The sequence below is a fragment of the Chenopodium quinoa genome, unplaced genomic scaffold, assembly GCF_001683475.1.
Source record: "Chenopodium quinoa cultivar QQ74 unplaced genomic scaffold, ASM168347v1, whole genome shotgun sequence".
Classification (NCBI taxonomy): Eukaryota; Viridiplantae; Streptophyta; class Magnoliopsida; order Caryophyllales; family Amaranthaceae; genus Chenopodium; species Chenopodium quinoa.
The window spans coordinates 1,791,363-1,863,451 of NW_018742372.1; the positions used below are offsets into that span (position 1 = coordinate 1,791,363).

At 40.0% G+C, this 72,089-nt stretch overlaps 4 protein-coding genes across 5 annotated transcripts; 1 reads left to right on the forward strand and 3 right to left on the reverse strand.

The window, feature by feature from the left end:
- Window positions 1–6,379: 6,379 nt before the first annotated feature.
- On the reverse strand, window positions 6,380–9,910 carry LOC110697042 (non-lysosomal glucosylceramidase-like). The gene is made up of 7 exons (XM_021874379.1): window positions 9,864–9,910; window positions 8,537–8,768; window positions 8,239–8,420; window positions 8,091–8,158; window positions 7,938–8,010; window positions 7,776–7,837; window positions 6,380–7,689 (listed from the first exon to the last, which is right to left on the reverse strand). The coding sequence occupies exons 1-7, from the start codon at window positions 9,908–9,910 to the stop codon at window positions 6,797–6,799; spliced, it is 1,557 nt and encodes a 518-aa protein (XP_021730071.1). The 3' UTR covers window positions 6,380–6,796.
- Window positions 8,327–12,787, reverse strand: LOC110696820 (putative pentatricopeptide repeat-containing protein At5g59900). 2 transcript variants are annotated; one of them, XM_021874156.1, is made up of 2 exons: window positions 9,864–12,787; window positions 8,327–8,420 (listed from the first exon to the last, which is right to left on the reverse strand). In XM_021874156.1, exon 1 carries the CDS (start codon window positions 12,615–12,617, stop codon window positions 9,921–9,923), a length of 2,697 nt encoding a protein of 898 aa, XP_021729848.1. In that variant the 5' UTR covers window positions 12,618–12,787; the 3' UTR covers window positions 8,327–8,420; window positions 9,864–9,920. The 2 variants fall into 2 exon arrangements, with proteins under 2 accessions (XP_021729848.1, XP_021729855.1); XM_021874163.1 differs by having other exon boundaries at window positions 8,337–8,420; window positions 8,652–12,787.
- Window positions 12,788–38,186: 25,399 nt separating this feature from the next.
- LOC110696851 (NDR1/HIN1-like protein 6) lies at window positions 38,187–39,614 on the forward strand. The gene has a single exon (XM_021874187.1). It carries the CDS (start codon window positions 38,621–38,623, stop codon window positions 39,401–39,403), a length of 783 nt encoding a protein of 260 aa, XP_021729879.1. The 5' UTR covers window positions 38,187–38,620; the 3' UTR covers window positions 39,404–39,614.
- Window positions 39,615–40,574: 960 nt separating this feature from the next.
- Window positions 40,575–46,306, reverse strand: LOC110696842 (UPF0415 protein C7orf25 homolog). Its single transcript, XM_021874180.1, has 4 exons — window positions 46,077–46,306; window positions 44,140–44,983; window positions 42,903–43,069; window positions 40,575–41,290 (listed from the first exon to the last, which is right to left on the reverse strand). Exons 1-4 carry the CDS (start codon window positions 46,241–46,243, stop codon window positions 41,083–41,085), a joined length of 1,386 nt encoding a protein of 461 aa, XP_021729872.1. The 5' UTR covers window positions 46,244–46,306; the 3' UTR covers window positions 40,575–41,082.
- Window positions 46,307–72,089: the final 25,783 nt, after the last annotated feature.

The window sequence follows — 72,089 nt, forward strand, 5'->3', positions numbered from 1 at the left end:
AGGGAAATCAGCGGTGGTAATACCACATGATATTGTGATTTTCATAATAAACAATGCATAAGATGTTGCTAATTTGCTATGCATGTTTGATTCATGTACTTTGTTCCTATGCTAGTGCGCACAACAAGATAACGGAGTTGATTTTGGCCTATACGTGATGAGATTCATATTTGACATAGTGAGTCGTTGTACGGACACACTACAGCTTGATGAGGTATGCCATTGACTAAGTTAATTTGCTCTTGTCATGTGATTTGATAAGAAATGTAGGAAATAGGCATCCTAGTAGTCATATAGGCCTTTTTGGGCCATTTTGGATGAAAATGCGTCCCAAAACCCTTGAATTACTCTTTTCATGCGATTTCAAGCCTTAGCCGCCTATAACTAAGTAATAATGACATTTATGAGAAAGAATGAGTTGATTTGATAAAAAAATGTAGGAAATAGGCATCCTAGTAGTCATATATGCCTTATTTGGGTCATTTTGGATAAAAATGCATCCTAAAACTCTTGAATTGCTCTTTTCATGTGATTTCAAGCCTTTACCACCTATAACTAAGTAATAATGACATGTTATGAGAAATAATGAGTTGATTTGATAAGAAATGCAGGAAATAGGCATCATATTAGTCATATAGGCCTTATTTGGGCCATTTTGGATGAAAATGCGTCCTAAAACCCTTGAATTGCTCTTTTCATGTGATTTCAAGCCTTAGCCGCCTATAACAAAGTAATATTGACATGTTATGAGAACGAATGAGTTCATTTGATAAGAAATGTAAAAAAAAGGCGTTGTAGTCATATAGGCCTTATTTGGGCCACTTTTTTTTTTATCAAAATCCATCCTAAAACCCTTCAGCTGCTCTTTTCATGTTATTTCAAGCCTTAGTCACCTATAATTAAGAAATATTGACATGTTATGAGAAAGAATGAGTTGATTTGATAAGAAATGTAGAAAATATGCATCGTATTAGTCATTTAGGCCTTATTTAGGCCATTTTGGATCAACATGCGTCCTAAAACCCTTGAATTGCTCTTTTCATGTGATTTCAAGTTTTAGCCGACTATAATTAAGTAATATTGACATGTTATGAGAAAGAATGTTTTCATTTGATAACAAATGTAGTAAACAGGCGAAGTAGTAGTCATATAGGCCTAAGTAATAAATTTTTGCCTTAGTGAACTTGTAAATGTATTTTTACTTGCATAACCTAAGTAATTAATTTTTTAACATAATTTTTGTTTATTCCAAGTTTTGCAAGGTACAAAATGGAGGTTCGTTGAAAAGCAAGGAACTTAATGAAGTTCGAGACATGTTGGCGTCATTCATCACCTTTAATTTGTAAATGTCATTTCTATTGGGTTTTGTATTTTGTTAACTTTTTAACTACATTATTAATTAGTATTATTTGTAAATACGACACTTCTTTTTCTTTTTTTTGAGGAATTGTAAATATGACCCTTCATTGTATTGCATTTGGGATTATTAATTAATATCTATGTATTATTGTTATTATTTCAATTTAGAAATTATTATCATTACAGTTATTTTTAATATTGTAATAATAATAATTATTATAACTATTATTGTTATTATAATAATTAGTGTTATTATTATAATAATTAGTGTTATTATAATAATTAATGCAGGATGTACAGGTTTATTATTATTATTATTATTATTATTATTATTATTATTATTATTATTATTATTGTTATTATTAGTATTAATATTATTACTTATTGCCAAAAAAAAAGCGCGCCAGGTACTTTTAGCACCGGTTAACCGGTGCCAAAGAGTTTAATCCGTATTGGTTAACTAGTGCGAAATTTAAGAATTGGCACCGGTTTTGAACCTGTGCGAAATCTTCTGGTTTTTGGCATCCCTCAAATCTGGACCGGTTCAAAACCGGTGCTAAATGGGGGGTTTGAACCGGTGCTCATTACCATTTTTCTCCTAGTGTAAAGAAGGCAATAGGTTTTCCTCCTTGCATCAATACCGCCCCTAAGCCAAACCCGGAAGCATCGGTCGCCGATATGAACTCTTTGCCGAAGTCCGACATTGCTAGCACGAGAGCGGTGGTCATTGCCCTTTGAATCGGTTAAAGGTTTGAGTGGCCAAATCCAACCAGCCGAAACAATCTTTCGTTAACTAGGATGTCAAGGGAGTTGTAATGCTAGCATAATTAGCCACAAATTTGCGGTAGTAGCCGGTTAATACCAAGAAACCCCGTAACTCACGCAAGTTTCTAAGCTCCCTCCACTCCAAAATGGCCCTAACCTTTTCCTCATCCATGGCCACTCCTCTTGCAAAATCACATGGCCTAAATATGCGATCTTTCTCCTTCTGAATTCACAATTTTTAATGTTTGCATACAATTTCTATTCGGCCAGCTTTTCCAAGACTAGTCTCACATGTTCTCGATGCTCATCTTCTCATCTACTATAGATGAGTATGTCGTCAAAAAACACCAACACAAACCGGCTTAAAAATGGCCTAAAAACATCGTTCATTAATTATTGGAAGGTGGATGGAGCGTTGGTTAGGACAAATGGCATAACCAAGAACTCATAATGACCTTCATGTGTACAAAATGCGGTCTTATGAGTGTAGCTCATTTAAGATTTGGTGATAACCCGATTTAAGATCAAGTTTCGAAAAGATTGTAGCTCCACTCAGCTCATCCAAGAGCTCATCTATCACCGGTATTGGATACTTATCTGGCACCGTTTCCTAGTTAAGGGCGCGATAGTCAACGCAAAAGCGCCACGACCCGTCCTTCTTCACAAGCAAAACGGGGCTTGAAAAAGGGCTGCTTGAAGGCTTGATTATCCTAGCCTCCAACATTTGTTTTATCAATCGTTTGATCTCATCTTTTTGGATTTGAGGATATCGATACGGCCTCACACTCACCAGATTACTCCCTTCTTTCAACACAATGTGGTGCTCCCTCCCTCGACTTGGAGGCAAGCCTTCCGGCATCTCAAATACGCTACCGTATTCACGCGCCACATCAGCCAAGAAGGGTGGATGTGGGTGCTCTTCGGCAACCCCTACTGAGCTCTTCTCACCACTCTCCACCGCGTTCACCTTTACTAACACCCCTTGTCTCTCCTTGCTAATTGTCCTAATCATGGCCTTGAGGGAGACCATGGTCGTCTCTAATGTGTGATCCCCCGTGAGAATCACCGGAACCCCCGCCACCGTAAATCTCATGACATGAGTTTTTGAAAGGAATGGTGTCCTTCCAACAAGTGTATTATTCTAATAGAGGGTTTGGAATTATCAGGAAGCTAATTCCTCAGTGAGATCAAGTGATCGGAATGCCTGGGTGGAGGCCGCTTCCGATCTGTAATATTAATGAACAATTAGTATTACAGCTTTCTCTTGACTGAACCTTTTGGATCGAACCCAAACGAACTGCCGATCCGAACCGACGAATCAATCCGAAGGATTTGATGAGTCACTAGAGTATTACAAACACAGACGTCGGATATCGAGCTTAGGGCGTCGAGACCGAGCGTCGCAAAATCAACAAGCAACAAGTTCAAGCATAGCCGTAGCATCACAATGGCCTAGCCATGTGGACGCTAGGCTAGCTTGAGCTAGCACCGCACCATCGCATAGCTAGGAGCTTGCGTGTGTGCGTGCTTCGCTAGCACTAGGCGCACAGCAGACCATCGCATAGCTAGGACCTTGCGTGTGTGTGCATCGCTAGCACTAGGCGCACAGCACACCATTGCACAGCTGGGAGCTTGAGTGTGTGTGTGCATCGCTAGCACTAGGCGCATGGCAGCACCATCGCAACAGCAGCACGCTGTGCTTGCTTGCTTGTGTGCGTGCCTTCGCATGGCAGCACCAAGCAGCAAGCAGCGATCTTGACGCCTAGCCCAGCGCCTAGCACTGCTGTGCGCCCAACAGCATGCGTGGCTCGCTAGCAGCACGCATGTGCTGGGGCGTGCTGACAAGGGCAGGCTGGCTGTGCTAGCTGGGCAGCAAGGTTGGCAGCCAGCTCACCTTGTCCTTGATGCCGGTTTAAGGAGAGTGGGGACCAAGGCTTAGAGTCATGCCTTGGGGAGCAAGGCAATGATCCCCCCATGGTCATGGTCCCCACCTAACCTTTCCTCTCCTCATGCCACTTGTTGATTGTTGATTGCATTGTTTTATAATTTATTTTTGATTTAAATAAGTTAAATGAAAAATGCAACTATCCCACATTGATCATGAATGGGAGTGCAAGTTGCATTTCCCTATAAATACCCCAAGATTGGGCATTTGGAAATAAACTAGAGTGGAACTCAAAAAGGCATCTCTTATTATTGAGAAAACCTTTAAGTTCGTAAAAATCTAGTTTTATACTTGGTTAAGTCTCGACGAACCCTCGAGGCGAAGATCGTTCGGGTCGGGTCGTGGGTACGAGCCGTTGGAGGCCGTCACGCTTGTGAGGCTTTAAACTTCGAAGTAAGAGCTCAGTATGCGAGCGAAGCACGCTTCAATGGTATTACTTCTTTATCCCTTTTCTTAATTATTGTTTAATTATGTTTATGCATGCTTTATTGCTTTAATTATTGGGGCGGGTCTTGGGCAGGTTTCTCTTCCATGTAACGTTGGACGCTACGAAACCCAACAATTTTCCAATTTGTTGTCACCGATCCTAACTTCTCCAACCATTGCACCTAAGATAATATCGGCATTACCCAACTCAAGTGGCAAGAAATCCTCCACTATGATCACCCCACCATCGAGCTTCACTCTCACCCCTTGACACACCCCACTCCCTTGAACCATCTCTCCATAACCCAAAGCTACCCCAAACTATCCTCCCTTCGTGATTAGTAATTGAGTCCTTTCTAACACCGACTTTGAAATGAAATTGTGAGTCCCCCCCCCCCCGAGTCGATCATCACAATCACTCCCCCATTCCTTACTTTTCCCCTCAATTTTATGGTCTTGGGGTTAGACGGCCCCACTACCGAACACAACAACACCTCAACTTGCCTATCTCCCTCTCCCTCATCACTCGGCTCATCCCCTTGGACAACAATCTCTACCCCAACACTTTCATCGGCCACCAATAGAACACTCATCTCCTTCCTCTTACACCGATGCCCGACACCCCACCTCTCATCGCAACGGAAACACAGACCTTTAGCCCGTCGTTCCGCCAACTCAAACTTAGACAACCTTCTTGTTTCTCCTGGGTTCTTGCTTGTTGAAGCACCACTCGATTTGGCCCGGATTAACTGGCCCAACAGATTCTGGGGGCTTTGACCATGTACAAGTAATGTGGGGTGGGCTTGGGGTACCAGCCCACCACTGCCCCCTTTGGAAGAGCTTGGGCCGGCTGCTTACGAATTTGAGCCCACTCCCCTCTAAAGTCAACCAACCCCTCTTCTGAGTTTGCTAACCCGATTTCGTTCTTCAACCCGCCCGGCTAGATCCATGGCCTGCTCCAACGTAGTCGGGCTTAACTCGGACCTTCAATCTGATATCTTCCTTAAACCCATTTATAAATTGACCAAACATTAGATTTTCTGACACATCCTCCAAGAGAGCGGCAAGGTCGATGAACTTGCGGCGATAAGCCACCCACCATGGTGTTCTGGGTGGTGGCTAACCACTGCTCATGCAACGTTCCGGCGTTGGCTGGACGGAACTCATGCAACACCCACCGACGTAAGTCCTACTAACCTACCAACGGCTACCGTTTGTTCTCCCACTGATACAACTTCAACGTCACGCCGTCCATGGCGACCTCGACCGCTTCCAACTTCTCCCTCTCTACCAGCCTATAGAAATCAAAGAACATCTCAGCCCTTAGAATCCAATTATCCGGATCGGAGCCCTCGAACACCGGCATCTCAAGTTTCCGATGTTTCAACCTCCCTCCGTACTCTCTATTCTCGCCCTCTCCATCCTTGTTCCACCTGTTGTTCTGAACATTAGATTGTTCTTCTTCCGCAAACAATGGTGATGGTTGAGGGGATTTTTGACGACCAGCCACCAACTCCCGGAGCTCTTGCTGGAACTTCTCGTGTTCCCTCTTCTCCATGTTCCGCTCTGTTGAGTTCGAAATCGATCGATCCTCCCTTCAATCTTCATTACCGCCTCCTCCAAGTTCTTCTTAAAGACCTCCTGCGATTTCAGCCACTTCGCCAAAGTACCCAGTTGCTGCTCAACCTCTTCCAACCTCCCTTCCACCGCGTCGCAACGTTGGGCAACTGTAAGAACCATTTTTTTTTTACAAAAAAAAAAAATAATAAGGACAAAAACCCTCGGACGATGGCCTCGTCGCCGACGGCCGCAAAACCGACCTGCTTTAATACCACTTGTGAGAGACTCAACCCTCACCTACACTACTACACACGAAAACAGGAATGAACAATAAGAAAAACGAAGCAAGCGAGGCAGCTAGCAATTGTGTTTCATTAATGAAAGAGAAAACAAACGGTAGCTTCAGCCTACCAATCTCCAAGATAGTATCTTTAGGATACAAGTTTCAATTCAAATCAATCTAATCACATGCCAAAACTTCTCACCCCAACCCCCTTAATTTATACACAAGGATTACAAAATAGTACTAGCTGTCCTTAATTCTTGTCTTCATTCACTACCATTGTTTTGCCATGGTTCCACTACCAAAGTTGCTACTGCTCTCTGCTCCTTTTAATTGTTTTGCCACCTCCTCATTTGTTGCTGCTGTTGTGATTGGTTGAAGGCTGGGTTGGACAACCTTACCCCTCCTCTGATATTGCTTGAGAATAGGTGGCTTAACAGGCCCAATTACTCGGTCCATTACATACCACCACTGCTGTCGTAATTGAAATATGAACCATTCCATAACTTCAGATAAACAGCCTTTGCTTTCTGAAATTTAAACCAAAAATAATCCTGTGAACCCTTATCACCAACTTCACGAGCTAGGGCTGAAGCTGCTTCAAGTGCTGCAACCCACAGCCCTCCACAATAAGCACTCACACCGGAGACTGACCATGTGTCATACGTCTGATCAGGAAATCCATCATTTTCAATCATACCATCCCCATCCTTGTCAAATTGATCGATATAGGCCATCGCCACATAAACAGAAGGCCAAACAACTTGTGCGAATTTCTTGTCACCTGTGGCTACGACATTCCTGTATACCTGGAGAACAAATTTTGGGTTTAAATCTTTCCATCGGTCAGTGTTATGGAGGCTGTAAGCATTCACTTCAAACCATGGGTCATTAAGCCCATTATCATGAGGAACAGCACCAAGAACTTTCCCTGATGCCCATTTCCCGTCATGTAGAAGTTTCATTTTACTAGGATCATGCAGTAGAACTGCTGCAGCAAAATCTCTCTGGATGCTAAGTTCAAGCTCTGGAAATAGCATTACCAAAGAAAACGATGCATAAAAATGAACATCATATGTGTTCCGCATGTGATACTCAATGCCTTCATAGTAAAGAAATTGACCAATGTTTTCCTCCCCTTCTAAAATCAAATTGGGACCAAAAGCAGAATTAGAATTAGCTGTTATATGCGTTTGCTGAAGTATCAAAGTCACTTTCTCGAGGATATCGACAGCCGTATCATTTTGTGTAGTGATATTGGTGGTAGTGTTTACAAAATCAGAGTTAGACTTCTCAAGTGAAAATTCTTTTTCCTTTATAGTCACTGTAGTCTGCAGTGGAGGAGAGCCATCTGCAATTAATGTATATAAAAGTTTATGTCAAATTTACAAAACATTACTGACTACTAAGATTGAAGTCCCAAAGCCAATTTCAAACCTGTCCACACAGTTCCCCCAGCATTAAGGTAATAAAGCTCATTAAAAAGAGTAACAGGATACCTGACAAAACAAACAAAAATGAAAAAATTTCACATGCTAAAAGAAATGCAGACTAGTTACAAGACCCAACACAAGTGCAAAATTGCAGTTCCAGACTCACCATTCTGGAAATCGCTTGTCTTCAAGTATAAGTCTCTGCCATGCTTCAATTTGAAACTCCCAACGCTGATTATCTACATAGGATAGGAGCCAAAAGCATTGTCTCAGCTGAGATAACTCAATCGATCATGATGTTCAAAATTACATTACTTACCAACTATAGCATCGTGTGCGATATCTGCCGCTGCGTTACCAGAAGTGCCATAAAACTTCGTATACCGCCTGAACCAGTCATAATAGAGAATAAGACAAAGTCTAAGCATGATCATAGTTAAAGATATCCTATGAGTATTTACACTTACCAATGGTACGTTCTTCCTTTCGAAAATGTCACCTCAGGGCAATCCCATGATAATGAAAATGTGACAGTACGTGTAGATCCTGATGGTACAATAGTTGGAGCTGCAACTGTTGCTCCAATACAAGAAGATGGCTTTGATGGAGCCGATGTCTCTTGATAGTTGAGGTAATCAATGGATCCATGCTAAATCAAGAGATCAAGACTCAGCACACAACAGTAGTAAAGAGCCCATACAATCCAGACTACTCAGTAGACACCCCATTAGTTTTATTCAAGAATGTTAGAAAGGAGAGGCAAACACATGCTACAAACTCTATGGATTCAAAGGCAACAACTATGGAAGAATTCATCACTTTGGTTTTGAACTCAATGAGCTTCAATTTGTTTGCTTCTAAGCAAAAATTTCTTGTGTACCTTGGGCTTGTTAAACAGCTAGACTGATTCCCTGTTTGCTGAAATTTAATTGCATTCTCGTTTAGCTTGTCAATAATTTGTGATGGATCCGGGTGACATGAGACCACTTCGGCCACCCTTATGGGGTCACACAGGAAGGCAGAACAGAAGCAAGGCAAAGGCAACAGGGGGAACAAGCAGCAGCACAGAATCAGCAAGAAGGGAAAGAAGACAAGAGCAGAATCAGCAAAAAGCGGAAGAGGACAGTAGCAATTCATGAAACACTAGAAGGAGTGAAAAACTGAGCTCTGAATACTTGATCGGTAAGGGACAAATAGTCATTAATGTTAAGAGTACTTTTTGTAATATTATTGCAGTATATAAAGGAGGACTAACCTTGACGCGGTATGCGTGAATTGAGTTATTTGGAAATATAGAGCAGCAGCCTCAAGTTGCTAATAGGAGATTTGTAGTCTAAACCTACTATCCTTTTGTAAGTTTTGTAAATTAGTTTAATCAAGAGTCAAGCTTTCGACTTGCATTCACTGTTATAGTGTCCTGTTTCATACAATCAGTCTTTAGTCTATTATATAAGCTCATGGTTTTCATAGCCCACAAGCCTTAGATTTTTAACATAGTGCATGTTGTAGATTGGGCTTAATCCATTCACTTAAGTCCAAGTAGTATGTGCATAAGAAGAATAAACAAAGAAGAAGCCAAGTGCTATGGCATGGACAGGAGGTGTGGAGTTGGTTGTAATAAATTGTTGTACTTTCTTCTGATTACAATCGGGGGAATAATGGAGGATTAACTTGTTTGATTCTCAAATTAGTTTAGGCAGATGAAAATTTTATGATAGTCTCTCCTCTCGAGGAGAGTCACAAGTACCAGTTCACGGTACCAAGTCACAATTTGTGACACTTTTCACATATATTGGCCTTGACAATCTACTCTTACCAGACCTTTTCACCTTTACCCCATGCTTAAAGTTTTTTGTTCACTCCTTCACAAATTTTGCTTATAAGCAACAATATTGTCTCCATCCTTCTATTGACTGCTTTCCTAGTTTTTATGACAGCAAACAAAGGTAAATTGTTAACCAATTCTGAAGTACGATTGAGGCAAGAGGAATTTGATTTAACCAAGCAAGAAATTAAATCTGAGAAGTTCAGCATAGGCCCTTAATCATATTAAAAATCTTAATGGAAGTTGTGATTCGATGTAAGTACTCACCTGGTAGCAGTAGAGCTATCATCTAGTTGAAACAGATTGGCTTCCATGTAGCTACCTTTAAGTACCAACCCAAGAATGATCAGGTTTTGTATCAGCTGTGACACCCTTTTTTACCATGTCATCCCTCAGCATTGCAGCCTTCTCAATATCTCCGGATAAATGGCAACCAGAGATCAAGAAATTATAAGCTATTGAATCAGGAAATATGCTCTCACTCAGCATAGAATCCCATATCCTAAAAGCTTCCTGCATATTACCACCTCTACAGTACTCATACATTATAGTAGAATAGCTCACACAATCAGGTTTGATAGCATTTTCTCTCATCTCTCCAATAAGATCAAATGCCTCCTGAATCCTACCAAGTTTGCAAAAACCATGTATTAGAATATTATATGTAACTGTGTTGGCCAAAAACCCTTTAATCATCAACTTATGAAGCTGTACAGCATTGTCTACATTTCCAGTGCTGGTGTAGTAGCTAAGAAAGCATCCATAAGTAACCTGATTTGGATATGTGTCATGGGTGAGCATTTTGTTGTAGACGAGATATGCTTTGCTTACATTTCCCAGACTACATAAGCCATTGATAAGGGCAGTGTAGGTAACAATATTTGGCTTACATCCTTCACTGATCATAATATCCCAAAGTTGAAATGCCTTCTTAAGATTCCCTGCCTTGGTGTAGGCACTAACCATACTTGTATAAATGACATTATCGGGTTTCAATCCTTTGCAATTCATCTCCTGTAAGATCAGCAATAGCCTCTCCCTATTGTTCTGTTTAAGTGTAGCATCAATAAGTATTGCGTAACAGACAAGGTCCATTTTGATTTGTCTCTCTATCATCTCACCATAAACACACAGTACATCCTGTACTCTCCCCGCCTTGTTATACCCTTGCAAAAGGGCACTGAAACACATTTCATTTAATTCAAAATGTTCCTTGAGAAGATCATCCACAAGCTTTTTTGCGTCAAACAACTTTCCAACAGAGCAGAGCCCAGATATTAAGGACCTGTAGGTGTACGTGTCTGGAACAAGACCCTTTCCTAACATTTCTCTCAGCAAGTGAAAAGCTTTAGATATATCACCTTCCTTACAATAGCCATCAATCAGTACGTTATAGGTCACCTCATTGCAGTAAATACCTCCCTCAACCATTTCCTTAAAATAATTGTTTGCATCATCCAACCTCCTTGCACGGCAAAGACCATGAATTAATGCTGTATATGTGTAAGTATTTGGTGCAATGCCCTTCCCAATCATCTCATGATAGAGCCTAAATGCTTTATTAAGCTTTCCAACACTGCAATACGTACTAATGAAGGATGTATAAGTTACCACAGTTGGTGTCAATCCCTTACTGATCATTTCTTTGAAAAGAACCTCAGCAGTGTTCAACTTTCCAAACTTACAATGCCCATGAATCAAGGAATTGTACGCATAGTCTGTGATTTTTACTTTCGTCTCTGACATTTTCGCAAGTAGTCTAAGTCCATCATCAAGCCTTCCTTGCTTGCAGAACGAGTCAATCATGGCCAAATAAGTAACTTCATTTGCAATTAATCCCCTCTGCTCCATGCTCTTAAACAGGGACTCTGCTTGTTTTAGTTTTCCATCCTTCCAAAGAGAACTGATTAGAGCAGTGTAAACAACCACGTTGGGCACAGCTTTATGCCTCGCCAATTCATCAACCACACTAAATGCATCCATAACCTCCCCTTTCTTCCTAAGCCCTTCAACAAGAGTAGAAACCACACCCTCACTCGGAACCAACCCAAGTTGCAACATTTCTTTCGTCATTTCCAACGCCTTCAAATACTCTTCAGCTTGGCATAACCCAAGCACCAATGTGCAATAAGTGATAACATCAGCACTCAACCCCTTATGACCCAACGAGCTCTTAATATCAACACCTTCCAGAGCCCTCTGATTTTTACACAACCCACGTATCAGCACATTATAAGTTACAACACTCAATTCACAGCCACTCTCTTCCATCATATGGACAACCTCTAGAGCTCTATCTACCTCTCTGCACTCACACAAACAGCGAATCACCGCCGTACATACATAGACATCAGGACGCATATTATGAAAACCGCTGAAAATTTGGTCGTACAATTCAAGAACTAAACTAAATCTCCGAATTCCAATTAAGGCATGAAATAAAGTACTGAGAGTCCTAACCTCAGGTACAATGTCATTCTCAAGCATCAGCTTAAGAACAACAACTCCATCAATTTGCCTCTTGCATTGCACGTAATTCTGGATCAACAAGTCAAAACCCAGCAACGACGAAAACCCGTAATCCTTAAAAACCGCAAGAAATACATGGAAAATATCTGGGGGTTGATGATTATGGTGATGAATTAGGGTTTGCACAAGAGATGAAGCAGGCCAGAAAAGATTGGACTGAACAAGGGCATGAACAAGGATAGAGAAAGACGCCATTGAATGAGAGAAATTGTAATGGAGACCTAAGAAATTAAAGAAACGAAGAGCTAACCTTGGATTATCTAGGGTTTGAAGCAACACCTTATCAACATGGCGAGGTTGAAGCTTGAGATTTTGATTAGAAATGGCGTATTTCCACGAATTCTGAGGCTTATTTCTAAGCATTGAAGTTAGGTCTCTCACCATTGTTGATTCTTCAGGAGCTTCATTTCTGCCATTGTTGAGAGTGGTACAAAGTTTGCCTAGATTTTGGAAGGTAGAGAGTTGTCGACATTGTAATGTTTTAGCGATCATCGGTGATTTAGCTTGAGTAGATCAAATTTGGGGATGAATTTTGAGTTTGGGTGACGATGCAATAGCCGATACTTGTACCAGCGTTGCCCGGTTACTTACTTTGCTCTATACTTTCATAATCATATTACTAGGGCAGTGCAAAAGTGTATGGTGAAATGCTCTTAAGTTAATGAGAAAGCCCCAATTTACATGCTTCGTTTTTTGTCAATCAAATGGTAAAATTGTAAATAAATCAACAATTTTATTCAATTTCTGTAAGTAAATCAATAATTCTTGGTCCCATATATTAACAAAAAATTGTTGATTTATTTACATTTTTGTCATTTGATGAACAAATTTTTTTTATAAAATTGTATTTTATTTTAAATTAGGATGTGATTTTGAATATTGCGGGTCAATAAATTGATGTGTTACATTTTTTTATTATGCTTGAATGATGTTCTTAGCTTATTAGTTAGTGTTGTAAAGGACCATTGTAATTGAATATTGTGTCATTGGTTTTTTAAACATAGCACAATTATGTCTCTTTAAGTAAAACTCAAAGTGGTTAGTAAGATTATGGCTATAAAAGGGAGTAAAATGCTAATAAGGTTTTGGGAAATTATCTTTGGTAATAATGTATTTTTCAATTTTCTCAGTGGTAAATTGTAAAATTACTTATTATCGTATCCCTGGTAAACTTTAATTAGCTATATAATCCAATGGTGACCTTAATGAAACAATTTAATAAATGTTTAACCATGATTAACATATTTTTTAATTACAACAAAAAAAAAAAAAAAAAAAAAAAAAAAGACTGAAATCTCCATAATGTTCTTCACTTAATGCCCTCAAAACCAACTAAATTTTTATATTTATTTTTTAACAATATAATAATTTTTTTAAAAGAAAAAACCCACCTCGTCTCTTCACCAACCCCGACACCCCCTCCCTTACCAGCCCAGCTCCCCTTCCCCCTTCATTTCAGTGTCTAGCCCCCCCCCCCCCCTTCAAAAGAAATGTCGTCCTTCGTACAAGTGTATTATTCTGATAGAGGGTTCGGAATTAATTAGGAAGGCTAATTATTCAGTAAAGTCAAGTGATCAGAGTGCTTAGCTGAAGGCCGCTTTCGATCAGTAAGATTAATATAATTAATCTTACAGCTTGCTTTTTACCGAACCCTACGGGTCACACCCAATCGTGTAACCAAACAAAGGTGACGAATTAATCTGGAGGATTAAATAAGTCAATAAGGACTTTACAAACTTAGACGTCGGATTTCGAGCTTAAAGCGTCGAAGTCAAGCGTCGAACGTCAAGTCGATTCAACGAATCGAGAAGACTATAAAATGGGCCATCTCTTTCTTGACTTCTTCTTCAGTTTTCTCCATACACAAAGTGGTATAAAGATGACCCCAACAAGTGACCAACTACAATGGGCCACCAACATTTTCTAAACTCTGACCTACAAACAAAGCTTCTCTATATCTAAACCGACATTTGTACAATTGTCCTAATAAAATTGGACCTAGAGCTGCAAAAGATTTGTTATGGGCAATGTTCACTACAAGTGGCAATAACAGTGCAGAAATGCCTCAAATTTCTTGGAATGGAAAAGTTCAAAATCAATAAATGAAAACTAAGTGGACCTTGCCTATTGAATCATGAATATGCCTGCTATTCTTATATTCAAATTTGATAGTGATTAAATTGGAACAGTTGACCTTTTTTTTTTCTTTGAACTCGACTTGAATTTGTCGATATTTCCGATTAAATCTTTGTATTCCTAGTTATTCCATAGGAATAAATTGACGAGAATGGAATGCATTTCGATCTTATCTATCAAATAAGATTGCGATGATAGTGTGGTTTCCTGTACCAACTATTTCTATATCCATGCATCCCATATTTTTGTTCCGACAATGGGATAGAGAATGCATGCGTGAAAAAAGCTATCATTTTAAATTTCCTAGTATTTTATTGTTTATTGTTTATTGAATATCATATGGAATTCAAATTAAGTAAAAAATCAAAAATTCTCTATATCTTTCTTCAATCCGTGAAAATGAAACGATATATTCTGACATTTCCGATTGATTGGAAGGAAAAAACTAACTATAAATAGACAAAAACGAAACATATATTTTTTTTTGAAGAAAACGAAACATATAATTATTGAGAATAATCTCGAAAGATATTTATTTCTTTTGCTTCGTTTTATGCAAAACATCTAGATTAGATCGAGCGATGTTTGCTTGAGCCAAGAGTGATCATATCAAGGTTACGAAATTGGAATTTCATAATGAGCTCCACAAAGAATATAGTATGTCTTGACGGAGAACTCGATGCCATTTGGAAATAACTCAAATGATGATGGATCACATCCCTTCCTACACAGTTTTTAAAGGTTTGCACAAATGACTAATGTTACATTAAATAAAATGTCGAAGCTAAGAAAGGACACCATATTCAATTATGGATAGAAATAGTTTCTAGCGTCTTTTCAATTATATGTCTAGGGGTCTTAGCTCAGTGGGAGTTCATTGGCTCAGTGGGAGCTAAGTGGCTCAATAAGGGCTAAGGTAGCTCAAGTGGGAGCTAACTGTTTGTTTCACAACGAACTTTCACCCAAAGACAATATATATTTCTCTTTGTAAGCATTCAAGTGAGACAACGGGCATTACTTCCACAACCCAATTAAGAACATAGTATTTGTTGCTCTAAGTGGCGTCTTTCTGGAAAGAACACATTTCCAAAACGATAAGTGGAAAGAAAATGAACTCGATGACCATCGAGATTAGCAACAAACTAGAACTGAGAATCTCAGAAGACTTTAGAAGGGCTTTATGAGAATGATTGATAAAGAATACTCAAAGGACTTTACAAGTGCCTTAAATGAGAATTCAATACTCACAAAACTTTCAAAGTGTTGGAGTAAGATCAATATAATCAAAGGCTTTAAAAGCACCTTGAAACTCAGTGTTTGATGAAATTACCTCGTATTGGTATAGAATTCACCAAAGGCTTGGATTGAATCCTATAATTTTCTATTAAGTTAGAAATAAACCTAAGAATTACAAGCATACTATTTACTATTGGATAGCAAGAGATTAGTGTCTTGTAAATTAACTACGACAAATCCAAATTCTGAATAATGGTTAGAGGCCATAAAATCCGGAAAAGACTCCATGTGTTGAAAATCATGTTTAAAACTTGATTAATTTGCATGAAGGGTGAAAGACCCATTAATCGAAAATAAGTTTTCAAGGAGAAAACCGACAAATGTGGAAATGTATATGCATACATAGCTAGATTGGTTGAAAAGGATACAATTAATTCACGGCGTTGATTTTAATAAAAACCTATTCGCCGATCGGAATGCTTAAGTCTTTTTGTGATTATTCTAGCAAAAGCGCGCATATGAAATATGGCAATATAGATACCAAAACCGCCTTCCTAAAATGGGACTTTGAAAGGGACTATGGAAATAGTCTAAGGGTTTTGAAAATCTAAATAATGCTAGATTTGAAAGCAAGCTTAAGTAATCCATTGCTTGATTAAGGGAAACATTGCATGTAGGAATTGGAACGTATTTTCTCATAAAGTTAATATGTATATAAGGTTTGGCTTGTTGAGAAACATGGAAATTCTTTGAATAAAGAATTTTAGTGGGAGCAAAAGTCAATTATGTAAAGGTCCAACAAGAAGTTTACGAACTCTGTTGTGAAATGACTATCAAATGCTAAATGCATAGATCTAAAAGTATTTTCGACAATGGACCAAGCTAAAGGCGATACATAGTACATGTTGGGAATTAAGATCTATTGTATAGACTTAATAAAATGTTTGCCTAGCAAGCATGACTCGCAGTTTTCAAATGATTCATAATCAAATGATGAAAGGAGTCCATCCTTTTGTAATTTTTAGATGCGCGATTGGTTAAGATGACCTAACCTACAATGCCATAGGTAAGTTGGGTTTGAACTATATGTTTGTTGCTTTTTATGATCTATGTTATAGACATGGGTCATACAATCTATTACATATAAACCATTAACCAATTTTGCTCTGGCATATAACATGTTATTCTTTGAAATAAAACAACATTTGTCTTTAATTTCAAAAGAAAAACCTTCAGTGTCTAAAACAGGAACTAAAACAATGTTTTTAGTAATCGCAGGAACATAATAACAGTTATTAAGAACAAAAACGAGGCCAGACGGGAGGTTGAGTTCATAGCTTCCATTAGCAAGTGCAGCAACATTTTCTCCATTTCCTACTCGAAGCAACATCTCCCCTTTTGCTAGCCTTTTACTCACTCTTAAGCCTTGCATGTCATTAACAATGTGAGCACCACAACCAGTATCGAATACCCATGTGGAAGAGGAAGTAAGGTTAATTTCTACAACATAAACATTAGGTAACTCCTTACCTTCCATTTTCAACGGCATGTTATGGGGACATTCTGGTAAGTGGTAAGACCACCTACCGCAATAGAAGCACTGGCTTCCTTATTTCTTCAAGTACTCCTCAGTGTGGTTGATCAATAAGTCGAAAAGCGTGATTATGGAGCCTTCATCATCATGAATTAGCTTGACGAGATCAAATAAAGCATGGAGTGAAAACAGAATAGTATCATGAGCAGAGTCATCATCAAACGGTCTCCCTAGGATATCCATCCAATTGAGTAACTCAATTAGTTCCTTGACATGAGTCCTAACTAACTGACTGACCAAGTATGAGTTTCTTAGCCATTATCTTGAAATGAATGTTGTAAGTCTTAAACCTTACATTGTCAGTCCAAGAGAAATATACCGTGGGAATCGAATCAACAATTTCCTTAACATTCTTGTCAATGATGCCTCCACTCCCTAATGCCCCTATGCCACCTCTACAGATAGCATGTAGGCACTCTCGAAGTAAGGTTGGCTCATAATCCTTAAACCTTCTCTTCCAACAGGTTGGAATAGAAGCTAAAATAAGATTCCTGATTCTCTCTGCATTTGATACATCTTTCGCATGCCTTTCAATGGGAATGTATAACTGAGCCTCGAGCTTGTGGCTCTTAAGAACACTTCTTAGCTAATTTTCCCAATCCTTGAAATTTCTGAGATTTAGCCTTGTTTTCAATTTGGTTGGCAAGTTAGTTTTGTCGTTAAAGCTATTCATCTACAAACAAAATCAAAACGAGGCAAAGTTCAATAATTATGTTTAATAAAATTTAAAGTACCATAACCGAATTAAATATGTTACTTTAAAACACTTTATTCAATATTAATTGGTCTCAAATGAATTAAGTGATTTCAAGATCCTTTATTTGTGTAATAGTTGACCAGACTGAGGCCCTACCATCAAGCATTACATTTTCAAGGTTAGGAAACTCTTTACTGATTACAACTCTTGTAACTCTTGGTTGAATAATTATCCATCACATGTTTAATTATTACCCTTTGCTTCAAGGTTTCAAACGCTTTAGGTAACCTTGTTGAGCATATTTTCAGGCGCCCACCCCCACTCCCAAGGCGAAGAGGAAGCAGTCGGCCTCTACTTTTAAGGACGGCCAGTCGTCCAAGGCTAGGAAGTCAACAACCACGAGGGCTAAGTCTTCCTCCAATGCGGCCAAGACAGTGTCGCAGGCTGTCCCAAGGCAGTCTAAAGAAGAGCAACCCCATTTGACACCCAGTGGGGTCTCCAAGTTCGTGGAGCCGTACACTGAGGCGGTCCACGATGAATTCGTCCATGTGGGCGAAAGGGGTAAGTCGTCCCCAGCTAAAACGACTGGCAACTCGGCCTCGACTCCGCATGACGAGGTGATTGACAAATCTAAGTGGCAGAAGGATGCCTCTGAGTCGGCCGAAGAGCAACTCGGCCGTACTCAGGAGGAAGGGGATCAACCACTACCCCCTCACACCTTTACATTTAACATTTCATATCCTCCATCTTTCTCGGACGGTATGCGGAACATCCGTACGCTCCTTACTTGTTTTCATGAATTGTTTGGTTAGTCTAACATCCTTTCTTACTTGGCACAGACATTGCCGAGGAGATACATATGAAACTGCCCGGCCAGGCGCTCACAGGCGCTGACCAGAAGGCTATTAGGGAAGCCATGCTGTGGGCCGTCCCTAAAGAGCAGCGGGACAAGTTATGCGACATTAATAAGGGCTTCCTCAGCCCTATGATAAACTGCAGCGCCGAGGTAACCACACTTGGCCCAAGCTTCAATACTTAGTTTATTTTCACACTTTGGCTTTATTAACTTATTTTCGTCCGAATACATATCTTCCTCAGGCTCACTGCCTTTCCGGACCAGAAGGACAAAGAAAACGAGAAGACCATGATGGCCTAGGTCGACATAAAACGAATATCTGATGAAAACACCGGCACAATTGCCCTGTTGGAGATTCGGCACAAGGCTAACATCAATGCACTATTCGAAAAGTCGGCTCAGCAGGCCGAGGACATCGTCCAAATTGGCGATGCTCTTAAGCGGGAGCAGCTGGCTAGGGAGGCGCTGCAGCTGGAGAGGGATGAGGTGGTCGCAAACGCCGCTCAGTGGAAGGAGGGCTTCAAAGCCTCTAAGAAACTGAGGAATGAGCTGGCCTCCTTCCAAGAAGTTCTTCAGACGGCCTTAGACGAAGTAGACTCCCTCAAGCTTGAGGTTGAGCTTGAACAAGTCCATTGCGGACTTGTTTGAGCAACTGAAGGCTCCTCGACCGATTGATCCTGAAGACGCCATCTGAATTGGGCATAAGGCGGAGGAGAAGCTAAAGAGCCGCTTCTACAAGGCCTTCTCCATGATAATTGACGTAGGCAAGACGACCTATTATCTGGACCGCTTCACTCATCGTCTTGAGCACGTTTGCCTTAAGGAAGAGGCCGAAGCTATTGAAAAGCCTCCTCCCGAGTTTGTTGAGACTTCCTCTAAATCCGAGGTCGAGGAAGATGATAAGGGGGAGGAGCCAAAGCCGGCCGAGGAGAAGGATCCTGCCAGGGTGGACGAGAAGCCGACTAAATGAGAAGCTCAAGTCCTCCGGTTGCCGTTTTCAAGTTTTAAGTTCTGTGTTTTTATTTCTTTGTTTTGAATAGTTTCAACTTTTGTCGCTTGTTTGAGCAGGCTTGTAATATACTCTCTTTTTCTTTATTTTACCGTCTATTTTGAACGGCTTTAATTTATGAAGTTCTATTCTTTCATCAATACTTAGCATTTTTTAGCATCTTTAAATGCCTTTATCTGCTTTTGCTTACGAATGATTTTTACTCGGGGTATGCCCCTTTATTCGGCATTTCACCTAGTCCACATGTAATGAGGTTTGATTAACTTCGTAGATTTTATACCTCAAAGGGTATGACGACTAGTAAGTTAATCAAATCATAATAATGATTTCCCTTGGACTAGGTGAATGCCGAATGAAATTCGGTTATACGGCCATTTAATTGGCTTATGCTGAGTCATCCTTTGATACTATCTCTCGGATGCACTTGTGAAATTTCAAGTATTATCTCAACCTGATTATTTCGAAGTGTTTGTAGGGCTTGGGAGCCTAAGTATGTCCTTGCCTTTAGGGTAAAAATACCTTGAGCAATTTTTGGACTACCTTATGTTTCTTCCGTCCGACCTATCACATGGCCGGATGGAGCGAATAACATTTTGACCATTATGGCCGAGTTGCTTTGCTGGGGAACGCCCTTGCAAGGCATTTTACCCAGCCGCTTAAACATGCCCCTTGAGGGTCGAGCTGCAATATTGCAAGCAGCCTCGTTTCTGTTTTTAGGCGACATTTTTGCTCATCATTAGGTAAACATACACAATATAAATGGCAAAAATTTAATAACAATGTTTGACATTTTCATTAATATTGTCAAAATTACATTGTTTTTGGCCGTATGGCTTTAATTACACTGCTCGGCCGTTTAGACCTAGTTGTATATACAACTCTTTGGCTAAGTACAAAAACTTTATATATAATGTTTTTGGAGATTGTCCGTATTCCATGTTCCTGGAATAGGATGGCCATCTCAGGCTTCAAGACGATAGGTACCATCTCGTACTTCTTCCTTAATTCGGTAGGGCCCTTTCCAGTTAGGAGTTAGCTTGCCATCCACTTTTGCTTGACCTACCGCTTTCATTTTTCTCAAGACCAAGTCTCCAATCTTAAATGGTCTCTTAGATACTTTGCGATTATATGCCCTCGTCATCCTTAGACGATAGATTTCATGTCTAAGCGCCACATTGCCCCTAGCTTCTAGAAGTCTAGAGCGGTCTTCATGGCCTCCCAGTTAGCCGATTCATCATATAGCATCAATCATAGAGTTGGTTTATACATTTCAATTGGGAGCACGACCTCGGCATCATAGACCTGAAAGAATGGGGTCTCCCCTGTTGAACTCTTTGATGTAGTTCGAATGAACCATAACACATTGACCAACTCATTAGCCCATAGGTCGCTTACTTTCTCAAGCTTCCGCTTGATGCCATTGGAGTTTATTTGTTGTATGCTTCAACTTGGCCATTGGCCTTTGGGGGTCCGATCGAGGAAAAGCAGTGTGCTATGCCTTGGTCACTCATCCAATCCCCAAGATGGTCGGTCTCAAATTGTGGTCCATTATCGAACACCATTGATTGCGGCTCACTAAACCGTGTGATTATGTTCTTCCAAATGAAGGCAGCTACATCTCTCCATTTAATTCCTCGGACGGCCTCTATCCGGATGCTACTAACACGTACTGCCTCTATCCAATGTATCTGCCTCTATCTGGTACATGTGATTATGATCATGAAGTACTCAACTACTACTAACACGTACCGCCTCTATTCGCATGCTGGAGTATACGGCCCCAAGATGTCCATCCCCCATTTTGCGAAAGAAAGTGGGCTTCTTATGGCCGACAAGCTGTTTGTCGGGCGGTTAATAAGGGTAGAAAATCTCTGGCACTTATCACATTTTTTCACCATTTTCATGGCGTCCGAATTCATGCTCGACCAATAATACCCCAGATGGGTAACTTTCTTAGCTAAGGCTCGTCCGCCTATGTGTGATCCGCAATGCCCCTGGTGTAGGTTGTCAAGTACTTCATGCCCCCTCTCGGGCATAACACATTTCAAGTAAGGCTTTACAAATGATCTTTTGAACAAGTCCTCTCCCTTCATCTCAAGCCATGCTGCCTTTTTCTTCATCAGCCAACTCTCCTTTGGGTCGTTCGGAAGAACTCCATCTTTAAGATAGGAGATTATTCCGTCCATCCATGTGGAGCTTCTGTCAATGATTTTCACAGGCTCGACATCGATGCTCCTCTTTTCCTAGATTTTCCAAAACACAGATCTCGGAGTATCACATGATGCCGAGGATGCTAGCTTGGACATGGCGTCCGCTTGATGATTCTCGGACCGAGGGACTTGTTCCAACATGAAATGTTCTAGGCTCTCGGCCTCATCTTTCACCATTTGTAAATTCTTCATCATTGTCGGCTCCCTGGCCTCGTAGTCACCATTCACTTGGTTGACTTTCAACCGAGAGTGCGAACATGCATCAATTTTGTTGCCTCGGCCGCCTTACACATTCTAAGGCCGGCCAGAAGGGCTTCATACTCGGCCTCGTTGGAGGCTTGAAATTGAAATCTCAAAGCATATTCAAACTTATCTCCTTGGAGATAGATATATGATACCAGCGCCGCATCCGGTCGCTGTTGCACTTCCATCCACAAAAACTTTTCTGACCTCATCCCCTGCCAGTTGTAAATCTGGTCGTGTCATTACAGCCAAGAAATCTACAAAGGCTTGGCCCTTGATTGCTTTTCTGGGTTTGAATGTGATATCAAATCCTCTCAGTTCTAAGGCCCATTTGAGCATTCACCGCTGGACTCCAATGCGTGAATGGCTTCTTCAATTGTTGGTTTGTGTAGACCACAATCGAATGAGCATAAAAGAATAGCCTTAGCTTTTTTGATGCCATGAACAATGCTACGCCGAACTTTTCAATGAGTGGATACCTAAGCTCAACATTTCGCAGAACGCGGCTAATGAAATACATAGGGATATGATGGCCATCGCTTTCAGCAAGCAGAACGATGCTTAAGGAATGATTTGAAATAGCCAAATACATGTATAGCTTCTCATCTTTGAGGGGACTGACGAGCCGAGGGAGTGTATGCAAATGATTCTTCAACTATACGAAGGCTTCCTCGGCTTTCTCAGTCCACTCAAACATTGCTTTCTTCTTGACAGTCTGGAAAAATGGTAGCACTTATCCCCTGATCTTAAATGAAATCGTCCGAGTGTAGCTAAACAGCCGGTTAATCTTTGAACATCTTTTATGGTTCTCAGCGATTTCATGTCTAAGACCGCCTGGATCTTTTCAGGGTTCGCCTCAATGTCGCGCTGATCAATTAAAAATCCGAGAAATTTGCTGGACTCAGCACCAAAGACACATTTCTTTGGATTTAACATATTCAGATGATTGGCCGACCTCTTTGATTTAACAATCATATCATCAAAATAAGCCTCCATGTTCCGACCGATTTGATCTCTGAAGACTATATTCACAAGTCTCTGAAATGTGGCAAGGGTGTTCTTTAGGCCGAATGCCATAACTTTGTAGCAGTATAGCCTCTGCTCGGTCACAAATGCTGTTTTTTAATGGAATCCAGAGTATGTGTCCATAAAGCTCATTAGGGCATGCCCGGCCGTTGATTCAACCAGGCGCTCAAGTTTAGGCAAGGGAAAGCTATCCTTAGGGCATGCCTTGTTGATGTCAATGTAATCTACGCACATCCTCCAATTTCCATTCAGCTTCTTGACAAGAACTACATTGGCCACTTAGTCAGGGTAGTAACATTGCCGAATGAAACTGGCGTCCAGTAGCTTTTTAACTTCAGCTGTGGCCGCCTAATTCCTTTCTTCACCATGATTCCTCTTTTTATGATGCACAGGTCTTATAGCCGGATTCATAGCCAGCTTATGAACTGTTAAATCTGGGTTGATACCCAGCATCTCATGAACTTCAAACACAAACACATCTCTGAACTCTCTTAACAGATTCACTAATTCATCTCCAAGCAAGACCATGGCTATAGTGCCCACTTTGACCGTTCGATTAGGCTGGTCTGGGTCAAGCACTATGTCCGTATGATCGTCTGCCGGGTGTGGCCTCAACTCTTCTGGTCGACTGACGATCATTAGCTACTATGCTTTCTTTTTCTTAATCGACATGCGCTTTTTACCGACCTGGTATGCTTGGAGTGACCCTTCTTCAGAATTTTTCTCGGACGCTTCCCTGTCCGTGTGTTGTAGGCTTTATGGCCAGCTGATTGCATTCTTTGACCATCTTCTGATTTCCTTGAATGGAACCTATCTTCCTATCCGACCACTCAAACTTCATCGGCATCAAATTAAGGACGATATTGCCTTTGCTGATGTCAAAGTTGGGCGGCCGATGTTAACATTATAGCCGGTGAGCTCCTTAACAACTAGGAAGTAGACGACCATGTCCCTTCCTTCTCCCTTCTGCCCAAATCGGACGGGCAAGTCTATCCGTCCGACCGGGTGGATAATGCTCCCACCGAACCTAACTAACAGGTTGAAGATATCCTTTAGGGCATCCTCTGGAAACTTCAGATTCTTCAAACAAGCTAGACTGATTATGTCGGATGAGCTGCATGTGTCTATTAGCACTCGTTCAACCTTCAAATTGGCAACTTTCAAGATGAACACCATGGGGTCATTATAGGGGGCTTTGATTTTGCGTCGGTCAGCCTTACAGACTATCACCTCTGGAAAAGGCTCAGCCTTGACCCTTTCAGTGTGCATGAAGTTCCCCAAGTTCCAAAAATCTTGCTTGATTCCCTTCATTGTTGGGCCGCTTGCAGCAAAGCCGCCTGATATGACGGCCACAAACCCTGAGTGTGTGCTATTTTTATCGTCATCTTTTTCTTTTTCTTTCTTCTTCTCGTACTTGTTGTCTGTCCAAAAGTAAGTGAACTTGGACTTCGGAACGTATGAGTTGAGAATGCCCTTCTCGGCCAGCTTATCCACCAACCTCTTTAAGTTGTTGCAATCGTTCGTGTCATGCCCCACATCCTTGTAGTAATGACAGTATTTGTTCTTGTTTCTGTACTTTCCCGACCCTCTCAGAGGCTGGGGCTTCTCGAACTCAAAGATTTCCAACAAAATTGAATAACAATCTTTGTTGGACTCATACTGCGGCTCTTATGTCTTGGCTTTCTTTGACTTTATCTGTTAGTAGTCGGCCACCTAGACCTCTTTTCTTTTGTTGTTTCCTTCCTTCTTTTTGCCGGCCGAGTCTTGCTGAGAAGATTGTTTCTTCTCAGCACCCTTGGCCGGCTCTTCTGTTTTTGTAATTAAGAGAACAAAAATCAGCTTCCTTAATATATGATTCGGCCTCCCGCAGAACACCTGCGTATGTCCAAATCTTTTTTCTCATCAGATCAAATTTGAACCATTGTGCCTTAATCCTCAGAGAAACTCCGAGTAGGCCATTTCATCCGGCAGATTCTGAATTGGTGTCTTCTCCATATTGAACCTCTGTACATATGAACGCAACCCCTCTTTCTTCCCTTAGACGATGGTCGCCAAGTTAAGACTAGTCTTGCGGGGTTGTATATTATAGGAGAAGTTCCCAACAAACAATAAGCTGAGAGTTATGAAGTAGTTGATGCATCCGGCCAGCAGACTATTGAACCAGTCTTGAGCCACACCCTTTAGGGTGGCCGGGAAGCATTTGCACCAGGTGGCATCATCCACACTTTGCAAGTACATCAAGTTTCCGTACGAGGAGAGTGTTCTTCTGGGTTGTCTGTACCGTCATAGGCGCCCACAAGTACACTCTTCATTTTAGTTGGATGAGGAGAGTTGAGAATTTCTTGAGAAAACGAAGGCGGCTTGTCACCGAGATTCAATAAGCGCATTTGCCAATCAATAGGCTGAGGTTGTGCGACTGGTCCACCTAGGTACGCGGCCTGGTTATATGGCGGGCTTTATTGCCCATACTGCCCGTACGCTGGGGTTATAGGCGGCAATACTACACCATAATCATGGGGCATCTGAAACTGATGTGGTTGTGTTAAAGGAACTAGAGTTGGAGTACGGTGAGCTTGACTCCTGCTGGTCCTTGCCGAGCTAGTATTCTTGGAGAGAGTGTGGTTAAAGAATTCATCTGGCATGGTAAGAGTGGAGGCAGCCTCCAAGTAGTGTGCCTGCTCCTACCGCTTGTGCCGAAGACAGTCTCTAGCATCCTTCCAACGTTGGGACGGTTCATTCGACTTCCTTTGAGGCTGCTTAGTCTTCCCCCCAACTGATTGTGTTTTCTCAAGTAGCCTAGACCAGTTCATCCGGGGCACCCTTGGTGACCTTGCGTGTCTCCTGAACGGAGTATTCCCGGCGTCCTCAGTATTGGCCGTCTTTCCATGGGGTTTTTCTTCGAACACCCTCTCCTTCTCTTCTGAACGGCTGTCTAGAAGAAGAGGGAATCTTACCCTCAAGCTCCTTTTGGAGCTTTTCCAAGGCGACCTTCAAGGAAGTAACCATGATAGGGGATCCTCAGCCTCATAAAATGAAGCGGTCAAAGGATCACTAGTGTTGATTGTTGCAATGAGATTCTCTACATGTCTTTCCTAACCAGGACCGAGAAAAGTTGAAGCAATTTAATACTCTTGAATGATGTGTCTTAATCCACCCCTCCCATCATAAATGATTGGGGTATTTATAGGGGTGGGAATGTGTGCCATTTTAGGGTTAGTACCCTAAAAAGGTGGGCTCTGATTGGCGACGCAATCAGGAGGGACATGTGTCCTTTTAGGGGCGCCATTTTAGCGCTTTTCTCGGGATTTGGGCCTCCTGATATAAGAAGGTCTTTCTCATACAGGTGCTCTTAGGGTTGTCACGTGTCATCTTCCTATAGGGACACGTGTCACCCTTTTATTAGGTCACGTGTCACCATGGGATTGGACCACTTGTTGGGGTATTTTTCACCCTAAACATTAGTAGCTTTTTTTTTCATTTGAATTTCATTATTGTAATATAGTTGAAGCTAGTGATAGGCTTGGGTCTTAATTGTAATTAACAGACTACTGGGATCATGTCAAAATTTGAGAAAATTCAGGAGTTCATTGTATGTATGTTTATTTACAAAGTTTGTGATCGTTTGCTTTGTATTGCGTAACTATGAAATGGACAGGTTGACATTGATAGTGTAACTGTGTAATACTGCAATTTTATAGCTCAAAATCATAAAAGATCGTCTATTACAATCGGGGGAATTTCTATATGTTTAAAATTAAGATTATTAACCTCTTGTATAGCAATTAGTGAACGATAAGTTGGCTTATTGCCAATTCAAACTATAATTATTCTTAATTTGGATAATTGATATAAATTTTATTCTTGAAGGAATACGATTGCCCACAAACACATCATATACGCCTCCTCATTACTTGATGGCTTGTTGCCCTCATATCTGACATTGATAATGTAACTGTGTCATTTGATGATTTTGCTGGAATGCTAGCCAAGAGTTTATAAAAGGAGAATTGTATGAGACTATACAGATTCTACAAAATGAAGGATAGTTTTGGAATAGCACTTCTCATTGAGGTGCCCATTTTTTTTGACTAATTTAAATTAGAAGTCAAAATCCCACATAAGTCGATAATTTGACCGAAATTAGAGTCACCACTCTATTTTTGCCCAAATAGAGATGGTCTTTTTTTATGGTCGTTTTCAAATAAAAAACGACATTGACTCCATTAGGTGAGACACCATATAAGAATGGTTTCGAAAAATAAGAGATCTAGGTACGAGGTATAAGTTAGGAAAATCGAACGTCTGGAACTCGTCTCTTCCTATGTTCTAAAAAACAGGCTCTTACTAATATGTTGTTAATTGGTTATGGTTATTCACATACTTTTTCTTAAACTAATGTATAAAAACACGTAAATTTTCACATTGTCAATCACATTCAAATGCAAAATAAAAGAGAAAGGTTTATTGTCTTCTATAGAATTGGAATCCATCCAACGGTTAGATTAGAAGATATAGAATTTTCTTTAAAACCGCTCCATTTTGGGACTTTCATGGGGAATTGGGTGGTTGTGGTCAGAATACTTCAAAAAATCATATTCCTTTTAAGAGTATGTTAAGGACATATAAATAAAGGATATTGCTAACGAACGCCCCCGGGGCATTAGATAAGCATTTAAAATACTTTCTGAAAAGACCTAATTTGGGAATGCGTGCCAAAATCACGCGTCAATCGGTGTAATTAGGGTTCATTTTAATGTAATGTTTCTACTTTGAGTTATCTTATCCAACGCCCCCGGGATGTTCGTTAGCTTTTGCCTTTAAAATAAAGCTTGTTAACATTTTTAAGGGAACTTGCCACGGTTATCCTTTTTGTTTTTTTTTTCTCTTTTTTTTTTTACCATATATGTACCCGAGTCCAAAGGTAAGACGGTATTTTCGTGTCCTAAATCTTTAAAAATTACGTATTGGACACTCAGACCGTAGCACTATTGGATACCCGTGTCAATGTAACATAGAATGTATATTAATGGCTGCAGGATTGTCTAGCGAGAATGAGCCAATTATCATACATCGTGGACTAGTTACAAACTTGAGTTTGCCAAGGTTCATGGAGAGAAGAAATGGTTATGGATGAGCAATTACTTTATTCCTTGCAAAGAGACTTAGTTCAACATATTTGGGCTAATTGTTAGGTTAGGACCAAGAATGAAGTGTTTTGTAATCACATGTAATCCATCGTTTAAGTTAGCTTTTGTTTGTAATTAATTTTTAAAGTAATGTTTGTACTACGTTGTTTGATCCAAGTTCTATGCAAATTCCTTCTAGTTCTGTGTTGTTCCTAATTAATGTAATATGAATTATGATAAAATGACAACGGCCACACTTGTAATGAAGATAACTAGTGTGCGACTGGGTGTTGTACCGGATTACCGCTTTGATTAAATTTTTTCTTTATGAAATTTTTTTTATCATCCTATTTTATTATTTTTTTTCATTTTGTCAAATATGTGTATTATGATCTATGAATTGATAAAACATAGGTATTATTATATATATAACTAGCCTTTTGACCCGTTCGTGCACATGTTGTTACTTATGTTATTTTTCTTAATTTAAATATGTTACATATTTGTGTTATATGGGTCACGGTGTTGTTTTGGAATTTAATTAGGGTATATATACATGCATACTGTGGGATATGAAATGACATATTGGTTTAAGTTATATTTTAAGTTTATGAGATAAAAAGACTATTTTATTGTTTATTTAATGTGCACTAATTAGTTTAACTTTAATTTATTATACTGGAAATGAAACACTTTATTTTCTTACTTAAATTTGCAAGTTTCATAATGCATAGAGACTTAAACATTATTAATTTATTTATTTTATTTTGGGTTTTCATAGATACTAACCCTGTTAATTTCACTTTTCTACATTGTGCCCCAACATATATATCACTTTCCATACTGTAACCCCCATATACATTTTGTTTCTATACGGTAACCTTGTCGTTATCCCGCCGTTAAAAAAATTACGTTAGTGGGGCCCATTCTACATTTATTAATATTTTTTTATCGATTTGCGCGTTAGAAAACCTTCCGTTAAAGGTTCTGGGGGCTATTTTAGCCCTTAAGGATCCAAATTGAGCTCAGATTTGGCAAATAAATAACTTAAATGCCTCGTTTTGCTTATTAAGAAATGTCTCGATTTATGTGTTCACGTTTTAATACACAAAACGAGGCATTTACATTACTTTTGTTGTAAAATCTGAGTTCAATTTGGACCCATAAAGGCCAAAATAGCCCCCAAAACCTTTAACGAAATATTTTCCAACGCGCAAATCGATAAAAAAATTAATAAATGGAGAGTGGGCCCCATTAATGGAATTTTTTAACGCCGAGATGACGACAAGGTTACCGTATATGGAAACAAAATGTATAATGGGGTTACAGTATGGAAAGTGATATATATTGGGGCACAACGTAGAAAAACGAAATTAACAAGGTTACTATATAAAAAAACCCTTTAATTTTTTATATTAAAAGGAGAATATAAAAAGGAAAGATAAAGGAAGGTACCATATGACATATGAGTGATTATGGTGACATGTGACTTAGTATAAGTTTTTGGTCTGTGTTTTTAAAATTTTAAGTATAGATATAAAGTATAGATTAGCAACTACCAATACTAATAACTAGCTTAAGGCTCGTGTCATGCATGATTATTACTAAAACTTAATTCATTATTGTTTCAGGGTTTTTGGAGTCCCTCGGGAGAGTTACAATTTCAAAAATGTGCGCCGACCATCTGTACCTGCAAAACCACGGAAAACTCCGGTTGGGTGGAGTTCCGCCTCCGACGATCAAGTTAGAACGTATACGGATGTATAAAAGTACGGATTGTATAGGTTTTTCTCTCGGATTTCGAGATAATTCTGCAATTAATATTGCTTGGGTTTAGTGTGTATATTTATGAATGTATAATAAATGAGGATTTTCCGCTATTTATAGTGCAAGGGGATCAGTTCCCCTTTCAAGGGTTGGAGTGCCACATGTCACTAGAGGAGAGGTCCTCTAGGTCATAACGTCTCTGATGCTGACACGTGTCAGCACGTGATTGGTCCATGTGGACAGGGGTAGGCTGATCATAAGGCTCGCATGAAAATGGCCTGGTCCCTCATCCACCCGGACACCGAATGAGAATTTTTTGAGCTAAGGTACAAGTATGCTACAAAGGTGTACGATGCTCAAACTCTTAAGCTTGAGAAGCCGGCTCCCTTCGAGGAATGGGCTGGCATTGTCGAGGAAGATCAGGAGGAGGAGCAGGCGGAAGAACGAGCGCCGGCTGATGCTAATCAGGCCCAGCAAAACTCAGGATGCTCCTCCATCCGGCCAGGGCCAGACGTCTCAACCTCTCCAGTAGTAATGAACCTTGTTGTTTTTCTTTCTTTTCTTTATCCTTGGCCTGCGAGCCGAGTATCTTATGTATTCTTCTTTTCCCCGGACGTAGTTCCGACTGACAATTATTTTTTATTAATAGAATTTGCCGCCTGAGTCGGTTTTGCCCATATTTGCTTCGATTTTTGCACTTTTCCAAGTATGCTCGTAAAAATCTTTTTCTTTTTTCCAAGTGACTCAGCACATGCGGTATGCCGGATGCATTGGCTTTACCTGCCCCTGGACGGTTGTTTGCTTGATATTGCCCAACCGTAAGCAGGCAGCCGTCCAGTCAAGCATCCGGACGGATAGTCAGACGGTCATTGACCATATTAAAAGAAGCAGAATTATTCTCGAAGTTGGATTAGCAGACGGTGCTGGCTAGGGCCAACCTAGATTATTTGTTTAACCGATTGCGAGTTACCCTTCGGGTATCCATCATCGTCGTTTGTTAGGATGCAGGCGGGCATTGCCAAGCGTAGGCATCATAACTAGGTTATGAATTAGCTGCTAAGGTTTTGACCTTACTTAATTTGGATTTTTAACCGGCTGTAGTGCCTTTGGGATAGGACCGGTTATTTGGCCAAGATATCAGTTACCGGTTGTGTTGCTTTGAAGCGACGACCGGTTGTATCTAGGTTTAAATTGATTATTCAAACGGTCGTGAGTTATCTTTAACCTAGACAATCGATTAAAGCCGCTTGAGTTATGATTTTATAGAACAATGTACTACCTAAATGGGAGATGCTCTCTTCGACGAATTCACCCAAATGGGCTTCGCCGGTTGCCTGCTCATGTTGGAGCAGGCAGTTTGAAGGCTATCCGGCCGTTGGCCTTATAAATAGCTGCTAAGTTTGAGACTTAGCTTAAAACTACTCAATTTAGAGCAGACGTATGCCCGGTTGTGCATTGCACAGATGGGACTTTATACAAGTAAACATAAATAAAGCATCTTTTTATTAATATACTCTATTTACAAATATTTACAAGTCTTTAGACATAGTAATTTTTCAAGTTATCTACATTTCAAGTTCTGGCTCGCTGCCTGCCGTCTGGAGTTTCCAAGCGGTAGGTGCCGCCTCTAACCTCTTCAAAAATCCGATAAGGGTCTTCCCAATTGGGGGTTAGCTTTCCTTGCCCATTGGCCCTAATGGTGGCCTCCATTTTCCGTAACACATAGTCCCCCACTTTCAAGGGCAGTTTGTGCACTCTTCAGTTGTAGGCTCTCGTCATTCTTAGACGGTATATCTCATGCCGCTGCTCTCCGGGAGTGAATCCAATGCTAGACGTATGGCCTCCCAATTAGCCTCTTCATCATAGAGCATGATTCGGAGTGTTGGCTCATAATGTTCAATAGGCAGGACGGATTCAATGCCGTATGTCATGAGAAACGGGGTTCTACCGATTTCCCTTTTTTCAGTTGTTCTGATGGCTCATAGGACATGAGGCAACTCATCTGCCCAAAGACCACCAGTTCTTTCAATTTTCTTTTTAATGTCGTCTGAGATGAGCTTGTTGAAGGCTTCAACCTAGCCGTTTGCTTGGGGACGGTCAACTGATGCAAAACAATGTGAGATCCCTTGATCTCCCAACCAACTCTTGAGGGTAGGCGTTTCAAACCAAGGGCTATTGTCAAAGACCATAGACATAGGTACCCGAAACCGGGTGATGATGTTCCTCCAAATGAAAGAGATGACATCCTTTGTCTTAATGCCCTTGACCGCCTCTGCCTCAACCCATTTGGTGAAATAATCTACAGCAACCAGGATGTACCTCCGTCCGCCTGTAGCAGGCATATATGGACCAAGGATGTCCATGCCGCATTTTGCAAATGAAACTGGGTTGTAGATGGCCGTCAAATCAGTGGTCGGACGGTGTATAAGTTTGCCAAATTTTGGACACTTATCACACTTCTTCACCATTTCCAAGGCGTCTGCCTCAAGAGTGGGTCAAAAGTAGCCCTGCCGCCTAGCGTTTTTTGTTAGAGTTCTGCCGCCTATATGTGATGCATAAAAGCCCGAATGCAGATCCTCTAGCACTTCTTTCTCCCTTTCAGGGGTAACACTTTAGCAGCGGCTGGAGGTAACCCTTCCTGAAGAGTTCTCCATTATGGATCTCAAAACTTACGACCCACTTCTTTAGTGCAGCTGCTTTTGAAGGGGCATCCGGCAAAGTGCCGTCCGCCAGATAAGTCCGGATGGCATCCATCCAGGTCGAGCTTCAGTCAAGAAATCCAATGGGATCATGTTCAATGCTTCTCTTTTCCATGACTTCCCAAAAGACTGACCTAGGCATATCACAGGAGGCGGATGATGCCAACTTGGAGAGCCCATCCGCCTGATTGTTTTCTAACCTGGGCACCTGACTTAGATGAAATTCGTCAAGCGTCCCGGCCTCGTCCTTGACCCCCTGAAGGTATTTGATCATAACTGGATGGGTGGCCTCATAATCATCATGGTATTGGCTAACGATCAACTGTGAGAAGGCTTCTAAGCCAACTGGCCCTTGCTGGTGCTAGCCGACTTGTTTATCAGGTCCTTGATTTCCCTTTTGAGACTCGTCATGAATTTCATGAGTTCGTCTCTAGTAACAAGGGCAGCACCCTCCGTCGCCTGGGGTTGCCCAGCCGGCTTGACGGTTGGGTTGCTTGGACTAGCTTTGTCTTCGCCTCGTTCCCTTGTTTCCTTGGAACGGGTGCGTCTTGTTCTGAGTGACCCGTTTGGGGCCACATAGGTGTCGACATCGAAGTCATCACCACTCTCTTGTTCTGTATAGACCTCTACTCCGGCCAAAGGCCGGTTCTCATCAGCAAGCGGTACAGACTGCTGTGAAGCCATCTCAGAATTACTTCCCCACAGACGGCGCCAAATGTTTCGGGGTTTTTAAAGTCCCTCGGGAGAGTTATGATTCCAAGAATGTGCGCCGACCGTTTGTACCTGCAAAACCACAGAAAAATCCGGTTGGGTGGAGTTCAGCCTCTGACGATCAAGTTAGAACGTATCCAGATGTATAAAAGTACGGAATGTTAAGGTTTTTCTCTCGAATTCCGAGAGAATTCTGCAATTAATATTGCTCGGGTTTAGTATGTATATTTATGAATGTACAATAAATGAGGATTTTCCTCTATTTATAGTGCAAGGGGATCAGTTCCCCTTTCAAGGGTTGGAGTGCCACGTGTCACCAGAGGAGAGGTTCTCTTAGAACCTCTCTGATGCTGACACGTGTTAGCACGCGATTGGTCCACGTGGATAGGGGTAGTTTTACCCTAAACAATTATCATTATTAACATAACAAAAATTTATAATTTCATTTTATGTATTAAAAACTTAAATATAACACGGTTTTACAAAATTTCAATTTTATAATAAATTATTACCTTAATTTTTTTTATTTTTTTTTGGACGGGAATTACTATTGTATGTTTAATATGTCAATTTGATGTATAATATGTGATACCTCTCATGATTGCTTTAAAAGGATTCGATATACTACTCGTATCAACAAGATACATCTTCCTTTTAGGGAGCTCATATGCTAAGTTACTTCATAGTTAAGCGTGCTTGGCTGGAAGTAGTCTTGGGATAGGTGACCTCTTGGAAAGTTTTCTCGGGGTGCGCATGAGTGAGGACAAAATGGGCCGAAATGACTTGTGTTGGTTTGTGGGGACGTACAGTTGTTGACCCTTGATGCGCATTTCGTGATAATAGGCCCCCTAATTTTTTTGGGGTCGGGTAGTTACAAATGATATCAGAGCAACCTTGGGGTCGGGTAGTTACAAATGATATCAGAGCAACCTTGCGACCGCGTGCTAATCGTGGATAATTAATCCTATGTCAGCCGCCTAGCAGAGGAGAGGAGAATTCTAGGTTATTTGGCCATAACCAGAGTGGATATAACACTTTGGCTACCCACTTGCCATTACGCGTAATCTTGGAGTCCCTAGCTTTCCAGGCGCAACGAGGGCGTTGTCGTTCTCAAGTAGGGGTGTATGTAATACCCCTCATGATTGCCTTAAAAGGATTTGATATATTACTCATATTAGCAAGATGTATCTTCCTTTTAGGGAGCTCATATGCTAAGATACTCCACAGTTAAGCGTGCTTGGCTGGGAGTAGTCTTGACTTGTGTTGGTTTGTGGGGACAGTTGTTGGCACTTGATGCGCATTTCGTGACAATAAGCCCCTCCCTAATTTGTTTGGGGTCGGGGTGTTACATTATATTAGGTAATAAATATATTTTTATAATATTAGGTAACAAAGATATAATAAATTACTACCTTTATTTGTATGTTTAATTAGTTAGATAATAAAATTATAAGTCTTATTTTTCATTGATAAGTGGTTATAAAAATGACAGAGAATAAAAGAAATAATAATGTGGAGTAATGATGATTATTATGCTTTTTTTTTTCTTTTAAAAAGGCTTTGGTTGCACATTTTTAAATAAGTAACCTGTGCTATTTTTTGTATATGTTTTATTGTATCATTATAATATATAGATTATAGTATAAAATACGTTTAAATATATTTTTACATGATCTGAGTATAAATAACCCATTGATTTAATAAAATTTTATAATGATAATACGTATCATATGACTATTTATTAATGAATTGATTTTATAATATTTTTTTAAAACAAAAAAATAATATATTTAATATTGTTAGGGTATCTAAATTAAAAAAATATTATTTAGTATAGTTTTAATATGTCATATAAATGTATATATGGTAACAAAAATATTTTTTATACTTATTTAGCTAGATAATAATTTTCTTATTATTATAATGTTATTTAAAAGAAAATCAAGTAAAGATATTTTTCATTGCTGAGTGGTAAATAAAAAGAATTGAGAATGAAAATAAAAAAGTAGGAATGTTTATTTATTTTTATTTATTTAAAAAAGGTTTGGCTCAAAAATTTTGCATGTCATTTTTTTTTTTTTGTATGTATGTTTTAATATTATCTTGTTATTATATACTCTACATATTTCTTCAAAAAAAAATAAAAAATACTATACATATGGATATGTCGTTTTTTTTTTAATTATTATTGTTGTTTTGTTTTGATCTAAAAATTATATGAATGCATGGGTAAGAAAAAAAAAAGTCAAAAGATTAACAAATCTTTAATAATTCATGTGTCAAAATGTGTAGGAAATTTTTTTATACACACTTACTATGTTACTATAATGTAATAGAAAATATTCTCAACGGTTCATGTCAATTTAATCCAAAATTAAATAAAGATGTTTTGTACTACGAATTAAATCTGTTTGACTGAAATATAATTTAAAAAAATCAATTTTTAGCAAATAATATTAATATGAATACTAAGAATATTTAATTGAAATTAATAATCTATTAAGTCAATACAAATATATTTATTGTCTGTAAAGAAATTGTCGCCCGTTTTGTGTGTGGTCGGCCGGCCACACCATGTGACCACTTATAAAAGAACAAAGTAACCCCTATAACACTGACCAAGTAACCCTATTATAGTGATCGAGTAACCCCTATAATACTGACTAAAAGTAACCCTATAACACTAACAAAGTAACCCCTTTAACATTGACGAAGTAACCCCTATTATACTAACGGAGTAACCCCTATTATACTAACGAAGTAACCCCTATAATGGCTGGCCACACGCAGCCGCATATAAGTATTTGTGAAGAAATTGTCAGTGAAAAAAAAATATATGGAAAGAAGAAATAAAGAACTTTTTTATTTAAAAAAAAATATTTTTGGAGGCAAAAAACAGCACTAAGAAATGACACATGTCATTCGTGGTGTGTTTTTTATTATTATATTATATATTATTATATATATTGATGATTGATTAATACTTTCTCTTGTACAAATTTAATACATGGCATTACTTTTTCAATATTTTTTTGAGCAATACTTTTCCAATATAATAAATTACAATTTCATTAATTGAAAAAAAGAAAAAAAAATTATACAAAGGTACATAGTAATATTAGTGGAAATTGAGATTGTAGAAAGAAAAATAAGGTGGAGGGAGGAAAAGAGAGTTAAAATTTGGCACGGGCAACCTTAAGTTCGCAATAAGGATGCTCTAAGTGTAATCAGTGTATGCTTTACTCTACTCTTTTTATATGGAGATCAAATTTAAAATTAAGGAAAATTTGTTAATGAATAAGCTAATATTTAACGGTTTGCTCAAAATAAGCCACCTTACCAAAGAAGCTAACATTAACTAAGAATAAGTTGAAATTTAAACGATATTTTCTGTAGAAAGGTCAAATGACCTACAACCTACCAAAGAAGTCACTTTCTTTTAATTTTTTTTAACTAAAAACTATTTATTTCAATTAATTATTAATAAAACTTTTTTATAAAACGAAAAACCCACCTCCATTACTGACTAGCCCCCCACCCCTACCCCTCGCCAGCCACTACAAGGACCACCTCCCCCACCCTGATAATATAACTTTTAAACGGTTTTTTCTTTAAAAAGGTCAAATGACCTACAACTTCCCAAAGAAGTCACTTTCTTTTGATTTTTTTAATTAAAAATTATTTATTTCAATTAATTATTAATAAAACTTTTTGATTAAACAAAAAACCCACCTCCATAACTGACTAGCCCCCCACCCCTACCTCTCGCTAGCCACTGCATGGACCATCTCCCCCACCCTGATCCCTTTCTTCTTCCTCTACCCTCCCACCACAAGCCCTCCCCAATCCTGAGCCATATCTCTTCCGTTTATGTGAACGTCGGTCGACACCTTTCGTTTCTCCCACCCTAAACCCCGGCCTTCATCGGCCTAGACTAACCCAAACCCAAAGACCAACCCCCAAACCTACTTGAAAATTAAACCACCATACCCACCTCAAATCCATACACTAACTACTAAGATATCACCATATCTACCTTGAAACCCAACCCTAACCACCGAAACCCACCCCATCCACCCCAAAAAAAAACCAACATACACCTACCCGAAAAATGCCTGCATCTAGAAATTTGTAAAAAAAAAAAAGATAGAGAGGGGAGGAGAAGAGGCGGCAGCGGGAGGAAAGAAAGGGATCAGCAATGGGTGGGCGGGGGGGGGGGGGGGGGATGATTGACAGTGGTCAGCCGGTGTGCTGTGGCCGGCATAGGGGTGGGGCTTTTCAATAAGGGTGAAGGGGATTTAAAAAGAAAAAAATTGAAAGATAAAATATTTTATTACCTGTTTCACTTTCTTTTTACGGCCATACTTTAAAACTTGCACCATTTCCTTTGTTTGAAACTTTTAACAATATTATACTACTCCATATTTTTCTCCCCACTAGTGGACCCTTCATATTATATTTTAATACTTTTATTTTTTTTTTATCCCCACTTATACTCACTTTTGTTTTTTCGGATTTTTTTTTTGTTCTTCAGCCAACCCCATTTCTATCATAAAATAATACTTTCTACTATTCCTTCTAAAACTCCGTGTCCGGAGAAATGAAGCAAGTAATAAAATACAGATGGAATATTAAAATCTTAAAATGAACCAATAACATTATAACTTCTGTCATATTTAACCTAAACAAGTAGTTCCCACCCCCCCCCCCCAACCACCACCAACAAAAGCCCAACAAATCATGACTCAATTTGGGAAGATATCCTATAAAATGTGAACTTGTTTTTAGTTTATAAAAAACTTAGCTTATTTTGAGCTAATCTCACAAAGATTGGCTTATTTTTGACAAATTTTCTTACTCATTTCAAATATAAATAGCAAATGTTGTACAGAGTCTAGAGCCGCTAATAATGAGAACAAATAAAAGCTGACAAACGAATTCCTAGCTCAACCACTCTCTAACTAAGGCTTCATCTGCGGCTCTACTAGCCGAATTAGGTAAAAGGCAAATGAAACAGGTAACCTAACTTAAAAGACTTAAGAACAACTCCTTTACAACAATTAATCATAAATATACTTACAAAGAAGTCAACCAGCATACTCAAACTAACTTGTGTATCTTGCTTTACGTTTTTGGTTTACAAATTAAGGACGGAATTTATCAGTATATTTCCTTAAGTTTCGGTATGCCTTCAGATCGGATACCGATGAACCCGAGAATCTATCCAACTTCCATTGTCATAGACCAGGCAACAAAACCTACAGTACCTTTAGTTCCAAGAAACAGCTCAATTTCATCAGATAAAGGGCACACAATGGGCAACAATCCACCCCCTTATCCACAGTCATTACCGCCTTTTCGTTCTCTTGCTAGACAGCCAAAGGGCCGAAGCTGCTGTTGCAGACTTATCTGTTGCATATTTTCTTTACTGGTTACCTTCTTACTTCTTGTTGGGATTCTAGCCCTCGTTTTCTTCTTGGTTTTTCACCCTAAAGTTCCTAGCTACTCGGTTGACAGGCTAAGAATAACCGACTTCAGGCTCAACTTGGACCTTAGCCTATATGCTAGGTTCAACGTGAGGGTAACAGCAAAGAACCCGAATAAAAAGATTGGAATATACTATGAAAAAGGAGGTAAAATGAGTGTTTGGTACAAGAAAACTAACCTGTGTCAAGGGTCTTTTCCAGCGTTTTATCAGAGTCCGCTTAATACAACAGCAACTGATGTCTCACTTTCGGGGCAAAACCAGTATGGGAACACGTTAATGCAAGCGTTGCAGCAGCAACAGCAGATGGGAAACATTCCTTTGGAGCTGAAAGTGGATCAACCTGTTTCGATTAAAGTCCAGAGTATGAAGCTTGGGAAAGTGATGTTTTTGGTTAACTGCCAATTGACAGTGGATAGCTTGAGCTCCAATAATGCCATTAGTATTAAAGCTAGCAACTGCAAAATCAGGGTGAAACTTTGAATCGATTCATTTTCCTAGATTTAAGCAACTAAGAAATAATGAATTAATCTAGCAATATCTTCAATTATTTGTCATTTTTGTTCATGTATATCTCAGCTTTATTTTCTTTCTTTTGTTTTTTTTTTTTCCTTCCCAAATTAAATTCTCTTGATTTGTATTTGTATACTATAAAAGCTTTTTCTGAACTTAGTATACTCGTGTCTTTTGTTTACATAACTGAAAATTTTACTATTCTACGATAACCAAATAAATTTTCGGGTTTTAACTTCCCTGCAATTTACTTAACTACACGTTCAAATTGCAAATGAGTTGGCCCAACTATCGCTAAATTGTCTGAATGCTCAACATAGGAGCTCGACTCAAGGGCATAAGCCCAGAGAATCCTCCATGTAAGATCCACCTTCCTCCTCACCAACACCACCCCTTAAGTCCCAAACAATCCTATACGGCCTAAAAAGCACATCATAAATTTATAAATTTGGCAACGCTGTTACCCAACCTTGTTTAGCTCTTTTAAAATGGACCAAAACTTTACTGAAGTTGACAAAATTACTTAAATGCTTCATACTGTATGGTAGATACTGATTATCTTCTACTATCGAGTAGTTTTCTTTTGAAAATTTACAGTAGTAATTTCAGGATGTATAATATAGTATATTCCTCTACAGTTCTAGCCAAATAGGGTCTTTTTTGCTCAGGGAAAAGTTAGTGAATATAACACTCAAGTAATAATAAAGTGTCGAGCAATGCAATTCTCAATGTTGTTCATACCAAAATGACACTAGCGTAGCTAGGTGATGGGCTACATAATTCCCATTTCTCTTCAATAGAGACCAAGCAATCGAATCATAACTAGGAGTACTTGCAAAAGCAATTTCCAACACTGAATCTGAATCAGAAAAAATATGAGGCAGGAGCACTAAGGCTAATGATTATATTCTGAGAGTCCGACTCCAACACAATTTTCTAGAAGCCATGGCTGCTCCTAATAAATGACCTTTCCTTCCGCTATTTCAGCTGGCCAATAGGACCTTAATGATATCACCTTTGTTGCAAATTCAACAAAATAAGCAGAAAAGGAACTGGGGGAGGGAAAATTTACAGGAAAAGAAAGTATGGCAGAGAATATATCTCAACAGGAACATCATACTAACAATCTGCCAAGAGGCTCTGATGAAATAATCATTTATGCACGAGATGGTTGCATACGTAATATATAATTCTGCAAATTCCACAGTAGGTACTTTTTGTTAACTGTACAGTATTTCAAGTAAAGCAAGACGAAATGTTACAGCTTACCTAGATTTTGTCAAATTTATCAGCTTTGTCAACTCTCCCAACATATTTTTCAGCAAGGCAACGATATGCCATAAGAAGTATTGTTGTACAGCAGGGCTAACTCTGCAAACATGCACCACCGAAGAAAAGGGCAAATACAAACTCTCTTCCCTCTTTCTCTAGCTGCTAGGGATAGATGGAGGCCACACCAACTGGCGTTAGTGTTCAAGAATTAATAACTTCCCTCTAAAGTTTGCAGTTTCTAAGTGAAAAGCATTTGATTGTTACAACATACAGGAGGGTTGATATAAAAACTCATATGACCAGGTGACCAGGCTTCTGATAACAGATGGTAATTCTAAACATGATCTAGCAACTTTCTTAAAGTTATTTTGAAAATTCTAGTCACCAACAAGAGCCCGTGGTCTATGTTCAAAAGTGAATAAAGACATTCCAGTTTGGGAGACAGCTCTCACATATCCCATGTTCGCCGTCAAAGTTGGAGCACCCCAATAATCTCCAGTGCCAAAAGTAACCTTATTCTTCATGGCTAGCTTCCTGGTGACTGGGAGGGCCATCATGCGTGGTGATGGAGTATCAGGGACAACCCTGTGAGATTATTACCAGCTATCAATAAAAACTCAATAAACTTTATAGGGAGACACATGCAGATGTATTCAGATGTTTAAAGCACAGAGTTGAGGAGTTTCAGCTATATATTGATCGAAGTTCACACAATCACCCCAAAACCACTTAGTGATTGCATAATTGCATTCATCTCACCCTAAACTGAACTAAAACCATCTGACATTAAGATCTGGTCTAACAGTTGTCTGAACTAGTTAGAACTTGTCTAAATATATTTTAGTTGTCAATACAACTCATTAGCCCTAATCTCATCTAAACTTAATGAACTTACTAAACTAATTCCGGTGCCTAGTTCCTTACAAATGTAATACTAATCTACTACGACATCATTAAGTAACCGATGGAGAATCTTACAAGTCTAAAACTATTATCAAGGAATTCCTTACCTCACAAATATGGACTTTAACATTAATCAACCCCCCCCCCCCAACTTTTTTCCTTGTTTTGATCTCTTAGCGCAAAAATTTCCCGCAAGACCTTGAAATGGTTTCCCAAGATGCCAAAACTGTAAAAGCATTAACTAGTAAACAATCTAAATTCAACTGGCCAATTTACATAAACCCTGACTCTAACTGTCATTTGCATAGTTCTCTTGAATACAAACTTTCTGCAGGGGTGTCTTGACCTCTGGAACAAGCATTTGTAAACATCTCCGGGTCCTTGAGAAAAGATTGTGGCTGGGTCCACTTCCTCCAATAACAACTAAGAAACGGGTTTAGGAAAGATAGCAAAAACATGATTTTGAATTCTTGTCACCTCCTTGCTTCTCTCATCGTACAATCTTCTTCCCGACGAGCCCCCCTTCTCCTCGGTCCACAGAGACAAAATGTGGGGAAACACACATATGTGGAGCTTATGCATCGGAAGTCCAAGTATCCCCCAAAACTGGCAGGATCTTCTATGATTTTGGTGAAGATAAAGTTGTATTCCCTTGTGGACATTTATGGTGTGAGGAAATCTTTTAGGGATGGCCTTAAAAGGAAAGTGGGGCAAACTTTAAGGAATGGAGGGAGAAGTAAACTGTGCATTGCTTTCGGCAGGACTTTGCCTAAGCAACAAAGTTAACCAAAAAAGAAAAAATAAAGGAGAAGAGGAAGATTTTAAAGAAAGCCAAAGTACTCACAGTCACACAAAAATAAAAAGCAACAAAAAGTGAAAAAAAAAAAAAATCTCTTGATTCAACAATCAATAAAAACAAAGAATTATTGTAATGAATGTCTCAGTATGCAAAGTACTACGCTTGTTTGTTGCCTTTTGGTTCAAGGGTTTACTAGAAATAATCTACTTAAAATGGTAAAGTGGAGCGAAAAAAAAGCTTAGTGCAATGCAAGGGTGAAGGGTATGCAGCATAAATGCCTCCCCACCCCTCCCCCCCCCCCCCCCCCCAAGATAAAAAAAAAAGATAAAAGTCAATGGTATGGCATGGCACTAAACAAAAATGTGACCATGAAGTAGATCAAAGTAGAAGGGCAATTTAGATCAAATAACCAAAAGCATAACAGAAAATCAACAAATCCAAGATTTTGATGTATTGCACAAGCGGGAGAAGAGCATAGGTAAACAAAAAGCTTACTTGAGAAGCTTGACCAATTGAGTGGCTCTTGTCTTCTCATTAGGGCCTCCAAACATAGAAACCAACTCCATAAATTCTAAATGAACACTTTTACATACAATGCCCTTTTTGCCAGATAATGCAGAATACATTGCCTCATGTATTGGACTCTCAATTTCAGACTTTGCCTGGGTAAGAAAAGACATGTTTCAACACCATTAGAAGAAACTTTATCTGTGAAAACCCATAGTACATCACTGATGCTAAAGAAGTCTTCAATTCAACTGTGCCAGAAAGGCCTAAAGTAAATGCAGGAATTTTTTTTACTTTTGTTCACATTAAAAGTTCAGCCAATCAGTAAGCTTCTGGATTTTATCAATCATGCTACTTATGCAAGTCTTAGTAAGAAAAAGATTAGCACCAAGAACACAAAATATGCCCAATTACTTTTTTAAGGTAAGAAAAAGTTTTCCACTAAGTGAAAAGCAAGATCTACAAGGATGGGGACCAAGATCCACCAAATCAAGCTAAAAGGTTAAAAGAACTCCTACAGCAATTCAAGGAAAGCCAAGTGTTCCATGATGAGCAAAAAGAAATGTATATACACAAACTGTCTCATAAAGATGGTAGAGAAGACATTTGACCCCAAATAGCATAAAAATGCAAAACCAAGTTCCAAGATCACCCATGAAACAGCCAAAAAATGTACTTCACCACACTCCTTAAAGGTGCAACACAAACTACCCCAGCTACACTGGAAAAGCCTGTGGTAAATACTATATTGATACTGCAAAGACACTTAAAACATATATATATAAATTTGATTAATCACATAAAAGGAAAATGAATCACTACAGGCACTTTCATCAGCTGCAAGCAACAGCAGCCAAATTAACTTCTTATTCTAGACTTTTTATTTAAACTAACTGTTTGAGATGAAGTATGATATCCTCCATGACAGTGAGAGGGAAGAAAAAAATAGGGCTGAAAGATAAGATCTAGTCAGTCTATCCTATGGAGACTGAGATGGAATATTAAAAAAAAAATGACTGCAGTCACCCAGCAAGTACAGAAAATATCAAGGAAAGTAACCAAAAAGGAATAGAAATTTATCAAAGAAAACATAAGTGATGAGACATAAGAATATATCCGCTGGAATGGAACATTAAAGGATATAGAGAGTATCCATTCAGCATGAAAGAATGACAATTTTAGGAAAACTAACAAGGTACAAAATGAAAATGAAACAAAAATATACCTGAGAAATCACGAACTCGGTGTTGTTTTTAAATCGGTGCCTTAGTTCATCTTCCGGTTTTTCCAAAAGCTTTTCAGCACCACCGTTACTTATGCCCGATATAATAGCAATTAACACTGTTGTATCAAAATTGACTATGTCATAATCTCCTAAGGGGTCTTCTCTTCTGCATGACAGCAAATCTTCATCATCCAAAGACCAATCGTTCATGTTCATAATTAGATAAAGGAATGAAGATCCCAATTCCAACTCACTGTATGCCTCTGCAAACTCTTCATGAACACCACTAGTACTCAACTCTGCTACACTATCAATACTTTTACAAGGCTTTGCACATTGATCAACATCCAGAATCAGAGTGCATGCCCCTTGATATGATTTTCCAAGAACATTGACCCATTCACCTTCTAATGCATCAGAGAAAACAAAGTCAAAATGTGAAAAATCCAAATTGACTCCTCTGAATCCAAAATTCATCAACAGCTTCTCACGAATTGTAACGTCAAGTCCATTTGCGAAGAAGAGAACAATAGAAACAGGCTTCAGTACCAAGGAAAACTGAGCAGCGCCAACTATTTGTTCAATCCGCATTTTCAGACTCTTGTTTCTCCCTGAACTATCCCAAGTAATGTACTTCGGGTTCCGATCAGATACAATAAACCAGGTGGGATTGTTATGGAGACTGCAAACAATATCAACATGTACAGCTTCACATTGTGAATCGGTTTTCTCCCTATGGCTAGTTGTAGGTGACAAAGGAATAGGCTTGCACACACGTGACACTCCCATTATGTATGGCTGTTGAAGTATGTGAACAACGGCCTCAAAATAGCCCACATTACAGCTGCAAAAAGAATGCATAAACCTTCCAATTAATAATGACAACATGAATCTGCTTCTCCAAAAGCATAACCATATATTGTATATAATTGCGCGGGTAGATTGCATATAAGATGATGGCTATATGTAAAAGAAAAGGTGTGAATGATGCCAATCAGTTGACAAAGACATCTCAGCATTAAAAGGTTCTTATGATGACATATTGACATCTTATACTTCAACCATAGATAACTCAATCCATTTGACATTTTGACATGTTCTAATAATGTAAAAAGGATTGAAGGAAGTCTAGTTTGAAAATGAAATAAGTCCAAGGTGCACTGAGGCGATTGAAATCTGTGAAAAACAATTGTGGAAAATAAATTAAAAAATAAAATAAAATGTGCGCCTAGCCGCCTGTGCATGTGGGCATTGAAATCACCTCACCTAGACAAAAAACAAAAAAAAGGAATAATCCCCGGTGCTTACTCGAAGCACATCATGTCCATAGCATCCTTAGCCACCACTAAAATCTTCATTCATTTTGAAATCCACTAAAATTCAACCTTCTTAGCTTTACATTACAGAAGTATAGGACTACAACCCTTTCTATTGTCAAGTTATCACCAGCACCCATGTTGTTCCCATATGCCCTCCTTTAGCCAGTTTAAAATATAGTCTCTAACAAATAATGAGGTAATCTCCGAAATACTCGACTTTTTACATCATTTGCTCCTCCTTTTTCCTCATATCTATTGGTAAAACCCCTTAAATATTGTAATTTTGCACAGCCTTCCCCACTAAATACTCAAAAATCAACCAAACACAAAAGTCCAACAATTAAACATTGCACTCAACGAATGAATTTAAGTGCAATTTAGCAACTAAAGTAACATCCTAATGTCAATAATAATGCAATTTCATCCTCAAACTTCTATAAACACTTTGTACATTAATTCAACCAAATTAGGTGGTTCGAATGTATTATCTAATGGAAATGACAGAACAGTTATGATTACATATACTATTAAACAAATAAATAACAAAATGCAAAGCACAAAACCCAAAAACCAAAAGATTAAATATAATTGTGTAAAAGAAGGAAAAGAGAAGAAAACCTGAATGATGAAGAAGAGGTGGAAGTAGGAAGAGGAAAACGAGAAAGAAAGCGGAGCTCAGAATTGACGAGACGAAGAAGAGTGCCCTTGCAAGAGGCAGTGATTTTGGAGAGTGGCAAGCGCTGGATTCTATCCAACACTGCTTCGCATCTTCTGGTTGCTTCCATTGACCATTGATTTGTTTTCGGTTAAGCCTCCCACCAATGGCAAGGGAATATTTATATTATTGGACAAACATTTTTAAAAAATTGGACATTGTAGAGGAAGTAGTAATGAAGAAATGTTATGCACGTAGAAATACATAATAAGAGACATTTATGTAATTACATATATGTACGAGAGTGGTATCATTAAATGATCAAATAATACCATTGGACATAAGGTGATATTATATACGCATATAGTGGTATTATATATGCATTCAATTGTACTAAAGTTATGCATAAATAGTTCCACGGAAGATTCAATGGTAATATATAAGCTTACAGAGGAACAATCAACATGTGGTCCCCCATCACGTGAGACAAATTGACAAAAAAAAAAGGTGGGGTCCACCTACAGACCTCTCTCTTCCTATCTCTCCTCTTTTCTCTCTCTATCATTTGTTTTTAGAATATTTTAATCATTGTTATGTATTTACAAATACATAACATTCCTCCCTTTAAAATTCCTCGATATTGTAGATCCACTATAAAGTTACCTTAGAAAGTGAGGGATAGCTCAAGTGGTTAGAGCTCTCCTCCCGATTCCAGGTGATCTTGTAATTGATTCTCATCATCCGTCCTTGTGGCGTTACCCATTATATATAAATTACCCTGATATAAATAAAAGTTATTTATACTGTATTGATAAAAGTTACCCTATATTCAATAAAGTTACCTCGATGTGTACAGTAATATTACAGTACATCGGATGTATACAAAAGTTTTTGCATATTATTTGCAATATTTGTCAAAAACATCCACTATATATTATCTGAAAATTTCCAAAATTTTATTTTTAGTAAAGTTTACTCACTTCGTTTTTAAATATTTGCTCTATTTCTACTTTTTGTATTATTCATTTGTCCTCATTTGACTAATGTTTGTAATTTATACATAAGAAAAAATATAGTCTTGTGGGTACTTGTTAAATTCGTCTCAATGAATAGATTATTAATTTTTAATTATTAGAATTAATACTTATAGATAGTTAAAGATATTATTAACCAAATATTAGCATCGACATACGTGCCCGAGAGAAATGGAGCAAGTATTTAAAAACGGAGGCAGTGAAATCAAATTATTGAAAAACCCTTACTAAAATTTTCATAACTTTAATGAGGAAACCTAGGTTAATCTTTGGGATAAACAAAAAATGTTTATCAAATGACATTTTGGTTAATAAATCAACAACATTATTCAGTCATCATTACTGTGGGGGGCACTTTTAAGAAAAAAGTTTTTTTTTTTATTTAAATGACATGTGATAAACAAAAATTGTTAATCTCAGAGATCAACTTGTATTTTCGCAAATTTAATTAGATACTTAAAACAAAACTTAATAAAATTCTAATCAAACTTAATTAATTTTCTTAAAAAAACTTAACTAGTCTAATTATTTCTCCTAACCAATCGATTCAATTCACCTCATTAATTCCCCCAACATTTACCTTCATCAAACTTCTCTAAAAACCAAACCCTATTATGAAGTTCTTCATCTTCAATTCCCCATTTTTTTTTCTCTCTCCTCTAATCTGATCTAATTTCTTCTCTCTCTCCCCATGAAACTAACCACATCATCGAGGTGGCAAAGCTGGGTGTGAGCAACGACAATGGGAGGCTCGCGTTGATATGTTGGTGGTTGAATCGTCATTTATGAATGAATTTAGGGTGAGGAGGGTGGGTTTTTTTGGTAAGGGATAGTGGTGGCTGGATGATTTTCGAGGGTAGGTCTTAAATAATTTTTTTGGTTAGCTAGGATAAGTGGTTTTGCGTTTGTGTGGGTGTGTTATGGGGTGGTTGTGTGGTGGTTGTAGGGTAGATTTTAGGTTTTGGGTGGTGTGGTTGCACGGCATATGTAGGTGGTTTCAGGTTTGTATGGGTGTGTGAAGGGGTAGATGTGTTGTAACACCCTAGAAATTTCTTTCCTTTAAAATACCTGTTTTGCCATTTTGAAATACGGAATAGGAAATTCTAATACATTACCGCCAGCGTGATAACGGCTAAGGCAATTATCAAAGACACACGGTGGAAGACTCGTTTAAAAAAAATAAATTGAATAAACCATTCAAAATAAAACAAACTTCAAAAGTTAAACATAACGAAAGTAAATTCAAACCAAAGTCAAACGAAATCAACCTACAACTTGGAACCATTGTAGGCCCTTTCAAAACTCAAATCGAATATTTAAAACATTGTGTAAGTCTCACAAGCAATCAAATAATAATCAAACCAAATAAAACACATCATATTCTTATAGTAACTAGGCAAGATTCACTCTTCACTCATGCCCCAACATGAATATGCTTCATCACCTGAAAAGCTTCTCTTTACTTTGTCCCCACTACGCGCCATAAGAAATGGGTCGTCGTAGGGCCAAGATAAAGACAAGGCCAAACAAACATACAAACACACAATCAGCAATGCTGAGTACATAAGTTTAAACGAAACACACTAACATGCTTGCATCCTAGCATCACACAACTTATCTCTTTGAACCTGTTTACATGCATACAGCATACAGCTCAAGCAATAGACAATTGAATTGCTTATTTATTTTATTACACATCGAACGAGTTTCCCACCAAATCCCTGGCCCAAAGAATTGAAAGGAATGGTGTCCTTCCAACAAGTGTATTCTTTCGATAGAGGGTTCTGAATTATTACGGAGCTAATTCTTTAGTAAGGTCAAGTGATCGGAATGCCTAGGTGGAGGCCGCTTCCGATCAGTAATATCAATGTACAATTGATGTTACAGCTTAATCTTAACTGAACCCTTCGGGTCGAACCCAATCGAACCACCGATCCGAGACGACGAATTAATCCGAAAGGATTTAATGAGTCAACAGAGTTTTACGAATACAGACGTCGGAAATCGAGCCTCGGGCGTCGAGACCGAGCGTCGCAAAATCACAAGCGACAAGTACGAGTGTAGCCGTAGCACCACAATGGTCTAACCATGTGGATGGTAGGCTAGTTCGAGCTAGCATGCACCTAGCATGGCTACGCGCAAGCCTAAGCACACTAGGTGTGCTAGGCGCACCATCACAAGCTCAAGGCGCACCATCGCAGCCTAGGCGTGCACATGGCAGCCTATCGCAAAGCACCACAAGCCCCAGGCAGCCCATCGCAGCTAGCAGCGTGCTAGCCTGGGTGCCTGGGTGCGCATGGCAGGCTATCGCCATAGCACCACGCACAACACCATCATAGCGCTAGGCATATGCGTGTGCACGTGTGCGTGTGCGTGTGCACCATCGCCCAGCAGCACGCAGCTGTATGCTTGTGTGCGTGCCTTCGCATGGCAGCACCAAGCACAACGAGCTAGCAAGCAACGCTGGCCTTGCGTGTGTGGGCACCATCGCAGGCCACGCACCAAGCACAACGCACCTATGTGTGTGCGTGCCTCGCACCAAGCATAGCAGTGCTAGGCACTGGCTGATGCGTGTGCGAGCATTGCGTGGTGCATGGTGCGTAGGGTGCTACGTGTGTGGTGCGTAGGATGATGCAAGGGAAGGGCCAGCATGCGTGGCTCGCTAGCAGCACGCATGTTGGCTATGCTAGCAATGGCGCGCAAGGAGAGTGTGCGGGGGCTGCTGGGGGCCAGTGCCAGCACTTGCTGCCAGGCGCCAGCATGCGTGCAGGCATGCGTGCTGCTGGCCAGCGTAGTGTGTTGTGCTAGGCGCAGCATGCTAGCACCAAGCGCAGCATGTGAAGCGTGAGCTGCTGGCGAGCTTGTGCTGCTGCTGGGCAGCGAGGCAGCAAGCCCCAGCCAGCCAGCACACTGCTGCCTAGCAGCCATGGTGCGCCATGCATCATAGGATGGGGACCTGTTGCTTAAATTTGAGCTATGTTTTTGCGATATTTTTTGCCGTTTTAATAATTTTAAATAATTATTTTAACGAGGCTAAAAACCTCGATTTTCGATTTTGCAAAATTTTGACAAATTATGGGTTATGCCAACTTAAGTAATCGGATTAATTTGAAAGGAATGGTGTCCTTCCAACAAGTGTATTATTCCGATAGAGGGTTCAGAATTATTACAGAGCTAATTCTTCAGTAAGGTCAAGTGATCGGAATGCCTAGGTGGAGGCCGCTTCCGATCAGTAATATCGAGGTACAATTGATATTACAGCTTAATCTTAACTGAACCCTTCGGGTCGAACCCAATCGAATCTCCGATCCGAGACGCCGAATTAATCCAAAAGGATTTAATGAGTCGACAGAGTTTTACGAATACAGACGTCGAAAATCGAGCTTAGGGCGTCGATACCGAGCGTCGCAAAATCACAAGCAACAAGTATGAGCGTAGCCGTAGCTAGGCTAGGCTAGCTCATAGCATGCCTAGGTGCACCATGTGTGTGCTAGGCGCACCATGGTATGCTAGGCACCATCGCAGCCTTGGCGCACCCTAGCAGCCCATCGCAAGCTAGCATGGGTGCCTAGGTGCGCATGGCAGCCTTCGCAGGCCACACAGGCACCAGGTAGCCCATAGCAGCCAGCAAGCATGCTAGCGTAGTGCCTGGGTGCATGTGGTGCCCTATCGCAGCGCACAGGCCTTGCTAGGCCCCATCGCAAGGCCTGGCACCACGCACAAACACCATCGCAATGACAGGGGCATGCGTGTGTGTGCGTGTGTGCCTCGCAGCCTCGCACACTGGCCTCGCACAGCAGCCGTGCAAATGCGTGTGGGCTGGTGCGTGTGCGTGCAATGGCTGGCTAGGTTCTAGGCACTAGCACCACGCATGCATGTGCGTGTGCGCAAGCCTCGCACCAAGCACAAGCAGTGCTAGGCACTGGCTAGTGCGAGTGATGCATGGTGCCAGTGCGTGAGGGCTGGCCATGGCTGGTGCATGGTGCATGGCTGGTGCGTGATGCGAGGCCTGTGCGACCAGCCAATGCGTGGGATGCGAGGGCCAGCATCAGCGATGCCCAGCAGGCACTAGCTGGGCGATGCATGGCTACGCATGCGATGGGAAGGCAGCACCACGCATATGCGTGTGTGCATGCCTGCGATAGCAACAAGGCAGCACCACGCATATGTGTGTGCGTATGCCTGCGGTAGCAAGGCACCAGCGCCAGCGATGCCCAGCAAGTGCTAGCTGGGCGATGCATGCTGTGCGTGCGATAGTGGCGCTGGGTAGGTTGGTGCGTGATGCGTGGTGCGCCAGCCAAGCAAGCTAGCTGGCTATGCGTGCTGGCAGCGCTAGGTGGCAGCCAGCCTAGCTGCCTTGCAAGTGGCGGTTTGAAGGAGAAGTGGGGACCAAAGCCACCAAGCTTCCCTTGGGGAGCAAGGCAATGGTCCCCCCCATGGGATGTGGTCCTCACCTAACCCATCCTCTCCTTTTGCCACTTGTTGGCTTGTGATTGTTTTGCATAATTATTTATTTTAGAATTAAATAAATTATTGCAAATGCACTTGATCCCACATTGATCATGAAAAGGGGTTTCAAGTCCCCATTCTCTATAAATACCCACTTGGTTGGGATTTTGAGAATACAACCTTGAGTGGAATGAAAAAGGCAACTTGACAAGGGTTAAAATGGTCGCTACAATCTAACTCTCAATCAAACAATACTTATACGAACACCCTATAACCAAGTACAATGGCAAATAAAGGTTCGGTCCACGAGGAACGAGAGTAATTGCAAATCAATCTTAAACCTAAGCTAGTTCGAAATCAATGGAAAATGGTGTTCTAAAATACTACTAATAAGATGGAATAAATCAATAAACTAAGACACTAGGGAGAACGGGAATTCACCAAACCATCGGTAACTACGCAACAAGGAATCACAGAGACAAACGGGATATGCAAAGACTATATGTCTGATCAATATCATGTGATAGGAAGACAACGGGCAATACTAAGCTTGGATTTCTCATGCACTTAACATTACTCGATACATAATCAAACCACATTCAATAATGAAATACTCAATTCACAATCTCTTGTTCAAATCAAGGATATCATGCAATCAAATTCAAGATTCTAGGTTAGCTACTCCTATTATGATGAATTAACATGCAATCGCATATAATCAATTTAATCACAATCCGTTTATCAAAATCAATCCTCAATTACATAGATTACCTAGGCCGGGTTTCATCCCGAAACCCTAGCTAGGAGACTACTCACACATATTCATAATCAAAGCAATAATGAATTCCAAAAGCATAATAGATATAAACATGAATTCTGATTAAGGAATAATAAAGCTTGATTAATAAACAAGAATGAATAATACCAATTGTATTGATGCGAATCAATGGAAAAGTTCAGAACTTTGATATCCGTCGTCAATGAATAATACAAAGAATCTTCACAAATCTTGCTTCAAATCAATCCAAGAAAACTAAAATCGCTAGAATAATCTCTAAGAAAACTAATGAATATCTAAAACTAAGAACGTTCTCCAATAACTCTCTACAAAGACTCTCAAAACTATCTCTAAAACTGTCTCCAGAATCCTCTTAAAGTTGGGCCTTATATACGTCTTCTAATTCGGAGAAGTCAAGCGCGTAGTTAACCCTGGATCAGCACGGCCGTGCTATATTTGGCACGGCCGTGCTAGCTTGTCAGTAAGTAAACCGGGTTTCTTCTTCAAATTGGCACGGCCGTGCTATATATGGCACGACCGTGCAGCTTCCTGGCACGGCCGTGCTAAAAATGACACGGCCGTGCTGAATATGCTCTAGCACGGGGCTCATACTGAAGCTGACACGGGCACGGGCAACATCTGGCACGGCCGTGCTAATGGCCTGCACGGCCGTGCGGGTGCGTGGATACTGACACGGCCGTGCTATTGGCTTGCACGGCCGTGCTGCCTTGCCTGGGGTTGCTTGCTTATAGGCCAGCACGGGTGTGCCTATGGTAACACGGCCGTGCTGCCTGTGCTATGTAATCAATGCACGGCACTTGAACTTCCTTAACTCCTCGGACTTCGGTCAAGGCTAGCTCGGTTACGCATCAAGGGCTCGGGATCCGATTAAACTCGGTTGATATTACCTGAAAACACATCAAAAACAAACCGAAAACCCGTGAAGCACGTAATATGGGGAACGTAAGCATAACAAGGTAATAATCGGCCAAAGCGGCCCCAAATACATCCAAAATCATCCTAAAATATGCTCTAAAGCGCGCCCTAAAGTGCGCTTGTCAAAACCCCCCAAGCTACACTTTTGCTAGTCCTCGAGCAAAAACCAAGGGGTACACACACACACAGGATCAAATAAACTATTGCCATTACATATAAATCCAATTTAGCACGGAATGAAGTCAATGGATCCTACTTAGAACAACCATGCACGGAATGAAAACTCACTCAAACAAGCAACGAGACACACAATCCAAGGTATCGTTGATCAAAATGCAAACAAAACCTAAACCAAGCATAGAGAACAAAGAAGTCATGCTTCCCTCTAAACCCAACCAAACCGGCCACGTCCTCCCCTTTTGCTTCAAATCACCACCCTAATTGGCCCCTCGTGATTCCTCGAAGGAACCAGAAGAAGTGATGTTTTGAGGAAATAACAAAGGTATCCCGACATCTCGATTACACATAATCTTTCCATAGGGTTGAAAGGTATCTCCCTCCACCGTTTGAGAACCGAACACCTCTAAAGTCTAAGGGTCTTAAAGGGTTGTAATGTATTGGCAATGGGTAAGGTAGGTGAAAACAATTTTAAAAAGTGGGGTTAATTCCTAAATGAAGCGCAAGAATCACAATTCTCATTGATTCACATTCTTACACGTCCCAAATTATCCATATAATACACACTCAAATGACCTCTTTCAAACTTCAAAACTTTATTTATGCGTCCTTGCCTTTTTCACAATTCGGACGGCTTTTCTCCTTTTTTTTTATTTTGATTTTCTTTTCTTTTCTTTTTTCTTTTTTTTTTCAAAAACAAATTTTCATATTACATCTTTACAATTAAGCTCACTTTCAAACTTGCTCAAACCAACTATCGATCATTATTCTTGATTTATACACAATAAGCTCAAACAAACCTTGCGAGGTAAACGCTTCACAACTAAGGGTTGGTAAAACATCGGCCATCGGGTTTGTAACATGGGTAACCAAGAATGGAATTAAAGGCTCAACATGGTTAGCAAGTAAGATGATGTAAAAAGAAAATTAATTTGTAACAAAACAAAAGGAACAAAATAAGAAAAATGAAAAAGGTGCCCTATTCCTCCCTTAAAAGTGTCAAGTCGGTCTCGGGAGCTACTAGTCAACACAAAGATCGAAAAATGCGTAATCAAGGATCCAAATATGCCACTCAGCAAGAATGATGAAGGCTAGAACAAATAAACCTCACGGGATCTAACAAATAAAGCAACTACCAATCAAGGGGGTCAAATCCAGAACCGGGAAGCGACTCCATCTTACCACAGCCCAAAGGCATAGAGTTTCACATGACAAAAGTGTTCTAACCAACTACCTTCGCCTAGACTCGTCTACATTGATCAACAATAGACTCAAACTGTGCATTCATCACTGGCTTAAGTAGAAATAGATATTCCACACACATTCATTCACGTTTCGAATCCAAATATGAGCATTATTCCAAAAGTTTATGCAATTAGACAAGTTTATCACGATCCAAAAATATAGGAAAAGACTATGAGGCAAATCATATAAACTAGACTACACATTCTCATAACAGAAGCTTTTCCTATATTGCACACAAAAACAAAAAAAACTAAAGGAAAAAGGGAAAGATTTCACCAAATGCTTCTTGAAAACACACTAAGACAACATGAGATGCGGCGAAGCTCCTAATGCTACCTCCATGAGTCTTCATATCTGCACAGGTTAGATAGAAAAAAACCAAAACGAAACCAAAAGAAACTCGTTTTTTTTTTATTTTTTAATAGGAATATGAAGAAAAACAAGGGAAAATCAACAAGGAAAACATTCACCCCCCAAGCTAGTATAGACATTGTCCTCAATGTCAGGCATCGAGAGACTACCTAGAAGGCAAAAAGGGAAAGAGAAAAGTACCTCATTGACTGGGTCTCGGGTTGCCTCCCGGAAGCGCTTCTTTAACGTTATTAGCTTGACGCAACACATGGATTACAGGTTACCCATAATCAATATTTTCCATTGCAGTGGAGATAAGCTCACCATTCTTATTCTTGACAATAGTCACCGCCCCTTTCTTAGGTACTACAAACACAGGGGAAACCCTTCCTTGATGTGTTGGAAGGGGTTTAAGCTTTACCTTTGGTGCTTCATTAGCCTCCTTTGCAGTGGCCACATCTAATGCATCTAGAAATTGCTCCTCCATGTCCCTGTTTTCCTTGTTCTCATTCAACTTAAAATCATGATTAGTATAGAATAATTCTTTACGCATATCAGAGACAATGGAATCAACAGTGTCAACCATCATGCAATTATCAGAATTAGAACAAGGATATTTCATAGTTTTATTTAAATCAAAATCTAAAACCTCCTTTCCTACTTTCAATGAAATCTTGGCACCCTTTACATCAATAAGGGCCCCCGAAGTAGCTAGGAAAGGACGTCCTAGAATTATAGGTATATGAACATCCTCATCCATATCTAGGACCACAAAGTCAACAGGTATGACAAACTTCCCCACCCTTAGGGGAACATCTTCCACTTTACCCTTTGGAAATTTGATCGATCGATCGGCTAATTGAAGGGATATGTTAGTGGGAAGAAGTTCTCCTATATTTAATCGTTGATAAACAGAATATGGCATGAGACTAACACTAGCTCCAATATCACACAAAGCATTATCAATATTCATTTTGTTTATAGCACAAGGGATTGAAAAGCTACCCGGATCTCCTAACTTAGGAGGCATTTTGTTCATTATTATAGCACTACAGTGTTCAGTGAGGTTAACAGTTTCTACCCCTTCACAGTTTCTTCTACCACTCAATATATCTTTTAAAAACCTAGCATAGTTAGGCATTTGCTTGATAGCATCAGTGAATGGTATAGAAAGGTGGACTTCTCTCAAGGTCTCTAAAAACTTCCCGAATTGGGCATCTAGCTTATGTCTCACATATTTTTGGGGGTAGGGGAGTCTATGTAATAGGTCGGGTTCATTAGTTTGTGCTCCCACCTGTTCCTTTGGGACCTCATTAATTTTATCTTTTTCTCTGGTCCTCTCCTCCTCACTCTCTATAACAGTATCAGTGGTAGGTGTAGTCACAGATTGACTCCTAGGGGGTACTACTTCATCGCTCCCCCTCAATGTCTTTCCACTCCTAGTGGTGATTGCATTTACAGAGTTTTTAGGGTCAATACCTTGAGGTGGGAGTTTTGACACTCCAACCCCATCCTTTATAGCACTAGCCAACTGAGAAATCTGGGTTTCAAGCATATTATTATGTGTCATCACTTCATTAAACTTTTTGTCACTGGTGGCCATGAAAGTGTTGAACATTTTGGTCTGTGCTTCCATCATCTCCTCCAAACTAGTCCTTTGCGATGGTCCTTGAGCATTGTAGTTGTCATTAGAGGCTCGGGAGCCATGCGCATTAGACTGTTGGGGATTTTGATTTTTGGAAGTTGTTCCTGTTACCATTGTTATTCCAATTTCCCCTGTTATTGGCATTCATGTTCTGATTGTATTGCCCTTGATTACCTGCATTTTGTTGGTAATTATTCTGATTACCAAAATTACCATGTTGATTATAAGACCCTTGGGGATTTTGGTCCCTTTGGTTCCTGTTTGCCCACTGGTTTTGCTGTTGGTAGTCAGAATTATTACCCTGTTGATTATAATTGTTCCCTCTTTGATTAGGTGGTAAATATCTGTTATTGTCATTCCTAGGTCTATTATCATAAGACAAGGCATTGACTTGTTCATTATCACACTCATTACCATCATTATAGTTGGATTGAAATTGGGAATCTACGTTACAGGCAGAGGTATCATGGTCATAAGACCCACAGTTTTCACAGAATATACATCCAGCAGGCATATTATTAGAGTTAGAGTGCATACCTGCTCCCTTAGAATAGGATGGAAGATTTTGATGCGGTGGAGCGTTGAGCTTCTCTTTGATAATTGACATTTCCTTACCTAGATTTACAATTTGCGATGTCAAATTCCCGAATCTCACGAACTCTTGATTCACCCCATTAACCTTGATGGTATTGCAGTACTTCTCAAATTCGTTCAAATGAGCCAAAGGGCTCTCATGCTTGGCACCACTAAACTGCCTTCTCTCGATGAGGGTGATCATAGCCGGCCGGATCTCGAAATCATTGGCCTCAGTAGTGGGTGGAGCAATCCCACTTGAAGCTCTATACGCCCCAGGAGTTCCCAACTCCTTAAGGGGTCGTGGTGCTGGCCGATTGGGTTGGCGCGGTATGTCTGCCATTGGAACCTGTTGTGTGTTGTGTTCCTTTCCTTGAGAGTTTGATGACGTCAATCGAGATTTACGATTGCTCTTCAAAGTTCTTTCGATTTCTGGATCGAAGGGTATTAATTCTCTCTGTTTAGACCTGCGCATACACACTAACCAAACCAATTAAATAGCAGGGCTACAAGTGTAGCCAAAAGGGAAAAATCTTTTTGTGCTTTTTTATGATGAACTAGACTCAAGAAATCAAAAAGCAATTAACAAACACCGTTCCCCGGCAACGACGCCATTTTGACAAGGGTTAAAATGGTCGCTACAATCTAACTCTCAATCAAACAATACTTATACGAACACCCTATAACCAAGTACAATGGCAAATAAAGGTTCGGTCCACGAGGAACGAGAGTAATTGCAAATCAATCTTAAACCTAAGCTAGTTCGAAATCAATGGAAAATGGTGTTCTAAAATACTACTAATAAGATGGAATAAATCAATAAACTAAGACACTAGGGAGAACGGGAATTCACCAAACCATCGGTAACTACGCAACAAGGAATCACAGAGACAAACGGGATATGCAAAGACTATATGTCTGATCAATATCATGTGATAGGAAGACAACAGGCAATACTAAGCTTGGATTTCTCATGCACTTAACATTACTCGATACATAATCAAACCACATTCAATAATGAAATACTCAATTCACAATCTCTTGTTCAAATCAAGGATATCATGCAATCAAATTCAAGATTCTAGGTTAGCTACTCCTATTATGATGAATTAACATGCAATCGCATATAATCAATTTAATCACAATCCGTTTATCAAAATCAATCCTCAATTACATAGATTACCTAGGCCGGGTTTCATCCCGAAACCCTAGCTAGGAGACTACTCACACATATTCATAATCAAAGCAATAATGAATTCCAAAAGCATAATAGATATAAACATGAATTCTGATTAAGGAATAATAAAGCTTGATTAATAAACAAGAATGAATAATACCAATTGTATTGATGCGAATCAATGGAAAAGTTCAGAACTTTGATATCCGTCGTCAATGAATAATACAAAGAATCTTCACAAATCTTGCTTCAAATCAATCCAAGAAAACTAAAATCGCTAGAATAATCTCTAAGAAAACTAATGAATATCTAAAACTAAGAACGTTCTCCAATAACTCTCTACAAAGACTCTCAAAACTATCTCTAAAACTGTCTCCAGAATCCTCTTAAAGTTGGGCCTTATATACGTCTTCTAATTCGGAGAAGTCAAGCGCGTAGTTAACCCTGGATCAGCACGGCCGTGCTATATTTGGCACGGCCGTGCTATATTTGGCACGGCCGTGCTAGCTTGTCAGTAAGTAAACCGGGTTTCTTCTTCAAATTGGCACGACTGTGCTATATATGGCACGGCCGTGCAGCTTCCTGGCACGGCCGTGCTAAAAATGACACGGCCGTGCTGAATATGCTCTAGCACGGGGCTCATACTGAAGCTGACACGGGCACGGGCAACATCTGGCACGGCCGTGCTAATGGCCTGCACGGCCGTGCGGGTGCGTGGATACTGACACGGCCGTGCTATTGGCTTGCACGGCCGTGCTGCCTTGCCTGGGGTTGCTTGCTTATAGGCCAGCACGGGTGTGCCTATGGTAACACGGCCGTGCTGCCTGTGCTATGTAATCAATGCACGACACTTGAACTTCCTTAACTCCTCGGACTCCGGTCAAGGCTAGCTCGGTTACGCATCAAGGGCTCGGGATCCGATTAAACTCGGTTGATATTACCTGAAAACACATCAAAAACAAACCAAAAACCCATGAAGCACGTAATATGGGGAACGTAAGCATAACAAGGTAATAATCGGCCAAAGCGGCCCCAAATACATCCAAAATCATCCTAAAATATGCTCTAAAGCGCGCCCTAAAGTGCGCTTGTCAAAACTCTAGAAAAGAGTAAACCTTTGATTTGTAAAACTCATAGTCATTTTGTCCGGGTCTTGACTAACCTTCAAGACTTAGGACGCTCGGGTCGGGTCGAGGGTACGATCCGTCGGAGATCTCGTCTTTTCGGGATTTTGAAGTAAGAGCTCATTGGGAGCGAAGCACGCGTCAAAGGTATAATTCTTGTCCTTAATCTTGTTTGATTAAGTTAATTATGCTTGTTTAATTGCTTTAATTAAGGGGCGAGTCTTGGTGGGTTTCCTTCCGCGTAGTGTCGGGTCACTACGAAACCCTACAGCGGTATCGGAGCCACGCTCCTTTTAATTTTTGCAATTATTGTTTAATTAAGGTGTTTTAAAGAATTTATTTTTCTAGTTCATATTCATCTAATTAGATTAGATGCTCGTTTTAATTAAATTTTAAAACTCGATTTTATTATCGATTTGGCTTTCGAACCCAGATTTTGGCTCAAAAATAGTGATGTTTGGGTGGAATCGACATTCCGGAACTGTTTCAGTCCTTTTAGGGATGTCCAGAAGCCAAATTCGAACCAGAAACGCATTTTTTCTGGGGTTTTTCGTTTTTCAACGAAAGTTTTAATTCTTTTTAAGCCTTGATTAATGCAAGCATTACAAGGTTAGATTAAATGCACATTTGCATCACTAATCTACTGGTTTTAAAATATCCTTGAGCATAATAATGGAGTGTTTATTAGTGCTTAAGTTGATATACCAATTTATCACATAAACTTGTTTTTCATAATTTTGCAAATAAATTGCAATAAGGTGTGAAAACTTGTTGTGATTTTGTATTTTAAGTTCCCAAGCATTGTTAAAGTTATAATCTTTAAGTGTTTAAATGATTGGAACCCTAACCCTAAATTCCATGTTGAACAAAGTTTGGATTTTTTTCATAATGCTTGACCTAATTTTGTTCAAAATTAAAATTTTGGATAAATTTAGGCTAGTGCACCAATTAAAATAAAATTTGTTTAAGTTAGACTTAATGGTTGTTTTATTTTATTTTCCCTAAAATTAATTCTAAAATATAATTTGGAATTAATTTATGTCACACGTAAATCGGGATTAAAATCCCGAGTCATAGCACGCAAATCAAGGCCACACACCCAAGTGCCACCAAGGCTAGCCGGGCTGCCTAGCAGCCCACATGTGGCTGCCTATGGTGCGCACAAGGGCAAGGCTTGATGCTGCTATGCGCTGTGTGTGTGGCTGGGATGCATGGCAGGGGTGCGTGGGGTGGTTGGGCTGGCTTGTGAAGCAAGCTGCTGGGCAGCAGGGCAACAAGCATCAACCAGCGCACCACGAGCATCATGATGCGCCTGCCCAGCAGGCCAGAATCTCGCAGGCACCAGCGTGCTAGCAAGCATGCGAAGCATGCTGCCTGGCAGCTGGGGCTTGAGGCGCTGCTTGCTAGGCACATCAGGCCTCAACCACGCACCATGGCGCCATGCCATGGGCTGCCTAGCAGCCATGGTGCGCACCCACCAAGGGCTTTGTTGGGTGATTTTGCTTAACATTGAGCTATGATTTTGCGTTTTTTCATGTTAATAATTTTAATTATTTATTTTAACGAGGCTAAAAACCTCGATTTTGATTTTGCAAAAATTTTGACAAATTACGGGTTATGCCGACTTAATTAATCGGATTAATTAAGTACGGATGCAGAATTTAGTGGGAGCTTAATTAAATGCGTTAGCATTTTGCGTTTAGAAATAATGGATTAAACCACTTTGACTAGTTTTAATTAGGCGCGTTAATTGGATTACGACCTAAGTTAGTTACTAGTTTTGCGTGTTTAATTATGTATTTCGTAAAATTGCATGGGCCGTTCAAAAATAGTGAACGGGTGAATGAAAAATTGCTTTCAAAACAGGTTGTTTGAAAATGGCAACTAGTGGGGCCCGACTAGGATAGAAAATACGGACTGCGTTCCGTTATGTATTTTTGTAAATCTAAATACGGTCTGCAAACCGTTAAGTATTTTTGTACTATTTAGATTAATCTTAGTCGTTCTAGCTAGCTTCTTTTATTTCATTTTGGCCAAGAAGTCTCAAGACGGCGTTTCGACGAAGACGATCCAAGATGAAGACCCATGGAAATTGAAGATTTCAAGGGGTCATGCTAGTTGCCAAATGCATCTATTTTTATGCCTTATATATTGTTATTATATATATGTTTGCTAGATGCATGTCTAGGATTTCTATGATGTTGCGATGATTAGTTAAGTTCACTTAAATCAACCAACATAGAAACCCTAGGTCCCTTAATAATATTGAGCTAAAATTTGCCATTCCAAGGACAACACTTACCGAACTAATGCGCGTACGTGATGGATTACGCCAAAGCGAGGCATCACTACTTCCCTAAGAACGTAAGGTATACTAGGTACACAAGTTGTCTTGGTTAAGCTCAACGATATCACTAAGGAGTCCTTAGATGTCGTGGCAAAAGAGATAAAATGTCAAGTATGCATTAGATGCGACATTTTATCAAACCGAGAGTAGCTTGGAGCTATTAGCAATTGGATTGCTTACCTTAAGATATTTAATGGTTAAGACAAGCCAAAGCATGCTTATCCGTTTCTTGATCTTTGGGATGTCGGAATCATTTTATTCTCGCCCATAAGGGACAATCTTAAAATGCGTGGATAAAATGTTCAATAAGTGTGAATAAATGCGTGAACGCTTTAAATTTCAACTTATTGATGTATGAATGGTTTTTCACTTCAAATTCTTTCAATTTTAGAAATCATGTCTGCAAGTAACACAAACAACAACCAATTCTCTTTGCGCTCAATTCTCGACAAGGAGAAGTTGAGCGGGCCAAACTTTCTTGATTGGCAAAGAAATATCCGCATTGTGTTAATGTAGGAGCAAAAGGAATACGTCCTTGATGAGGAAATGTCCGACGCTCCCAATGAGGAGGTCACTCAGGCTGCCCTTAACCGATGGCATAGTGCCAATCGGGATGTCAAATGCATCATGTTGGCCACAATGTCTCCGGACCTTCAAAAGACTTTCTTTGAAAAGGAGACAACCTTTGAGATCATTTCTGAGCTTTAGAATATGTTCCAAGAGCAGGCCCGAACTGAGAGGTTCGAAACCCACAGGCAGATCCTTGAGATCAAGCTCAAGAAAGGAGAGCCAATCAGCCCGCATGTTCTCAAAATGATTGGATTATTTGAATACATGGAAAGGCTCGATGCTGGGTATTCAACTGAAATGGAAATTGACATCATTCTCCACACCCTTCATAAAGGCTATGATCAGTTCAAGATGAACAATAACATGCATAGTATGGAGAAAACCCTCACCGAGCTTCATGGTATGTTGAAGCAAGCCGAGTAAACCCTCAAGGATGAGGGCAAGCATGACATGCTCATGGTGAGGAAGGGCAAGCCGTTCAAACGTGCGGGCAAAAAGAAGAGCTTTAAAGGGAAAAAGAAGAAATTCCCGCCTAAGTCAAAGTTTGCCAAGGGCAACAAGGACAAGAAGGCAGCTTCTTCTAAGTCAGATTCCGAATGTTTCTACTGCAAGAAGAAGGGACATTGGAAAAAGGACTGCCTCAAATTCAAGGAAGATAAGAAGAACGGGAACGTTGCTTCTTCATCAGGTATTTTCGTTATAGACTTAAACTTCGCTAGCAAAACATCATGGGTATTAGATACCGGATGTGGCTCACACCTTTGTTCCAATGCTCAGGGACTAAGGATAAGTAGGAGGCTAGAGAAGGGAGAGGTCGAGCTTCGGGTCGGCAACGGAGCAAGGATGTCTGCCGTCTCCGTTGGAACTCTCAGTTTGTCTTTGCCCACTGGGCTTGTTCTGGAACTTGAAAATTGTTATCATGTTCCTAGAGTGACCAAAAACATTATTTCAATATCGGCGTTGGACGCCAAAGGATTCGAATTTCGAATCAAAAACAATAGTTGTTTTATATATTTTGATAATGTTTTATATGGAAAGGCACATTCAGAAAATGGTCTTTATGTGCTGTCACTAGACAAACAGGTCTATAACATCGAAAATACTTCCAAAAGGGCTAAGACCATCGAGTCGAATCAAACCTACTTGTGGCATTGTCGTCTTGGTCACATTAACATCAAACGCATCAAGAAACTTCTTCAAGAAGGTGTTCTTGACTCATTTGACTTAGAGTCATTTGAAAATTGCGAAGGATGCTTATTAGGCAAGATGATCAAACAACCATTCTCCAAGTTGGGAGAAAGGGCAAGTGACTTATTAGGTCTAATACACACGGATGTATGTGGACCTATGAGCACACCCGCAAGGCAAGGTTACCGATATTTCATCACCTTCATCGACGATTATAGTAGATATGGCTATATCTAATTAATGTCGAATAAATCTGAATCCTTTGAAAAGTTCAAAGAATTTCAGAAAGAGGTTGAAAATCAACTTGGCAAGAAAATTAAAGCACTTCGATCGGATCGAGGTGGCGAATATTTGAGCCATGAATTCGATGATCACTTGAAAGAACGTGGCATTCTTTCAGAGTTCACACCTCCTGGAACTCCTCAATGGAACGGAGTGTCCGAACGGAGGATTCAGACCTTGTTAGACATGGTTCGGTCAATGATGGGTCTTAGTGAACTCCCTCTCTCGTTCTGGGGACATGCGCTACAAACAGCAGCACTAACACTGAATAGATCTCCGTCAAAAGCTGTTGAAAAGACTCCATATGAATTATGGACTAAGAGACCTCCCAGGTTGTCTTTTCTCAAGATTTGGGGATGCGAAGCATATGTCAAGCGATTAATTTCGGACAAACTTCACCCCAAATCGGATAAGTGTTTCTTTGTGGGATATCCAAAAGAAACCAAAGGGTATTACTTCTACAATAAATCCGAGAACAAAGTGTTTGTTGCTCGTGATGGTGTCTTTTTGGAGAAGGATCACCTTTCCAAAATGACAAGTGGGAGGAAAATCGAACTCGACGAAGTTCGAGAGGACGAGCAACAATGTCAACCTGACAAAACTGACAATCTAGATACTTTGGAAGCATCTGAGAAGATTGGTCAGAGTCAAACAGACAATGTAAATGCTCAACCGATTACCCTACGTAGGTCGCAACGGCAAAGATCTCAACCAGACAGATACCTCGGTATTGTCTTAACTGATGATCAGGACATCCTAGTTATGGATGGTGATGAGCCGGCGACATACAAGCAAGCTATGACGAGCCCCGACTCTGCAAAATGGCAAAAGGCCATGAAATCCGAGATGGACTCCATGTCTGAAAATCAAGTCTGGGACTCGGTGAATTTGCCCGAGGGTTATACACCCATTGGTTGCAAATGGATCTTCAAAGTGAAGACACACAAAGATAGAAATGTATCGATATGCAAAGCTAGACTGGTGGAAAAAGGTTATAGACAAGTCCACGGGATTGACTATGATGAAACTTTTTCACCAGTTGCAATGCTAAAGTCCGTCCGGATCATCCTAGCGATTGCTGCATATTACGATTACGAAATATGGCAAATGGATGTCAAAACCACCTTCCTTAATGGGATTTTGGAAGAAACTGTGCATATGACATAGCCAGAGGGTTTTATCGATCCAGGCAACGCTGGAAAGGTTTGCAAGCTGAAGAAGTCCATTTATGGACTAAAGCAAGCCAACAGGAGTTGGAATCTGCGATTTGATGAAGCCATCAGCAAGTTTGGTTTTATCAAGAATCCAGATGAGTCTTGTGTATACAAGAAGGTCAGTGGGAGTGATATTGCATTCCTGGTCCTGTATGTAGATGACATACTGCTCATTGGAAACAGCACAAAATTGTTGGAGTCCGTAAAGGGCTGGTTGGGAAAGTGCTTTTCAATGAAGACTTAGGAGAGGCACAGTACATATTGGGCATCAAGATCTACAGGGATAGATATAAGAGGATGATTGGGTTAAGCCAGAGTACTTACGTTGATAAGGTACTGGCTCGATTCAACATGGAAAATGCCAAAAGAGGGCATTTACCCATGTCCCATGGCATAATTCTCAGCAAGAAACAGTGTCCACAGACACCTGTTGAGCGAGAAAGAATGAATCAGATCTCGTATGCTTCGCTAATCGGATCGATCATGTATGCCATGATATGTACAAGGCCGGATGTATCATATGCCCTGAGTGCAACGAGTCGATACAAATCGAACCCAGGAGAGGCGCATTGGACTGCGGCCAAGAATATCCTTAAGTACCTGAAAAGGAACAAGGATAAATTCTTGGTGTATGGAGGCCACAAAGAACTGGTTGTTGAAGGTTACACCGACGCTAGTTTCCAGACTGACAGAGACGACTTTATGTCACAGTCGGGGTATATATTCTGTCTTAACGGAGGAGCGTTCAGCTGGAAGAGTGCCAAGCAGAGCACCATTGCAGACTCTACAACTGAAGCCGAGTACTTGGCCGCTTCGGAAGCACCCAAGGAAGCTGTTTGGATCCGCAAGTTCATCAGTGAACTTGGTGTTTTACCCTCAATCAAGGGACCAATAGACCTCTATTGTGATAATAGTGGAGCTATCGCTTAGGCCAGGGAGCCGAGAGAACACCAGAAGGTCAAACACGTGCAAAGGCGATTTCACATGATAAGGGAATGGAAATCCGAAGGTGAAATCAGAATTTGTAAGATCGGCACGGATGATAATGTAGCCGATCCTTTGACTAAACCTTTGCCTCAAGTGAAACACAACAAACACGTTGAGGCAATGGGAATCAAGCATGTTGGACAATGGCTTTGAAATTCCCTGTACATGTGTTTTAATTAAACGGGTTGATTTAATGTAAGACACAGTACTAAAACCATTCATTAATGGAGTAATTAATTTTTGTGCAAAATTATCATTCACTCCATTACTATTTAATTGTGGTTTAGAATTAAATAATGAGTCCATTCGATTTACGGAAATATTCAAAATAGGGTATCAAGACCATGTCTTAGATAAAGAAACTCCTGTTAAGTGAACATTGAATATTAAATCGAAAAGTATCCCTAATCGAGGTCATCTAACAGATGGACGATTGATGACCGCAATAGATTAGTGTGTAGTATGGTTTACAGCACCGTTTCTTGTGCGGCGAGGACTTGACAGTCATAAATCATTTGCACAGGTACAATTTAGAACTGTACTGGATAAAACCTATGAGAGTACTTTAAGAAAGATTAAAATTTTGTCATAAGTACATTTCTCATTATGGCTATCAGAACTTATTTCCTCAGACCATGAGTACTGTGAAGTTTTCTTGTTTGAGTACTAGGCTCTTTGATGTTTCCTAACGTCTGCCGTAACTGGGGATCATAACGGGAACACTCGGGAGTCTATGTCCTCTTAGTAAGAAGAACTTACAATACAAGACTGGGATTGTCCCCCTACTAAAAAATAGGGAAAATGTTTTGTTGTTTAAAAGGCCGCTCGAAGAGTGAGACTGTAAAATGTATGGCCATGCTCAGATGGATTTTAGAAATCATCTGCTTATTGACAGACGAACTCGGAGATCGAGAAACACTTCTGAACGTAATAAGGATGACAAAGAATCTTACCTTATAGTTCACGAAGAAACATTAAGTGACAAAGGAAATGAGCTATACACAATATATGGACACTTGTCCGGAAGGACAAGTGGGAGATTGAAAGGAATGGTGTCCTTCCAACAAGTGTATTATTCCGATAGAGGGTTCAGAATTATTACAGAGCTAATTCTTCAGTAAGGTCAAGTGATCGGAATACCTAAGTGGAGGCCGCTTCCGATCTGTAATATCGAGGTACAATTGATATTACAGCTTAATCTTAACTGAACCCTTCGGGTCGAACCCAATCGAATCTCCGATCCGAGACGTCGAATTAATCCAAAAGGATTTAATGAGTCGACAGAGTTTTACGAATACAGACGTCGGAAATCGAGCCTAGGGCGTCGATACCGAGCGTCGCAAAATCACAAGCAACAAGTATGAGCGTAGCCGTAGCTAGGCTAGGCTAGCTCATAGCATGCCTAGGTGCACCATGTGTGTGCTAGGCGCACCATGGTATGCTAGGCACCATCGCAGCCTTGGCGCACCCTAACAGCCCATTGCAAGCTAGCATGGGTGCCTAGGTGCGCATGGCAGCCATCGCAGGCCACACAAGCACCAGGCAGCCCATAGCATCCAGCAAGCATGCTAGCGTGAAGCCTTGGTGCATGTGGTGCCCTATCGCAGCGCACATGCCTTGCTAGGCCCCATCGCAAGGCCTGGCACCACGCACAAACACCATCGCAATGCCAGGGGCATGCGTGTGTGTGCGTGCCTGCGGTAGCAAGGCACCAGCGCCAGCGATGCCCAGCTAGTGCTAGCTGGGCGATGCATGCTGTGCGTGCGATAGTGGCGCTGGGCAGGTTGGTGCGTGATGCGTGGTGCGCTAGCCAAGCAAGCTAGCTGGCTGTGCGTGCTGGCAGCGCCAGGTGGCAGCCAGCCTAGCTGCCTTGCAAGTGGCGATTTGAAGGAGAAGTGGGGACCAAAGCCACCAAGCTTCCCTTGGGGAGCAAAGCAATGGTCCCCCCCATGGGATGTGGTCCTCACCTAACCCATCCTCTCCTTTTGCCACTTGTTGGCTTGTGATTGTTTTGCATAATTATTTATTTTAGAATTAAATAAATTATTGCAAATACACATGATCCCACATTGATCATGAAAAGGGGTTTCAAGTCCCCATTCTCTATAAATACCCACTTGGTTGGGATTTTGAGAATATAACCTTGAGTGGAATTAAAAAGGCAACTCTAGAAAAGAGTAAACCTTTGATTTGTAAAACTCATAGTTATTTTGTCAGGGTCTTGACTAACCTTCAAGACTTAGGACGCTCGGGCGGGTCGAGGGTACGATCCGTCGGAGATCTCGTCTTTTCGGGATTTTGAAGTATGATCTCTTTGGGAGCGAAGCACGCGTCAAAGGTATAATTCTTGTCCTTAATCTTGTTTGATTAAGTTAATTATGCTTGTTTAATTGCTTTAATTAAGGGGCGGGTCTTGGTGGGTTTCCTTCCGCGTAGTTTCGGGTCACTACGAAACCCTACATAATTAAGTACGGATGCGGAATTTAGTGGGAGCTTAATTAAGTGCGTTAGCATTTTGCGTTTAGAAATAATGAATTAAACAACTTTGACTAGTTTTAATTAGGCGCGTTAATTGGATTAACCACCTAAGTTAGTTACTAGTTTTGCGTGTTTAATTATGTATTTCGTAAAATTGCATGGGCCATTCACAAATAGTGAATGGGTGAATGGAAGATTGTTTTCAAAACAGGTCTTTGAAAATGGCAACTAGTGGGGCCCGACCAGGATAGAAAATACTGACTGCGTTCCGATATGTATTTTTGTAAATCTAAATACGGACTGCGAACTGTTAAGTATTTTTGTACTATTAGATTAATCTTAGTCGTTCTAGCTAGCTTTTTTTATTTCATTTTGGCCAAGATGTCTCAAGACGGCGTTTCGGCAAAGACGAGCCAAGATGAAGACCCATGGAAATTGAAGATTTCAAGGGGTCATGCTAGTTGCCAAATGCATCTATTTAATGCCTTATAAATATATATTGTTATTATATATGATTGCTAGATGCATGTCTAGGATTTCTATTATGTTGCGACGATTAGTTAAGTTCACTTAAATCAACCAACATAGAAACCCTAGGTCCCTTAATAATATTGAGCTAAGTTCACTTAAATCAACCAACATAGAAACCCTAGGTCCCTTAATAATATTGAGCTAAAATTTGTCGTTCCAAGAACAACACTTACCGAACTAATGCGCATACGTGATGGATTACGCCAAAGCGAGGCATCACTACTTCCCTAGGAACGTAAGGTATACTAGGTATACAAGTTGTCTTGGTTAAGCTCAACGATATCAGTAAGGAGTCCTTAGATGTCATGGAAAAAGAGATAAAATGTCAAGAATGCATTAGATGCGACATTTTATCAAACCGAGAGTAGCTTGGAGCTATTAGCAATTGGATTGCTTACCTTAAGATATTTAATGATTAAGACAAGCCAAAGCATGCTTAACCATTTCTTGATCTTTGGGATCTCGGAATCATTTTATTCTCGCCTATAAGGGACAATTTTAAATGCGTGGATAAAATGCTCAATAAAGATTGAATATATGCATGAACGTTTTAAATTTCAACTTATTGATATATGAATAGTTTTTCACTTCAAATTCTTTCAATTGTAGAACCATGTCTGCAAGTAACTCAAACAACAACCAAATGTGCCCGGAACTCCCCGAAAAGTTGGCCTTTCCCTTAAACTTGGTCAACTTTAAGGAATGGGAGGAGGAACTCAGGAGAACTCTCCATAATTGTTCCTTGGAGTATACTCTTGATACATGAGGATAAAGCCACAAAACGTGGGAACTTTACTGGATAAGACCTATGAGAGTACTTTAAGAAAATTTAAATTTTTGTCATAAGTACATTTCTCATTATGACTATCGGAACTTGTTTCCTCCGACCATGAGTATTGTGAAGTTTCTTGTTTGAGTACTAGACTCTTTGATGTTTCCTAACGTTTGCCGTAACTGGGGATCATAACGAGAACACTCAAGAGACTATGTCCTCTTAGTAAGAGGAACTTACAATACAAGATTGGGGATTGTCCCCCTACTAACAATAGGGAAAATGTTTTATTGTTTACAAGGCCACTCGAAGAGCGAGACTGTGAAAATGCATGGCCGTGCTCAGATGGATTTTAGAAATCATCTGCTTATTGACAGTCGAACTCGGAGATCGAGAAACACTTCTGAACGTAATAAGGATGACAAAGAATCTTACCTTATAGTTCACGAAGAAACATTAAGTGACATAGGAAATGGGATATACACTATATGCACACTTGTCTGGAAGGACAAGTGGGAGATTGAAAGGAATGGTGTCCTTCCAACAAGTGTATTCTTCCGATAGAGGGTTCAGAATTATTACGGAGCTAATTCTTCAGTAAGGTCAAGTGATCGGAATGCCTAGGTGGAGGCCGCTTCCGATCAGTAATATCAATGTACATGATAAGCCTTCTTATCATGGGTTGAGAGAAGCATTTTAGGGTGTGTTTTGATGCTTTATATGTACTTTTGTTAGCTTTTGTGAGTTTTGGGCTGTGATCTCACTTATGTGCAAAAGGCGGGATTTATGAGTATAAGTGAGTGAGTGAGCTCGGGAACCAATGAAGAGTTATGTAAGAAGGATGGACCTTGGCTCGTGATTTGAGAGTTGTGATGGAGCATGGAAGAGCAAGGAAGAAAGCTTGAGGAAAAGGTGAAGCAAAGCAAGAAGAAGAAGCAAGGAAAGAAGGCGAAAACAGCAGGAACCGCTGCCAGGGCCGCTGGCAGCTGGCCAGAGCCGCTGGCAGCGGGTATACCAGAGTGAGGGGCTGCCAGAGCAGCTGCCAGCGGGTCCAGAGCAGCTGGCAGCGGCTCTGGCAGAAATTCGGGCTGTTTTGGTTAATTTTCAGCAATTTGGCTTTGTTTTGGCTCGTGTTTTGGATATTATTTTATTATTATTATTGTGTTATGTTATTAAAATATAGAAACATATAAATAGCTTAGTTTTAATTAAGTTTGAAGTTAGAGAAGAGGAGAATGAAGTTTTGAGAAAAAAAAGCTTTCTAGGGTTTTCTTGGAATTTTCAGAATTCTTTGTTTTGGAATTAGAATCCATGGAAGCTTAATCTTCCGGATTCTTGGTTAAAGATTGAAGCTTTTAGCTACGAATTGTGAGATCTTTCTTCTCTTAATATCTATTGAATATATATTGTTCCTTGAATTAATTTCATGATTTGCTTTAATCAATTGCTAGGTTAGAATTATTGGATTCGCTTGCATCTAATTAATCTTTCCAAAGTAGCAACTTTAGGTTATTGATGCATGCTTTTGGTTGATAACTTGAAGAGGGAATAATATTATTGAAGAAATTAGACCGCTTGTGTTAATTTATTCAATCCTTGTTGATTTCTCCGTTTATTTTCTTCTTGTGGATAATTTAGAGCGCTTGTCTTGAATTGTGCATTGGAAAGGGTTAGAAAGGAGCGCTTTGCTATTTCTAACTATTTATGAGAATTTAGAATCTAGGAATTCTACAACAAGGTGTTCAATAGAGCTTGATTGAGGAGACTTCTATGATCAATTTGTATGTTCATTAGTGGATTTCGCATAACCAAGACCGTTCTTCTCATTGATTACCTATTCATTACGTTCGTTGTTCTTACTTAGTTCATTTATCATCATTGCTCGTGAAAACCCCCCTCGTTACTTAGGTTACTACCGTCCTAGAGTATTTCCACTTAGGTTTCCAGTTATTAGTCCCTTTTTCCCTGTGGATTCGAACTCGACTTCCCTAACTACGTTTATTTGCAGTTAGCTTAGTTGTGATATTTTTGGTTGCATACGACTGAGGCACACCAAATTTTGGCGCCGTTGCCGGGGACTTAGGCGTTACCGTTTAATTGTTTATCTTAGTAGAATTT

Coding starts and splice junctions, on each gene's coding strand:
- LOC110697042 (XM_021874379.1), bottom strand. CDS start 9,910: ATGGAAGCCAATCTGTTTCAACTAGATGATAGCTCTACTGCTACCAG. Junction 8,769..9,863: donor GATAGCTCTACTGCTACCAG/GTGAGTACTTAC, acceptor TGACCCCATAAG/GGTGGCCGAAGTGGTCTCAT. Junction 7,838..7,937: donor GACAAGCGATTTCCAGAATG/GTGAGTCTGGAA, acceptor TTGTTTTGTCAG/GTATCCTGTTACTCTTTTTA.
- LOC110696820 (XM_021874156.1), bottom strand. CDS start 12,617: ATGATCGCTAAAACATTACAATGTCGACAACTCTCTACCTTCCAAAAT.
- LOC110696851 (XM_021874187.1), top strand. CDS start 38,621: ATGCCTTCAGATCGGATACCGATGAACCCGAGAATCTATCCAACTTCC.
- LOC110696842 (XM_021874180.1), bottom strand. CDS start 46,243: ATGGAAGCAACCAGAAGATGCGAAGCAGTGTTGGATAGAATCCAGCGC. Junction 44,984..46,076: donor ACCTCTTCTTCATCATTCAG/GTTTTCTTCTCT, acceptor TTCTTTTTGCAG/CTGTAATGTGGGCTATTTTG. Junction 41,291..42,902: donor CAATTGGTCAAGCTTCTCAA/GTAAGCTTTTTG, acceptor ATAATCTCACAG/GGTTGTCCCTGATACTCCAT.